The 72,089-nt window shown below is 45.4% G+C and overlaps 2 protein-coding genes and 3 pseudogenes across 3 annotated transcripts; 4 read left to right on the top strand and 1 right to left on the bottom strand.

The window, feature by feature from the left end:
* The first annotated feature begins 22,043 nt into the window (after positions 1-22,043).
* LOC125516463 (uncharacterized) lies at positions 22,044-31,690 on the top strand. 2 transcript variants are annotated; one of them, XM_087519954.1, is made up of 16 exons: positions 22,044-22,442; positions 23,044-23,184; positions 23,505-23,570; positions 23,694-23,775; positions 27,607-27,803; positions 27,878-27,980; positions 28,071-28,330; positions 28,410-28,613; positions 28,733-28,822; positions 28,905-29,015; positions 29,101-29,454; positions 29,532-29,669; positions 29,743-29,979; positions 30,060-30,105; positions 30,436-30,499; positions 31,448-31,690. In XM_087519954.1, the coding sequence occupies exons 5-14, from the start codon at positions 27,756-27,758 to the stop codon at positions 30,102-30,104; spliced, it is 1,590 nt and encodes a 529-aa protein (XP_087376080.1). In that variant the 5' UTR covers positions 22,044-22,442; positions 23,044-23,184; positions 23,505-23,570; positions 23,694-23,775; positions 27,607-27,755; the 3' UTR covers position 30,105; positions 30,436-30,499; positions 31,448-31,690. The 2 variants fall into 2 exon arrangements, with proteins under 2 accessions (XP_087376080.1, XP_087376081.1); XM_087519955.1 differs by having other exon boundaries at positions 23,044-23,104.
* LOC147977325 (uncharacterized) lies at positions 25,000-26,623 on the top strand (annotated as a pseudogene).
* A 1,134-nt stretch (positions 31,691-32,824) lies between the features above and the next one.
* LOC147977326 (putative F-box protein At1g32420) lies at positions 32,825-33,972 on the top strand (annotated as a pseudogene).
* A 2,714-nt stretch (positions 33,973-36,686) lies between these two features.
* On the top strand, positions 36,687-37,808 carry LOC147977327 (uncharacterized). The gene is made up of 3 exons (XM_087519956.1): positions 36,687-36,800; positions 36,885-37,328; positions 37,548-37,808. Exons 1-3 carry the CDS (start codon positions 36,687-36,689, stop codon positions 37,806-37,808), a joined length of 819 nt encoding a protein of 272 aa, XP_087376082.1.
* Positions 37,809-47,788: 9,980 nt separating this feature from the next.
* LOC147977328 (uncharacterized) lies at positions 47,789-49,321 on the bottom strand (annotated as a pseudogene).
* Positions 49,322-72,089: the final 22,768 nt, after the last annotated feature.

Below are 72,089 nucleotides of genomic sequence, written 5' to 3' on the forward strand. Positions count from 1 at the left end.
GTAAGCTTCCATCAATGGACTCTGATAACTCTTGTTTACTTGGCGGACGACAAGCTGTGAGTCACCCCTGACAACGAGCTTCCTGATCCCAAGGTCTGCCGCGACCCGGAGACCGGCAAGCAAGCCTTCATACTCTGCAGTATTGTTTATTGCCTGCTCCTTGGGAAAGTGCATCTGGACTACGTACTTGAGGTGCTCTCCGGTGGGTGCGACAAGCAGCACGACAGCGCCGGCGCCTTGCAGCGAAAAGGCACCATCAAAGTACATCAGCCACTCTTTGCTTGCTTCGTCAACGGGGATGCTCGTTTCGGGAATTTCTTCATCTGGTGTTGGCGTCCATTCTGCTATATATTCTGCCAATGCTCTGCTCTGGATAGTTGAAGTGCTCTCAAACTTAAGGCCAAAGCTTGACAGTTCCAGTGCCCACTCAACAATCCTGCCTGTCGCTTCTGGATTCTGTAGTATCCTCTTCAGCGGAAAGCGAGTGACAACTGTGATCTCATGCGCTTGGAAGTAATGGCGCAACTTTCTCGAGGCCATGAGAAGGCCGAAAAGCAATTTCTGCACGCCAGAGTACCTTGACCTAGCCCTTTGCAGAAGGGAACTGACAAAGTAAACCGGGCGCTGCACCATCTTCTTCTGTGTCTCCTCTTGTATCTGCGCAGATCCATCTTTGTCGGGACCAGAGCTTGCCGGGGAAGCTTCCTGCTTGTCGTTGGATGCGCTTGCCGTGGTTGCTGGCTCATCATATGCCTCCCTCTCTTCTACTAACGCAACACTAACCACTTGATTGGTTGCCGCCACATACAGCAGCAATTTCTCTTGTGGCTTAGGTGCGACAAGTATTGGAGGGGAGGACAGATATCTCTTCAAGTCTTGCAGCGCAGCCTCCGCTTCCGGAGTCCATTTCATTGGACCTGCCTTTTTCAATAATTTGAAAAACGGCAGGGCGCGCTCAGCAGACCTAGAGATAAACCTGTTGAGAGCAGCCACGCAACCGGCAAGTCTTTGTACATCCTTGACGCGCTTTGGTGCATCAATCTGCTCAATGGCCTTGATCTTGTGGGGATTGGCTTCAATTCCCCGCTGAGACACGAAGAACCCGAGAAGCTTGCCGGAGGGGACTCCAAACACACACTTCTCGGGGTTGAGCTTGAGGCTGATCTTGCGCAGATTTGCAAAGGTCTCGTCTAAATCTTGGAGCAGAGTTGCCTTGTCCTTGCTCTTGACCACTATGTCATCCATATAGGCCTCCACATTTCTGTGTATTTGCGGCTCAAGAGCGACATGGACTACTCTTGCAAATGTTGAGCCAGCATTTTTTAATCCGAAAGGCATCCGTATGAAACAGTACGTGCCACATGGAGTAATAAATGCGGTCTTCTCCTCATCCTCTTCTGCCATGAAGATCTGATGATATCCTGAGTATGCGTCAAGAAATGAAAGCAAATCACATCCGGCTGTGGAGTCAACAATCTGGTCAATGTGCGGCAAAGGAAATGGGTCTTTGGGACAAGCTTTGTTAACATCAGTAAAATCGATACAAAGTCTCCATTTCCCGTTTGCCTTGCGCACGACTACAGGATTGGCCAACCATGTGGGATGGAGCACTCCTCTGACAAGGCCTGCTGCTTCCAACTTCTTGATCTCTTCTGCAATGAATTCTTGGCGCTCCACTGCTTGCTTCCTGACTTTCTGCTTGACGGGCCGCGCATGAGGACAAACGGCAAGGTGGTGCTCAATCACTTTCCTGGGAACATCGGGGATGTCAGATGGTTGCCACGCAAACACGTCGACATTCGCCCGCAAGAAAGCAACGAGCGCGCTTTCCTATTTAGGGTCGAGAGTGGCGGTGATGGTGAAGGTACCACCAGTGCCGTCCTCCTTGGCAGACACCTTCTTCGTCTCTGGCGGAGCTGCCATCGTCTTCTTACACTTGCCGGTGGAGCTCGATGGTGCGTCCTCGACGGCAGCGCAGCACTCCGAAGAGGTGCGCTTGCCGGAGTGGGCATCAGAACTCTTGCCGGACTTGGTCTTCTTCTTTCCCCCAGGAGCTTCAGCGGCAAGTGACTTGTGATCTGCTGCGGCTGCCGCTTCCTGGTAGATCTTGTCGGCGCAGATAAGAGCATCCTTCTTGTCGCCGGGGACAGAGATGACGCTTATCGGGCCTATCATCTTCAGCATGTTGTACGCGTAGTGAGAGGCTGCCATGAACTTGGCGAGTGCTGGATGGCCAAGTATCCCATTGTAAGGCAATGGAATATCGGCAACGTCAAAAGTGACCCTCTCAGTCCTGAAGTTCAGCTCGCTGCCAAATGTAACTGGCAACGTGACCTTCCCCTTCGGCTTGCTCCTTCCCGGATTGATTCCTTGGAATGTGCCGGTCTCTTCAAGCTCGCTGTCAGGGATCTGGAGTTTCTGGAGTACAGCGGAGGAGATCAGGTTCAAGCCGGCCCCGCCGTCAACTAGCATCTTAGTGACCTTGAGGTTGCGGATAGTTGGTGAAACCAACCTCGGCAAACACCCGACCGCAGTTGTGCGATCAGGGTGGTCCTCAATGTCAAAGATGATAGGCGTGCTGGACCACTTCAGAAGCTTGCGTGATTCAATAGGTGGTTCTGCTGCATTGACTTCCCGCACCCACTTTTTGAGTTGGCGGTGCGAAGTATGCAGAGAAGCACCACCGTCAACGCACAAGACTTCTGTGGCTTTCTAGAACTCCTGCTCACTGGTCTCGACATCATCCATGTCTTCGTCGTCGTCTTCGTCTTCATCGTTGTCGCGGCCGCGGGGAGGTCTGTCTCCTTGCCGCTGTTTGGCCTTGCCGCGGCGTCCTCCCCGGCCGGCACGCTTCTTGCCGGATTCTCCAGCACCTCCTTGGGCCCTCTCCTTGTCTCGTCGCTCGTACTCAGCCTTTTGTTGCTGGACAAGCTGCTCGACTTTCTTGCAGCTCTGGAGGTCATGGCCCTTGGTGCGGTGAATCTTGCAGTACTGCTTGTCGGTGCCGTCCTGCTTGTCGGCGACCGCCACAGCCTGACAGTTGGTGCATGCGGCACCTCCTTGCCGGAGCTACCAACTTTGGCTTTCTTGGTGCCACCTTCGTTGTCGGACTGCTCAACGACTAGCACATCTTTGCCTTTCTTCTTCCTGTTCCGCCGCCGGTTCTTCTTTGCCGGGGCAGCATCCTCACTGTCAGATCCTCCTACTCCTACATTCTCTCCGGGGAGTTTCCTCCCTTCCTCAGCACGTGCACACTTGTCGGCCAGGGCATATAGCTCACTGACGTCTCTGATCTTGCACATCGCCATCTCCTCCCGCATCCTGCGGTTACGTACGTTCTGATGGAACGCGCTGATAACCGCGACAGGGTGGACATCTGGGATGTTGTGCTGTACACGGCTGAATCTCTGAATGTACTTGCGCAGGGGCTCTCCTTCCTTCTGGGCGAGCAGGTGAAGGTCACTCTCTTGGCCATGAGGTTTGTGGCCGCCTGTAAAGGCACCGACAAACTGATGGCATAGGTCTGCCCAGGAAGATATGGAGTTGTCCGGCAAGTGCATGAGCCAGGACCTGACGTTGGGCTTGAGCACCAGCGGGAAGTAGTTGGCAAGGATCTTGTCGTCCCGCCCCCCGGCAGCCTGCACCGCGATGGTGTAGATGCTGAGGAACTCCGACGGATGCGACTTGCCGTCGTAGTTCTACGGTACATCTGGTTTGCAATTCTTCATGCTGGGCCACTGGACTTGCCGCAGCTCACGGGTGAACGCAGGGCAACCTACCGCGTACGGCAAGTCGCCTGGTTCCCCTGGCGCATGCATTTCGACAGAGGGCCCAGCGCGCTGGTCTGATTAACATCGCGCTTCTCTTCGGCGCTCGATGCGAGTACGAGCGTCCTCTTGTTGCCGTTCTTGAAGAACTTGGCGCTGATCGCAACGAGCTCGAGGATCTGATGACGCGGTGGAGTCGTTGTTGAGGTGGATCCGGTGAGTCGGCGATCTTGGCCTTCGGGGTGGAGAGTGCATAGAGGTTGCACCCCCACCGGTCTTGTCGCCACCGGCTCGTGCCGGGCTGACTAGCTGCGGCTGCGACGTGCTCGGCTGCCGCTGAGTGTCGCCGTTGGCGAAGCCGATGAGACTCTGAATGGTAGCCCTCCAGCCGTCGATCTTGTCTGCTGTTGGAGGGTAGTCTAGGAGCAGTTCAGCTCGCGCCAAAGCTTCTGCTGCAGTGGCGGTGGCGAACGGTGCGAGGAGCGGGATATGCTCGGACTTCTAACTATGTTAGAAGGAGCAGTATCCCGTCCAGGCGACCGTGCCTCGCTCGCGCCAGCATGTTGGCATGCATGGTGGTCCTGAGCGCTCCGAGATCCACCAGCTCGATCTTGGTCCAGCAAATGCATGGTACCATGAGTACCATGGTGCTGCCGGTCCCGCGCCTCTTGGGATGTGCGCGGTGCATGTACGGACGCCGAGGTCTTGGAGTGCGCCCGGTCGTTGTGGGAGCCGGCTACGCCGCCGATGGGCAACGCAGCCTTGTCCTTGGACCTGGCAGCACCGTGAGCTCCCTCGTCGACGCGCGTTCTTCCGTCGGCGCCTGCCCCATCAGCCGTTTGCTCCGGTGATGGTGGGTTCGGCGCGGACGGAGCAGATGCCTCCGAAACCTTCTTCTTCGGCGGCTTGTTGATGAAGATGATGAAGATGATGAAGATCTAGCCCGCGAGAACGCCGGATCTGGTTCACACAACCTCGACGCCCCCTACCTGGCGCGCCAAAGATGCCGGGGTACTGATCCACGGGCACCTATGGGACCGGCGGACCGAGTCCCTTTCGGTTCGGCAGGGGCGGAGATCGTTCAAAGAGCGGATCGAGGCGATACACGCGAGCGATTTACCCAGGTTCGGGCCGCACGGATGCGTAAAACCCTACTCCTGCTTTGTGGTTGTATTAATTTCTTGCTCGGGAGCGCAGAGTGCTACAGTACACTTCAGCTACTAACGAGACCGAGTGCGAGTGTATCTGAGCTAGCTAACCCCCCTCTACGTTGCGCACGGGCCTCCTTTTATATGCTCAAGGGGTCACCGACAGGTGGCATCGGAGGCAAAGGGTAAAAATGGAAAGGTGCTGCGGTAGGCACAGCTACCTGCTACAGTGTATCATACCTAACCCTAACGGCAGGGGACAAGGGTAGTAAATGCCCGTCTGTGTCGCCTAAACAGTGCAAAAGGGACCGTCAGGGACGCCACCGCTCGCCACGATGGCAAACTTGTCAGGGCCATTGGCCACCGCACGCCGCTGGCTGCACAGCCTCCCGCCACGTACGCCTGGAAGGGCCCCAGAGCGACACGTTGGTGGATGTGCTGGAGCACGAGCACGGAGAGGTGGCTTGCCGCGGCAAGCGCCCTGCCGCGGTCGTTGTCTTGTCGCGTCCGGGAGCTTGTCGCTCACCGGGCCTTGCCGGGGCGCGTGGCGCGCCGCGGCAAGTTCCTTGAGATGCCTTGGGTGGCCCTCCCGGCAAGCTCCTCTTGCCGGGGTCTTGTCTCCTTGACTTGGATACTTTGTTCTTGAATGGCTCCATAGGAACCACAGAGGACCTTGGCGGTCACCCGGCAAGCCTTGCCGCGGGATGCTGCGACTGCCCGTGCACAAGTTCGGGATACTAGGGTACACCTACTCTAGTACACATACAGTTGCGGCGGTGGAAAAGTGGTTTCGTGGCTCCCCTGGATGTTTTCAGGGTATAAGAGTATATATAGGCGAAAGAAGTAGGTCGGTGGAGCTACGAGGGGCCCACGAGGGTGGGGGCGCGCCTACCCCCTGGGCGCGCCCTCCTGCCTCATGGCCACCTCGTTGCATCTCTGACTTCCACTCCAAGTCTCCTGGATTGCGTTTATTCCAAGAAGGATCCTCGTGAAGGTTTCGTTCTTTTTGGATTCCGTTTGATATTCCTTTTCTGCGAAACACTGAAATAGGCAAAAAACAGCAATTTGCACCGGGCCTTCGGTTAATAGGTTAGTCCAAAAATAATATAAAAGAGTATATTAAAGCCCATTATACATCCAAAACATATAATATAATAGCATGGAACAATCCAAAATTATAGATACGTTGGAGACGTATCAAAGTGTTGGGCCAACATGGGCCTAAGGGAGAGAGAGGGAAGCCCGCAGGGGGTGGCCGCCCCCCTCATAGTGAGTGCGAATAGGACAAGGAGGAGGGGGCGGTGCCCCCCTTACCTTTCCCTCTCCCTCCTTCCTATCCCCTCCGGTGGAAGAAAGGAAAAGGGGGGGCGAATCCTACTTGGACTAGGAGTCCAAGTAGGACCCCCCATGGTGCGCCCCTCCTGGCCTCCGGCCTCTCTCACGCCCTCCTTTATATACGTGGGCAGAAGGCACCCCAAAGGCACATCAGTTGTCCTCTTAGCTGTGTGCGGTGTCCCCTCCACAGTTTACTCCTCCGGTCATAACATCGTAGTGCTTAGCCGAAGCCCTATCGGATCACATCACCAACACCGTCACCACGCCGTCGTGCTGACGGAACTCTCCCTCGATCCTCTACTGGATCTAGAGTTTGAGGGACGTCATCGAGCTGAACGTGTGCTGAACATGGAGGTGCCGTACGTTCGGTACTTGGATCGGATGGATCGTGAAGACGTTCGACTACATCAACCGCATTAACCTAACGCTTCCGCTTTCGGTCTACGAGGGTACGTGGACACACTCTTCCCCTCTCGTTGCTATGCATCTCCGAGATAGATCTTGCATGAGCATAAGAATTTTTTTGAAATTGCATGCTACGTTCCCCTACACCGCCCTCTCCCATGCAGATGTGGCCCCGACAATGCTCGTGCCCCACCCATCATTGACCCCTGTGGCAAGCCATGTAGGTGCGTGTCGCTCGAGCGCATCAGACGGCCAAAGAGATCCCCAAGAGGCACCTGCACCATGAAGATGCCAAACAGACAATGACATTCTAAACGGGCAGGCCCCGTGCATGAGCAGCCGCAAGCAGGCGACACGCATGCCCAACTGGTATGACACACATATCCGGACAGCCCATCGCGCGTGCGATAGTGCACAGGGCCTCCCTCGTGGGCACACACGACATCGTCGGATGACGCTGACCCCGGGCACACCCAGATGCCCACCCGTCATGGACCCTCTAGCCAGGTCGCCCAACATGCATGCCCACCAGCATGACGGGATCAGCTCGACGTAGGGTTAGGACACCGACATGGGGGTCTAGCCATCCCATCGCATGTACGACAGTGTGCTTGGCCTCCCTTGCGGGCATGTCCGACGCTATCGAAAGACTATGGCTGGGGCCCACCCATCTATCAACCCGTGATGGACCCTCCAGCCGGGTTGCCTAGGCGCGAGCCATCCAGGCAGATTGGACGGCTATGAGTCATCCCAAGAGGCTCTCCCAGCATTGCCACTCAGCAACAGATGACCGAGAGATCTTTTCCGCCCATGAGGAGACTAGGAAAGTGGGTACTCCAACATCCTTTATAGGAGTAATTACAAGCAGAGATGTAAGGAGACTTGGGATGAATATGGGGATAGAAACACTAGATTCCTTCAGCAAGCTGTTCTCAAAACAAGAAGGAATTTTTTTTGTTTTTTCGGTAAAGGATAAACATGATGTGATTCATTTGAAACCAAATCAAATTGCCAACATTTTTTCAGATTTATTTTTGCCTCTTCTAACATCAACATGAGTAGGCCTACATTGCTTCTCACCCGTTGAGTCAATCGGATGACCCCTCCATTCCAGATAGAATGAAATCTTGAAGTTCCTCAAGGATATGAAGCTGAATGCTTTGCCTGACCCATATGGCTTCAATGTTTGAGTTTTGCCTTGCTACTTGCGACTGGATTGTTGATGATGTCACGACCTTGGTGTTGAACTTCTATAAAGAAAGGTATTCTCCCACACACATTAATATTGTTGACACCAACATTCCTCTCATCCCTAAAATCTAGTTCTTTTTCCCTCGAAAAAGAATCTAGTTCTTCAAGTTAGCACTCATTATAGACCTATTATACATTTTAGTACTGTTTACAAGATCATTTTTTCTAGTTCTTTTTCCTCGAAAAAGAATCTAGTTCTTCAAGTTAGCACTCATCATAGACCTAATAGACTTTTTAGTATTATTTACAAGATCATTTCTAAGACTTTAGCTAATGGGCTCAAACCCCATCTACCTGATTGTATTGATCCAACTCAACAAGCATTTATTGAAGGGTGTATACTTAGTAACATTATTATTGCTCAAGTGCTTTAATGCTTAAGATTGATCAACCCCAAAGCCCACCATATGGTAATAAGTGACCGTGATATTCGCATGGTCTAAGGAGCAAAATCACATGTTAACACTCCATGTTATTACAATTTAATACATACGACATTAATTAAATTCACAACAAACAAGTTTGGGTCGATTCAATATGACCGTTCTTCCAACGTCATATTCTCAAAGTTGTTTTAGGATTATCGTTTATCACTTTAAACGATATGTAAGATCCGGAAAACATGACCACCAACAACACTTGAGCTAGTCTTGGAGGCAAGACTAGGAACCTTTTATTTAATTATTTGTTATTCCATGCGTGCATATGAGTTTTCTACTAAATCACATATTCCAGGATCATAGCAATTGTAGCATAGAATATAAACTCTATAATTATGAATATGGAAATATAATAAGAAACAAATATTATTGCCTATAGGGCATATTTCCAACAGTCCCAATGATCCTAAGTCATGAATGAATATGGTGGATGAACTACAAATGAACACAAGGGACTACCCAGGTTCGGGCTACCTTCTTGGCGTAATACCCTACTCCTGCTTTGTTTTGTGTTTGAATGGTATGCAGCTACAATGTGTTTGTTACAAGATGGAAAGATCGGTCTGTGTGTCTTCCGAGGCCCAAAAAGATCGACCTCCAGTGAGGCTCGAGTTCCTCCTTGTGTGCTGGAGGTTCTGATTGGTTGAATATACATTGGAGTAGGCCTGCATAGCCTGTACCATGATGGCCTGGTCGCCCATAGAATTCTTGTATGAGCAATGATGACGTCCTTCCGGGGTAGCGTGTTACCCCCAAACACTTACCTGCCTTCTTCGGTATTCGTCGGGCGGTGATGAAGTAATGCCAATCTAGCGGCGTAGGTAGCAGGTGAATCTTACTATAGCCGTAGTGGATTGCTTGGGCCGCAAGGATCATTCCGGAGACCATACACGAGGATAAGTCACTTCGACCTTAGTCTCCTTCCCCATGCTGGTAGCAGTGCTCCTTGGTGCAAGCCCGCAGGTGGTCTCTATAGCCATGACACGTCCATCCCAACGTGTCAGAGGTATGTCAATGTGCCCTTCCGGAGAGGCCCATGAAGGGCTTCCCGGAGATGATCTGCACTTCTCTCTTGATCTGTCTCCCGATAACCCAGGCCATAGTCCAACGGGTCCATGAGGGTCTTCGAACGTATCCCCGGGGTGGAGAAATATCTTTGCCATTGTTGCCAAGGCTCCTCTTACCAGGTTAGTAATACCCCAAGTTTTACTAACGCCGACATAATGGAAGCTCAAGATGAGTCTAGCACCATTCGCCGAGGCAACACACTAGATCTCAGGCAAGATGAGGTTGGAGAGACTATGAATGTTGATCGTGGCATGGATCGAGCAGTGGCGCATGGTGCAAACGTGCCTCGGGCGCCATGAAAGCCATTGCTTGGAATTTCTGAGGTATGGTCCTGGGCCGCAGCAATGATGTTCGTGACTAATCACATCCGTTCCACTAAAGCCTAGGTAATTTTCATTTCTGGGTCGAGCAGTGGCGCATGGTGCAAACGTGCCTCAGGCGCCATGAAAGCCATTGCTTGGAATTTCTGAGGTATGGTCCTGGGCCGCTGCAATGATGTTCGTGACTAATCACATCCGTTCCACTAAAGCCTAGGTAATTTTCATTTCTGAAATTAAATCCTCCAAAACTCGTCCATGTGGCATTGCCAATCGTTTTGACATTGCTGATAGTATTGTAGTTCCTTTGAGAGGTGTGTTGGGAGGGCTTGGAATGATGAGGACAGATGAGCTCAAAGTTTCTCTATACAGTTCCTTGTTCCACTATATCCTAGCTAATGTAGCTCACATAGCGTCAGGTGTACAATTTTGTCTAGTTTGTACATATAGTGATCCCACCGGAGGACTAGTGCCATTTTAAATTAGGTAGCCTCTTTTGCGGCAACTTAGGCAAACCAATGATCTGTATGGGTGATTTATATGACATCATATATGACATGGAAAAATGCTATGCTAATGTTAGTTATCATCGTATGTCTGCTTTGCTTGCTCTAATAAAAATCTAAAAGAAATAAGCCCTAAAGGCAATAATAAAGTTGTTATTTATATTTCCTTATATCATGATAAATGTTTATTATTCATGCTAGAATTGTATTAACCGGAAACTTAGTACATGTGTGAATACATAGACAAACAGAGTGTCCCTAGTATGCCTCTACTTGACTAGCTCGTTAATCAAAGATGGTTAAGTTTCCTGACCATAGACATGTGTTGTCATTTGATGAACGGGATCACATCATTAGAGAATAATGTGATGGACAGGACCCATCCGTTAGCTTAGCATTATGATCATTTAGTTTTATTGCTATTGCTTTCCTCATGACTTATACATGTTCCTCTGACTATGAGATTTTGCAACTCCTGAATACCGGAAGAACACCTTGTGTGCTATCAAACGTCACAATGTAACTGGGTGATTATAAAGATGCTCTACAGGTGTCTCCGAAGGTGTTTGTTGAGTTGGCATAGATCGAGATTAGGATTTGTCACTCTGTGTATCAGGGAGGTATCTCTGGCCCTCTCGGTAATGCACATCACTATAAGCCTTGCAAGAAACATGACTAATGAGTTAGTTACCGGATGATGCATTACGGAACAAGCAAAGAGACTTGCCGGTAACAAGATTGAACTAGGTATGATGATACCGACGAACGAATCTCGGGCAAGTAACATACCGGTGACAAAGGGAACAACGTATGTTGTTATGCGGTTTGACCGATAAAGATCTTCGTAGAATATATAGGTGCCAATATGAGCATCCAGGTTCCGCTATTGGTTATTGACCGGAGATGTGTCTCGGCCATGTCTACATAGTTCTCGAACCCGTAGGGTACGCACGCTTAACGTTCGATGACGATTTGTATAATGAGTTATGTGATTTGATGACCAAAGTTTGTTCAGAGTCCCGGATGAGATCACAGACATGACGAGGAGTCTCTAACTGTTCGAGAGGAAAAGATTCATATATTGGAAGGTTATATTCGGACATCGGAATGGTTCCAAGTGATTCGGGTATTTTTTTCAGAGTACCGAGGGGTTACCGGAACCTCCGGGGAAGTTAATGGGCTTTATGGAGAGAGGGAAGAAGGGCCACGAGGTGGCGTGCGCCTCCCCCCTGCCCAAACCGAATTGGACAAGGGGTGGGGGTGCGGCCCCCTCCTTCCTTCTCCTTCTCCCCTCCTTCCTTTCCCTCCGGTGGATGAAAGGAAAAGGGGGGGCGTGTGAGGTGCCCCCCTCCACTGTTTAACACCTCGGTCATATCGTCGTAGTGCTTAGGCAAAGCCCTGCACCGGTAACTTCATCATCACCGTCTCCATGACATCATGCTGACGGAACTCTCCTCGACCCTCTACTGGATCAAGAGCTCGAGGGACGTCACTGTGCTGAACGTGTGCTGAACACGGAGGTGCCGTACGTTCGGTACTTGGATCAGTTGGATCATGAAGACGTTCGACTACATCAACCGCGGTACTAAATGCTTCCGCTTTCGGTCTACGAGGGTACGTGGACACACTCTCCCCGCTCTTTGCTATGCTTCTCCTAGATAGATCTTGCGTGATCGTAGGAATTTTTTTGAAATACTGCGTTCCGCAACAGTGACATTCGAGCCAGTTCTACGCGTAGATGATATATGCACGAGTAGAACACAAAGAGTTGTGGGTGATAATAGTCATGCTGCTTACCACCAAAGTATTACTTTGATTCGGCGGTATTGTTGCATGAAGCGGCCCGGACCGACATTACACATGACCGCATTCATGAGACTGGTTCTACCGACGTGCTTCGCACACAGGTGGCTGGCGGGTGTCTGTTTCTCCAACTTTAGTTGAATCGAGTTTGACTACGGCCGGTCCTTGTTTAATGTTAAAAAAACACACTTGATGAAAAATCGTTGTGGTTTTGATGCGTAGGTAAGAACGGTTCTTGCTAGAAGCCCGTAGCAGCCGCGTAAAACTTGCAACAACAAAGTAGAGGACGTCTAACTTGTTTTTGCAGGGCATGTTGTGATGTGATATGGTCAAGACATGATGAGATATAAATTGTTGTATGAGATGATCATGTTTTGTAAAAGTTATCGGCAACTAGTAGGAGCCTTATAGTTGTCACTTTATTGTATGAAATACAATCGCCATGTAATTGCTTTACTTTATCACAAAGCAGTAGGGATAGTCGTAGAAGCAATAGTTGGCGAGACGACAACGATGCTACGATGGAGATCAAGGTATCAAGCCGGTGACGATGGAGATCATGATGGTGCTTTGGAGATGGAGATCAAAGACACAAGATGATGATGGCCATATCACGTCACATATTTTGATTGCATGTGATGTTTATCCTTTATGCATCTTATTTTTCTTAGTACAACGGTAGCATTATAAGATGATCCCTCACTAAAATTTCAAGGTATATGTGTTCTCCCTGAGTATGCACCGTTGCTACAATTAGTTGTGCCGAGACCCCACGCGATGATCGGGTGTGATAAGCTCTACGTTCACATACAACGGGTGCAAGCCAGTTTTGCACGTGCAGAATACCCGGGTTAAACTTGACGAGCCTAGCATATGCAGATATGGCCTCGGAACACTAAGACCGAAAGGTCGAACATGAATCATATAGTAGATATGATCAACATAGAGATGTTCTCCATTGAAAACTACTCCATCTCACGTGATGATCGGACATGGTTTAGTTTATATGGATCACGTGATCATTTAGATGACTAGAGGGATGTCTATCTAAGTGGGAGTTCTTAAGTAATATGATTAATTGAACTTTAATTTATCATGAACTTAGTACCTGATAGTTTTTGCATATCTATGTTGTTGTAGATCAATGGCTCGTGCTACCATCCCTTTGAATTTTAATGCGTTCCTAGAGAAAGACAAGTTGAAAGATGATGGTAGCAACTACACAGACTGGCATAACTTGAGGATTATCCTCATTGCTGCAGAGAAGAATTACATCCTAGAAGCCCGCTACATGCAAGACCCGCTGTAGGAGCAACTCCGGATGTTATGAACGTCTGGCAGAGCAATGCTGATGACTACTCGATAGTTCAGTGTGCCATGGTTTACAGCTTAGAATCGAGACTTCAAAGACGTTTTGAACGTCATGGAGCATATGAGATTTTCCAGGAGTTGAAGCTAATATTTCAAGCAAATGCCCGAATTGAGAGATATGAAGTCTCCAATAAGTTCTATAGCTACAAGATGGAGGAGATTAGTTCTGTTAGTGAACATATGCTCGGAATGTCTGGGTACCACAACCACTTGACTCAACTGGGGGTTAATCTTCCTGATGATAGTGTCATTGACAGAGTTCTTCAATCACTGCCACCAAGCTAAAAAAGCTTCGTGATGAACTATAATATGCAAGGGATGGATAAGATAATTCCCGAGCTCTTCGCAATGCTAAAAGCCATGGAGGTAGAAATCAAGAAGGAGCATCAAGTGTTGATGGTTAACAAGACCATTAGTTTCAAGAAAAAGGGCAAAGGGAAGCAGGCGAACTTCAAGAAGAACAGAAAACAAGTAGTTGCTCAAGTGAAGAAGCCCAAGTCTGGACCTAAGCCTGAGACTGAGTGCTTCTACTGCAAAGGGACTGGTCACTGGAAGCGGAACTGCCCCAAGTATTTGGCGGATAAGAAGGATGGCAAAGTGAAAAGTATATTTGATATACATGTTATTGATGTGTACCTTACTAATGCTCGTAGTAGCGCCTGGGTATTTGATACTGGTTCTATTGCTCATATTTGCAACTTGAAACAGGGGCTACGGATTAAACGGAGATTGGCTAAGGACGAGGTGACGATGCGCGTGGGAAATGGTTCCAAAGTCGATGTCATCGCCGTCGGTATGCTACCTCTACATCTACCTTCGGGATTAGTTTTAGACCTGAATAATTGTTATTTGGTGCCAGTGTTAAGCATGAACATTATATCTGGATCTTGTTTGATGCGAGACGGTTATTCATTTAAATTGGAGTATAATGGTTGTCCTATTTAGATGTGTAATATCTTTTATGGCGATGCACCCTTGACGAGTGGTCTATTTTTGTTGAATATCGATTGTAGTGATACACATATTCATAATATTGAAGCCAAAAGATGCAAGGTTAATAATGATAGTGCAACTTATTTGTGGCACTGCCATTTAGGTCATATTGGTGTAAAACACATGAAGAAATTCCATGCTGATGGTCTTTTGGAATCACTTGATTATGAATCACTTGATGCTTGCGAACCATGCCTCATGGGCAAGATGACTAAGACTACGTTCTCCGGAACAATGGAGCGAGCAACTGACTTGTTGGAAATAATACATACTGATGTATGTGGTCCGATGAGTGTTGAGGCTCGCGGTGGGTATCGTTATTTTCTGACCTTCACAGATGATTTGAGAAGATATGGGTATATCTACTTGATGAAACATAAGTATGGAACATTTGAAAAGTTCAAAGAATTTCAGAGTGAAGTGGAAAATCATCGTAACAAGAAAATAAAGTTTCTACGATCTGATCGTGGGGGTGAATATTTGAGTTATGAGTTTGGTCTTCATTTGAAACAATGCGGAATAGTTTTGCAACTCATGCCACCTGGAACACCACAGTGTAATGGTGTGTCTGAACATAGTAACCGTACTTTATTAGATATGGTGCGATCTATGATGTCTCTTACCGATTTACCAGTATCGTTTTGGGGTTATGCTTTAGAGACGGCTGCTTTCACATTAAATGGGGCAGCATGTAAATCCGTTGAGATGACACCATATGAACTATGGTTTGGCAAGAAACCTAAGCTGTCGTTTCTTAAAGTTTGGAGCTGCGATGCTTACGTGAAAAAGCTTCAACCAAATAAGCTCGAACCCAAATCGGAGAAATCTGTCTTCATAGGATACCCAAAGGAGACTGTTGGGTACACCTTCTATCACATATCCGAAGGCAAGATATTCGTTGCTAAGAATGGATCCTTTCTAGAGTAAGAATTTCACTCGAAAGAAGTGAGTGGAAGGAAAGTAGAACTTGATGAGGTAATTGTACCTTCTCCAGAATTGGAAAGTAGTACATCACAGAAATTAGTTCCAGTGATTCCTAGACCAATCAGTAAGGAGGCTAATGATGATGATCATGAAACTTCAGATCAAGTTACTACTGAACCTCGTAGGTCAACCAGAGTACGGTCCGCACCAAAGTGGTACAGTAATCCTGTTCTGGAGGTCATGTTACTTGACCCTGAAGAACCTACGAACTATGAGGAAGCGACGATGAGCCCAGATTCCGCAAAATGGCTAGAGGCCATGAAATCTGAGATGTGATCCATGTATGAGAACAAAGTGTGGACTTTGGTTGACTTTCCCGAGCCATAGAGAATAAATGGATCTTGAAGAAGAAGACTGCCGTTGACGGTAATGTTACTGTCTACAAAGCTTGACTTGTTGCGAAATGTTTTCGACAAGTTCAAGAGTTGACTATGATGAGACATTCTCACCCGTAGCGATGCTTAAGTCTGTCCAAATCATGTTAGCAATTGCCGCATTTTATGATTATGAAATTTGGTAAATGGATGTCAAAACTGCATTCCTTAATGGATATATTAAAGAAGAGTTGTATATGATGCAACCAGAAGGTTTTGTCGATCCTAAAGGTGCTAACAAAGTGTGCAAGATCCAACGATCCATTTATGGACTGGTGCAAGCCTCTCGGAGTTGGAATATATGCTTTGATAGTGTGATCAAAGCATATGGTTTTATACAGACTTTTGGAGAAGCATGTATTTACAAGAAAGTGAGTGGGAGCTCGGTAGCATTTCTAATATTATATGTGGATGCCATATTATTGATTGGAAATAATACAGAATTTCTGGATAGCATAAAAGGATATTTGAATAAGAATTTTTCAATGAAAGATCTCGGTGAAGCTGCTTATATATTGGGCATCAAGATCTATAGAGATAGATCAAGACGCTTAATTGGACTTTCACAAAGCACATACCTTGATAAAATTTTGAAGAATTTCAAAATGGATCAGTCAAAGAAAGGGTTCTTACCTGTGTTACAAGGTGTGAAGTTGAGTCAGACTCAATGCCCGACCACTGCAGAAGATAGAGAGAAAATAAAAGTCATTCCCTATGCCTCAGCCATAGGTTATATCATGTATGCAATGTTGTGTACCAGACCTGATGTGTGCCTTGCTATAAGTTTAGCAGGGAGGTACCAAAGTAATCCAAGAGTGGATCACTGGACAATGTTCAAGAACGTCCTGAAATACCTGAAAAGGACTAAGGATATGTTTCTCGTTTATGGAGGTGATAAAGAGCTCATCATAGATGGTTACGTCGATGCAAGCTTTGACACTGATCTGGATGACTCTAAGTTACAAACCGGATATGTATTTATATTGAATGGTGGAGCTGTCAGTTGGTGCAGTTCCAAGCAGAGCGTCGTGGCGGGATCTACGTGTGAAGCGAATTACATAGCTACTTCGGAAGCAGCAAATGAAGGACTCTGGATGAAGGAGTTCATATCCGATCTAGGTGTAATACCTAGTGCATCGGGTCCAATGAAAATCTTTTATAACAATACTGAAGCAATAGCCTTGGCGAAGGAATCCAAATTTCACAAGAGAACCAAACACATCAAGAGACGCTTCAATTCCATCCGCGATCAAGTCAAGGAGGGAGAAATAGAGATTTGAAAAATACTTATGGATTTAAATGTTGCAAACCCGTTGACTAAGCCTCTTCCATGAGCAAAACATGATCCGCACCAAGACTCCATGGGTGTTAGAATCATTACTATGTAATATAGATTATTGACTCTAGTGCAAGTGGGAGACTAAAGGAAATATGCCCTAGAGGCAATAATAAAGTTGTTATTTATATTTCCTTATATCGTGATAAATTTTTATTATTCATGCTAGAATTATATTAACCAGAAACTTAGTACATGTGGGAATACATAGACAAACAGAGTGTCCCTAGTATGCCTCTACTTGACTAGCTCGTTAATCAAAGATGGTTAAGTTTCCTGTCCATAGACATGTGTTGTCATTTGATGAACGGGATCACATCATTAGAGAATGATGTGATGGACAAGACCCATCCGTTAGCTTAGCATTATGATCGTTTAGTTTTATTGCTATTGCTTTCTTCATGACTTATACATGTTCCTCTAACTATGAGATTATGCAACTCCTGAATACCGGAAGAACACCTTGTGTGCTATAAAACGTCACAACGTAACTGGGTGAATATAAACATGCTCTACAGGTGTATCTGAAGGTGTTTGTTGAGTTGGCAAAGCTCGAGATTAGGATTTGTCACTCAGTGTATTGGAGAGGTATCTCTGGGCCCTCTCGATAATGCACATCACTATAAGCCTTGCAAACAATGTGACTAATGAGTTAGTTACTGGATGCTGCATTACGGAATGAGTAAAGAGATTTGCCGGTAGCAAGATTGAACTAGGTACGATGATACGACGATCGAATCACGGGCAAGTAACATACCGATGACAAAGGGAACAACGTATGTTGTTATGCAGTTTGACCGATAAAGATCTTCGTAGAATATGTAGGAGCCAATATCAGCATCCAGGTTCCGCTATTGGTTATTGACCGGAGATGTGTCTCGGTCATGTCTACATAGTTGTCGAACCCGTAGGGTCCGCACGCTTAACGTTCGATGATGATTTGTATTATGAGTTATGTGATTTGATGACCGAAGTTTGCTCGGAGTCCCGGATGAGATCACGGACATGACGAGGAGTCTCGAAATGGTTGAGAGGTAAATATTCATATATTGGAAGGTTATATTCGGACATCGGAATGGCTCCGAGTGATTCGGGTATTTTTCCGGAGTACGGAGGGGTTACCGGAACCCCCGGGGAAGTTAATGGGCCTTAGTGGGCTTTAGTGGAGAGAGGCAAGATGGGCCATGAGGTGGCGCGTGACTCCCCCCTGCCCAAACCGAATTGGACAAGGGGTGGGGGCGCGGCCCCCTCCTTCCTTCTCCTTCTTCCCTCCTTCCTTTCCCTCCGGTGGAAGAAAGGAAAGGGGGGATCCTACTTGGACTAGGAGTCCAAGTAGGACTCCCCCCTTGGCGCACCCCTCCTGGCCGCTGGCCTCTCTCCCTCCATCCTTTATATACGTGTCCATGGGGCACCCAAAAGCACAACAGACAATCTCTCAGCCGTGTGCGTTCCCCCCTCCATAGTTTAATACCTCGTTCATATCATCATAATGCTTAGGCAAAGCCCTACGCCGGTAACTTCGTCATCACTGTCGCCACGCCGTCGTGCTGACGGAACTCTCCCTCGACCCTCTACTGGGTCAAGAGCTCGAGGGACATCATCGTGTTGAACATGTGCTGAACACGGAGGTGCCGTACGTTCGGTACTTGGATCAGTTGGATCGTGAAGACGTTCGACTACATCAACCACGTTACTAAACGCTTCCGCTTTCGGTCTACGAGGGTACATGGACACACTCTCCGCGCTCGTTGGTATGCTTCTCCTAGATAGATCTTGCGTGATCGTAGGAAATTTTTTGAAATACCGCGTTCCCCAACAAAGACAATGGTTTCTTTTTATAGCAGTTACAGCGGATCGACACATACTTGGTGTAATAGGCAGCATATGACTAATCCTATCTATCAACGACTTGGCTGCTGCCTTATTAACCCAGATTGGTGTGCTTCTTATCCAATTAATAAAGTGCTTAACTTACCTATTATTCTTAGTGATCATGCTCCTATTCTGGTCTACACTAATGGGAATTTTTCAAGTCTAAACAGACTTACAAATTTGAAAATTGGTGGTTGCTTGAGAAGGATTTTCATGCTCATGCTAAAGCAGTCTGGAACAACACCAATGTTGCCTCTTTTTCTACCAAAACTTCTTCTCTTGCAGGGTCCTTGGAGATATGGTGTAAATGAAAAAAAACCCATCCAACAAGGGTGGCAGGAGCTTGAAGGAAAATCAATCAGATTCAGTTGCAGCCTTTACGCCAACAAGATCATGAATTAGAAAACTCGCTAATTATCAGGTATGAGCAAAACCTCTCCAAGCTTAATCAATATTACAAGTAGAGAAGTAAGAAGAGTTGGGCTAATGACGGGGATAGAAACACTAGATTCTTTCCGTAGTCTATTCTTAAAACAAGAAGGAAAATTTTGATATTTTCAAATAAGGATGAACATGATGTGATTCATTTCAAACCAAATAAAATTGTCAACACTTTTGTGAATTGTTTCAGATTTAGTTTTGCCTCTTCTCAGCTGTTAACTTAATCAGATGACCCTACTTACTCTATTGTAGATAAGAATGAAGTGCTTGTAGATCCTTAAGGATATGAAGCTGAATGTGTCAACTGGCCCAGATGGCTTCAATGTGGAGTTTTATCTTGCTACTTGGGACATGATTGTTGATGATGTCATGACCTTGGTGGTCAACTTCTATGAAACAAGTATTCTCCCACCCCACATTGCTAACACCAACACTGCTCTCATCCCTAAAAGGTTGGTTCTTCAAGTTCCCATTGATTATAAACCTATTAGCCTTTGTAATGTTATTTACAAGATCATTTTTAAGTCTTTAGGTAATATGCTCAAACCCCATCTACTTGATTATATTGATCCAATTCAACAAGCATTTATTGAAGGGCATAGAATTAGTGACAAAATTATTATTGCTCAAGAGGTCTCTCGCACTTTTGCCCTTAGATCTTGAAAACATCATGCTCCATGCTTAAGAATGATCTTGCTAAAGCTTTCGACCATCTTGAAGGGAACTCCATTGTTTCGGCTCTCGCACATAAAGGGTTTCATGGTCATTAATTTATTCATGCATTTCCACACCTACTTTCTCTGTCATCATTAATGGCCAGCCGACACAAAGATTCAAGGGCCATAGGGGTATTCATTAGAGTTGTCCATCATTATCGTCCAATATTTCTGTGCTCGCAACTAATGAACCTTCCCTTACCCTTGATGATGCCATGAGTGCTAACCATCTCCATGGTATATTGCTTGGTTCAAATTGCCCTCCTGTCCACTCTCTTCTTTTTGCAGACGACCTCTTGGTTTGTGGTCAAGCAAGTATTCAAGAAGCCCACACTATGGCACAAATTATTCACCATTTCTGTGCTATTTTAGGTCAAACTACTAACTGGTCCAAATTAGCTACTCTTTTTGGTGCTCGTGTAAATCAAGTTATGATTGCGGACATTAAAGAAAATTTTCCTAGTTCCTTCCATCGATGATTTTTTTCTCACTTGGGCCATCCTCTAACCCTTCCTGCCAAAAATAGTGTTGTGGCTTACAACTTTGTTCTTGATAAATTCATGGCCAAACTCCTTGCTTAAAAAGCTAACATGCTTTCTCATGTAGCGAGGCTAGATCTCATTACATCTGTTTTCTCTTGCATTCCTATCTATTATATGTCTAATATTTTGTTCACCAATAAATTTATTGCTAAGCTCATAGCTATCATCGAAACTTTTTGGTGGACAGGGATAAGAGAGATCAACTCCATCAAAAGTCTTTGCCTCGGAGCTTGGAAGGATATTATTACATCCAAACAAGAGGGTGGGCTAGGTATAAGAAATCTCCAAGCAATGAACGAATGTCTAATTCTTGTCTCTGCGTGGAGGCTTGCCAACTCTCCCACTGTGCATTTGTATTGTGTGCTCAAATCCAAATACTCCCTGGATACTTCCATTTGGGCTACTATTGCAAATACTCCTAAATCTACCTTCTGTTCATCAATTGTTATAATGCTCCCCAAACTTATAGCTCACTCTTTTAACCAATTTACTCAAGGCAATATATCCATTTGTAGTACTCCTTGGTGCACGGCTTGAGCTGGCATTTACAACCATCTCATTATGGCATTTACAACCATCTCATTATCCAACTAGCTGGCTTCATTTCTCCTGCCCAAGTAAACAATGGAACAAATTTTCATTCACTCTTTTTCCGGAATCATGGTTTCCATTAGCACTCAAACCACTATCATTCTGGATGTTTGCCTAGACATTCTTTGCTCGTATCCCACTCGTAATGAAGTCTACTTACAAGTTGTGCTTACGGGATATTCACAGCCAACCAAGGAATCTTCCTACCAATATCTCTATTCAGATTAAAGAAATCCTTAAGTAGGTTTGGAAGAACAAGCAGATGGTCTTGAGAGTCAAAACTCCCTCTTTGGAGACTTCTTCGTAAAGCTCTTCCCACAGGTTTGAGGGCTAGTCATTTCAGTGTTCACATTTCCAAAACATGTTGCACCAATTTTTCCTTTGTGACTTTACTAGAGCAGCTTGGTTTGGTCATCCCACTACACCATGCACCAGAATTCCTTACCGTTGTGTGTTGGGAAAAAGTCACTATTGCCGACCCACGGTTGGCCATGAAAGTTTCTAATAGACTGTGGGTCGGGAAAATTATTTACGGTGACACACCGTCGGTCGGGAATGATAAAACATATACCATCGAACTGTCGGTCGGGAATTCCCTTATGGCCCACGGACCATCGGTCGGCAAATAACCCCGACCAACAGTCAGATGCTAAATGGGCCTCGCGCGCGAACGGCCAAATTTTAGCGTGAAGTCTGGCCCAGCCCGCGAAATGTTTTTTTTTCAAATCACTTCAATCCCCACGAGCAGCCAAATCCCTAACATTTCCCCCCAGCCACGCCGCCAGATCCCTAGATCCCAGCCATTCCACCGCCGCCCCACGCCTCCCGCCGGTCGTTCCCCAGGCCGTCCCACGACCTCCGCTACGCCGTCCTGCCCGCCCTGCGCCGTCCTGCCAGCCCCGTGCCGTCCTGCCTCTGCTGCGCCGCCCCGCGCCGTCCTAACTGCCCTGCGTCGCCCCGCGCCGTCCCGTGCCCATCCATCTCCGCCCTGCGCCGCTCTGCACCGTCATGCCCATCCATCTCCGCCCCGCGCCATCCTGCCCGTCCATCGGCGCCCCACGCAGTTCCGTCCTGCCCGTCCATCGGCGCCCCACGCAGTTCCGTCCTGCCCGTCCATCGGCGCCCCGCGCTCGTCCGTCCGAGTGGCTGCTTCAACTTGTAACCGGGCAGCGTGCGTCTGAGGTACAGCTCCTCTCTCTCTCCATCTCTCTCTCTCTCTCCCCTAGAGGCATGTTGGAGCTCTGGCAGTGGGGATCTTTCGTAGAACGAATGTGGCGGGGACAACTCCGATGTTCTTCTGAGGAAATGATGATACTAACTCTGCAGCTTCATGTGGAGGCCGAACTGGATCTGTACATATGATTTGAGAACAATGTTTCATTACCGTTAGTTGTGTAAGTACACACGTTTGTCCTGACATTAAAAAAGAAGGAACAGATGCATTTTACATGGTTTATGCCTGAATTGTTACAGGTTTAATGAGCAGGGATCACTCATTAAGTCTAGCAAGTTTCTACATTGTCCTTAGTGTTGTTCAGCATGATCTCGTAAGAGATTTTATATTCAACATCATGGGCTAAAACAAAATTCTATATACTGAACAACTTTTTACCTTTCATAGGAAGTGGTTTCTCTGACTTGGTGAGATAAGCATCGAGGCTAGATTCTTGTATTTCCTCTTAAGGAAGTTTAGCATCTGAACTCGGGGAGACCTCACGCAGTGTGGATTTTCATCTCTCTGTACATGCGACCTGACTTCATCTCTCTTTTGTTTCTGTTGCAGGTTGCATAGAGAACCATTGTTGGTACCATTGAGCAGAGGAAGAAGAGTAGCAGAATCATTGGTACTTAGTGACCAGCTTGTGGTATTTGATTGTACCTAGCATCATATTTGCCTGAACCAAACACCACCTTAGTGCACAAGGTGTGTGTGGAGTGTCCACTATTTATTTTTCTTTTAGTATATGATTAGTTGATGGAGTGCTTTTAGTCTGGCTGTTTGATTCAGAAATTATGTGAATAACTGAAATGGTAGATAGATTAGGAGTTAGTGGCTAACAAACAGATATTATTTATGAAATTGGTGAGCTTAATATCTTGTTGGTATTTTGTCACAAATGTTGCTCCAAGATTTATTGAAGTTGTTATCTTAGTATGTTCCTAGCATAACCCAGCCAATGTTGCGTGTGAACATGAATTGAAGGTTTTGCTTAGGCTTCGGCTCTTATGCATTTTTTCCTTCAGGAGGCTACACCGTGGGAGCTCATCTTCAAGAGATCATCCACCGACGTGCTTACTGCATCCACTCAAGTGAGTTCCTCTGCCCCACTCAAGTCTAGAGGCCCTCCATGTGTGTGGATGCCATGAATATGTAGAGATACCTCCTTATGTTTGGCACTGATTTTTTTAGTGTGTAATCTGGTTGGTTATTAGGATTCTTGCTACCAACGACTCAACTTCCAGCAGCGGCGCAGTAATCCCCTTCCGTGCTTTTCACGACATCCTCCACTAGTTGGTGAGTCAACCATATCTTTGGTCTGTTTATTTATGGTGGTATATACCTTTGCTATGTGTACTACCATTGAATTGGTTCTATGATTCTTACTTTCTTTTCCGAGCCATTGTATTTATAGTACTTCAAGTAATTCCTTGCATTCTTTGGTTGTGATATCATCTGTTCAGGATTTAGTGTGTATTTGTAGTGACCAAGTGTGAGCTAGCTACCATGGATAGAAGTTGGATGGATGCACCTAGGTATAACGCAGCATATATGTTTTAAATTTCTTAGATGCTGAAACTATATATAACACACTACACATGTACACTTGCATGTAGGCATACAGAGAAGTACTTACAAGGGCTCGCCCAATTCCTAGGCTTTGCATTTAATAAATCATCGGTCGAGAATAAAATCTTATGTCCTTGCAAAAACTGTGTGAACTCATACTGGAGAGAAGAGTCTGAAGTCTGTGAGCACCTGGTATGCGAGGGATTTGTAGATGGCTACAAACAGTGGATGTTTCATGGAGAACATGTCTCTTCTTCTTCCATTCCTCCAAATCTAGATGAGGGTGATGATAGGGATGAGGGCGATGATATATCTGATTTGCTACGAGACCTTGCTGCTGGTTTGGATAAAGGGGGGGATCTTGAAGATGATTGTGGTTTAGATCAGGATGACTCTTTTCTAGAATCTCTCCACAAACTTGAAGCTGATTCTAGACAAGAGCTATATCCAGGCTGTAAGAATTTCTCAAAGCTTCGTTTCCTAGTGAGACTTCTTCACACCAAACTGCTTGGAGGGTGGTCTGATAGAAGTTTTGATCTGCTGTTAGATCTACTAAAAGATGCTTACCCTCAGTCTGCAATACCCCAAAACTCCAATGAAGCTAAAAAACTAGTCAAATGCCTAGGACTTGGGTATGTTAATATCCATGCATGTGAAAATGATTGCATTCTATTTTGGAAGAACAATGCCAATGCCAATTCATGCCCAGAATGTAAGGCTTCAAGATGGAAATCTGAAAGGAAGAGTGCAGATGGGAAACGTGTCCACAAGGTTCCTAAGAAGGTTCTTCGTTACTTCCCAATAAAGAAGAGGCTTCAAAGGTTGTTTGTGTGTTCCAGAACTGCGGCTCTCACAAGATGGCATGCAGAAGAGCGCACACAAGATGGCTTGATTAGGCATCCTAAAGATTCCCTCTGGAAAGATTTTGATGAAAAAAATAAAGATTTTGCAAAAGACAGCAAAAATCTTAAGCTTGTAGTATGTGCCCATGGTTTTAATCCATTTAGATCCATGAATCTCAGCTATAGCATTTGGCCAGTATTATTGATTCCTTATAACTTTCCACCCTGGATGATTATGAAGCAATCAAATTTCATCCTATCACTGTTGATTCCTGGCAGAAATTCACCTGGTAGTGATATTGATGTCTATCTTGAGCCACTAGTTGATGATATGGTAGATATGTTTCTTGATGGTGTTAGGACCTATGATGCTTCAACCGGAGAGTATTTTCAGTTGCATGCTGCCATAATATGCACAATTACGGATAAACCGGGTCTTGGGTCTTTGGTTGCCTGTGCTTCCTCTGGAGAAGGAGCTTGCCCTGAATGCCACTCTCAATTATGTTCTCTTAGGCTAAAAAATGGTAGCAAGACTTGCTATATGGGGCATCATAGGTTCTTACGTGCAGATCACCCCTTGAGGTATGATACACGCACATTTGGTGACATAGAACGTGGGACAGCACCCATTCCACTTTCCGGTAGGCAAATCTTAGAGCTGACAGAAAATATGCAAACCAAGTTTGGGAAGGATCCTATAACGAAGAAGCCTAGAACTAAGAAACGCAAGAAAGGGGATCCGCTAATCATTTGGAAAAGAAAGTCTATTTGGTTCAAACTACCATATTGGAAGGATTTGAAGATGCATCATAACTTTGATATCATGCACATAGAAAAAAATGTGTGTGAGAACATAGTTAACACTTTGTTGGCAGTCAATGGAAAAACCAAGGATAATATTAATTCTCTATATGACCTTCAAGCACTCAATATTACAAAGGATCTTCAACCTATTGATCTTGATGATGATGAAGTTTTTTTTTCCTCCGGCACCTTACACAATGGAATCTGATCAGCAGAGGACATTTTGCAAAGTATTTAAAAATGCCATGTTTCCTAATGGTTATGCATCTAATATACGCCGTAATGTGCATGTTAAGGAGAAAAAGATAACTGGGCTAAAGAGCCATGACAACCATGTCCTTTTGCAAGACTTGCTGCCACTTGCAGTGAGAAGAACATTACCAGAAAGAGTGAGTGCGGTACTGATTCGTGTGAGCAGATTTTTCAAGCGAATGTACTCACAGGTTATTCGCATAAGTGACATGCAAAGGTTGCAGGATGAAATAGCTGAGACCTTGAGCCTTCTTGAGGCCATATTCCTCCCATCATTTTTTGATATTATGGTGCATTTGATGGTTCATCTTCCAGCACAAGCAATGATAGCTGGTCTAGTACATTTTCGCAGCATGTGGGCTGTAGAGAGGTATATAGGAAAGCTCAAGGGACATGTCCACACCAGAAGTCATGTGGAAGGATCAATTGCAGAGGGCTATTTGTTTGATGAGAGCTTGACATTTTGCTCACACTATTTGGATGATGAGAGTCGGTTGAATCGAGCTAGGAATGATGGAGGTTTGGATATGGAAGTTGATGATACAACTCCTTTCTTCCACAAGATTGGTCGAGGGCTGGCTGGCAAGTGCATGGTGATGTTAGATAACAAAACTTGGCTGCAAGCCCACAGATACGTCTTGTTCAATTATGACAACATAGAACCATACCTAGAGTAAGATATCCCTACTATGTATTTCTGTTAGGTTATTTCTCTCCTCCTTGTCAATTAATAAATATAACCTATATGCAGCAAACATATGGATTACCTTTCTTCTATTGGTGTTCGAAGTCATCGAGAAGTCAAGCGTGTGCATTACGAGACCTTTCATGAGTGGTTTAAATTGCACGTAAGTGGGCATGTGACTGTCAACCTATAAGACATATAATCCCATCCCATTGTAGAGTAACAATAGCATTTCATAATCACAGGTGGCAGAAATGGGCGATGAAGCACCTCATGAGATAAAAATATTAGCTAAAGAGCCAAACTTGGTTGCTATGAAGTATAGTAGCTACACTATAAATGGGACAGACTTTCATACACAATCATATGATGAGGGCCGGTCATTCCAGAGTAGTGGAGTAGCTCTTGTTGCACAAACCACATCCTTTGCAAAAGGAAAAGGTGACAATATTAGTGTAAGAAACAAGACCTATTATGGCATTATAAAGGAAATTCTTGAGTTGAATTATCAACATGAAGGGAAAGTAGTGTTGTTCAAATGTGACTGGGTTGATAATCGTGTAGAAGATGAATGGGTGCAAACTGATCAGTTTGGAATCACTTCTGTGAATTTCAAGCATTTGTTCAATACCGGTGAGAAAATATCAGACGAGCCCTTCATATTAGCCACACAAGCAACTCAAGTTTACTATGTTGAAGATCCCATTGATGCTGAGTGGTCTACTGTTGTTGTTCCATCATTATATGACATAGAAGAATCTAAAGATGACAATGGTAATGTTTTATGTGTGACGTTGCCTGATCCATGTACTGCTATACGTGTGGCTGTTGCGGATGGATGCATTGGTTCTGCTAGGACAGATATAGATGGACTAGTTCTTAAAACAAGTGATATTGAAAAAAAGTAAGTGTTGTGTATGATCCTCTAATGTTTTGTATTTTCAGCGATGTACTCACATAGTGTGTCTTTTGCAGGAGGAAAAATGGCAAGCGCAAACGGAAGAGCTAAAGATGGTGGGGTCACGGAGGAACAACTGAAAGCGGTAGAGTATGAACTACTGAGAAGCAAGACCATTGAAGAGAATGATAAATGGCTAGCAGCGGTATGAGCAACAAGAGCTTCTATGCAGGAAGATATGGAAGCGAACCAAGCCCCCAAAAAGAAAAGAAAGGTATGTAGCCCTGAAGATGTTCTACCTGAAGGAAGCAAATGTAGCTTGCAACACTAAACTATATATCTATGCAGGCACCCTCCAGCGCACCTATAAGCGCGAATGAAGGACGTGTTTTGAGGTCTAGGGTATCAAAAGATCAAGATCATGTAGATCCTGAGCATCAGCCTTCCAAAGGTATTTGTAGTGGGTTATACTTGCTCATATTGTGGCCTAATGTCACTTGCTAGAATTGTTGTATGACTATGTTAATTTTCTTGCATGAAGAGATTACTTGTGAGCTTGATGATGAAGGTAGTCAAAAGAAAGGTGGAAGAAAAATTACTCGAAAGGCTAACATATATGCAAGGCTGAATCAACCCAAAATCCATATTCCACTTAATGGGAATGGCCAGCCTGTTGGGCCAGATGCAACTGAATTTGCCAATTTCATTGGTACTTTGGTGAGGAAGCATATATCACCTGCAGAGTTAGATTGGCGAGATGTTGATGTAGACAAAAAATTGTTAGTGTGGGAGACCTTGAAGGTATAAATGAGCATAATTTATAACTTACTCTTTTTTAATGCTATCTAACCGAGTATTCTGCTTTCTTTCATTTTAATAGGCATTTTATGAGCTCGACTCAACCGCCTTGAGCTTTGTTCTCAACACTTCACACATAAAATGGAAGGATTGGAAGTCAGATTTAAAGAGGTACAAGTTTGATGCTGCGCTGACTGATGCACAACTTATGAAAAGACGTGATAGCAGAATTAGTGAAGCTGATTGGAAGACCCTTATTACTTATTGGAGATCTTCGGCATTTGAAGTAAGTCATCCTGCTGAATCAAAACTGTAGTCGTCCTATTGGACATAGATAAACAAATATGCACCATACATCTGGCAGCAAACAATACATGTGATAAATCTCATTTACTTGTCTTGTAGTCTCGTAGTGCTATCGCCAAAAAGAATCGTGCCAATGCAGTGCCTCATACATCTGGCAGCAACAGTCATGCCCGTGTTGCCAATGAAATGGTAAACGCAATTACCCCAATTAAAAAGATATGCCACTGTGTTTTAATGACTAATGCATAGTGAAATAAATAAATGATTGTAGGCTGTCAAACTTGAGCATGATCCTCGAAGAGATGAAGTTTATATCGAAACACATACATGCAAGAAAGGGGAAAGGAAAGGGAATTATGTGCCGCAGGCAGCAGCAACAATTGTGAGTCCCTTTTGCCACGTTTTTTCAGTGTTAGACAGAACTTGTACAAGTAGAATTTACATAGCAAGTACATATCATTTTGCAGAAGGAACTCATAGAGAAAGGTGAACAGCACCCCGAATGGAAGGAAAAAAACATTAAAGAAGGTGATCTGTTTGCACGTGTATGTGGAATGAAGGAGCCCAGGGGTCGTGTCCGTGTGTTAGGTCTAGAGCCAACACCTCAAGATTTGGGCACACCGGGTACACGGGGTAAATTGAGCACAAGAGTTCTAGTTGAAATGGAAGGGCGTCGAGAAGCTGAAAATCGCTTTAACATGCTGGAGGGGCATGTGCTACAAATGCAGGAACAGATGAACCGAATGGAATTGATGTTAGCTTCACAAGGAGGGCATAATCTGGAAACTCCTAGCTCGCAGCACGGTTCCAATTCTCGACAAGTAATGAACTATTTCCACATCTTTTCATTGCATCAATAATCCATCTTCCATGCGCTAACTCTATTTCTGTTTGATAGAACTCAAGAGCTGAAGCTGAGGATAATAACGATGGTGAAGAAGATGATGAACAGGATGATCAAGAACCCTTTGTTCATAGAAGAGTTGTTGCAAAGCCCCCTTCAAGAAGCTCATCAGCCTATGAAGATGAAAGCCTTGTAATCTTCTCATCCTTACCTATATGTTGAAATTTTATTTTGTTTCATGTTTCTAAAATAATCATTGATTCAGATTGGTATGGATGTGCTTCTATATGCATGGACTGGTCCTGAAACTCCTGTTGCTAAGGCAACAATTATCTCAGTTGACCCAGACACTATTGTGGGCGGAGAGCCCCTTGGACTAGGAACTTATGAGGTTCTTGTCAATGTTGCGATCAGAAGGGATGCTACTTTGCCTTTTGAAGATGAAGGTTTACAAATTATCGCTGATGCTGTCACAAGGTCCATTGCATGGCCATCTAGCAAGGTAATCACCAACATTGTGTGTTTTGTCCACTTATCTCGAATTGTTTGATGCGTGATACTGACTCATGATCACTTTGCTAGATGAAACCCTACAAACCTGGGGCATGTTCCTCGTCCCGCCGCTAAGGTATATTTGAATCATGAGCTAGTATTTATTTTTTGAGCTACAAAACCAGGGATCGAAATGAACTTAACCAGACCCTTGTATCTTCTTCTTCCTCATGATAGTTGTTATCTAGCTCTGTACATTGAGCAGTAACGATCAATGCTGGTCTATCTTCTCTTATTTTCAATACCTGCCTAGTTCATTGCCACTTCTTAATGTACAGTTCATAGCTTACATGGTTTAGTAGAAATACAAGGAAATAATAATGTGATGCAAAAGTTGCTCTCATGTCCATGCTATTGTTTACAAGAGTAATTGTCCGAACATGCTAATTTTTTGCCTTATGTCCAGATGATGGAAATACAACTTAATTATGTTGCCCGTGATATTGCCCGGCTGCGATGAACCTCCGCAGGTATAATTTCTTCCCAATCCCCCATCGCTTTCTGTTCTAGTCCTGTGCTTGCTGCCGTCGCTGATCTAGATACTCATTTCTCTGCTCCAAGTTCAGTTATCTATCTGTGCTGGGCTGGTTCAGGTTGATTCAGTTTGATGCTTTTGCTTGTTGCGTCGGCGTCAGGCTATGAGTTGTTATGCGCGATCTAATTATCCGATGCTTGCATACATTTCATGTCATGGTGTCACAGAGTAGATATGATGAGGAACGGAGTAGAAGCTAGAGTTCTGTTTCTTGTGCTAGGCTGGTTCAGTCGGCTTGAGTTTCATTTTTTCGCTCATCGTATCGTGTAGGCATCGAGCTACGGATTGCACCATGGGACCTAACTATTCAGTACTTGCATACATGTCATCGTGTTACATCCTAGCTAGAAATGACGAGGAACAGAGTATAAGCTAGAGTTTTCCTTCCGTGGGATGGGAGCAATAGCGTGGGCTTGGCAGTAAGAGCCGTCTATGCCTGCCTTGTGTAGAGCGTCCCTGGTAGCTAGGTTAGCAAAGTAGATCACATACTTGCTGTGCATAATTGGTTACTGGCTTGGCGCCAAGCGCTAGATGGCCGGATGGCCGTTGGCGCGCGAAAAGTTCACCCTTTCGCGCTCCAGCTCGTCCCTGCTGCTGCTTTATATTGCAAAATAGTACCAGGTGTTGCTCCGAGTACACCTCTATATTGCTCATATTTCCTGAAATATACTTCATGGTCACGTTGCATCGAGGCTTTATGATGTCCAACACAGCAAAGATCTAATTAACACATGTTGTGGCATTGTTCTGAACTTGAGCTATTTTTTGTAACACTAAAATCCCATAGTTTTTTACTGCCAATTGCCCTAGATGCTTTATACAATTATTGTTTTTGCCATTGTCTCTGAATGCATGCTCACCATTACATTTTTATCCTTTGTAGAAAAGACATACAAAAGGAGCAGGAAGGAACCAGGAAGATGTCAGTTTGCATCAGCTAGAGATTTTCTGTAATGGAGCAAAAACAATGTGTCTTTTAGGTCTCATTTTGTAAACCTATATGTCATCTTGTCACCTGGGTATTTTGTGTAATGGAGCAAACAATGAATATTGGAGATGCATCTATCATTTTGTAAACCTGTTGGGTGATTCGGTCGTTGAACCGTAAATGTTTCCTTTATTTGTGAGAAGTAATTAATATGTTATCCTTCTTTGGTCATGATTTAATATTTTCGGAGTACATGCAAGTTCTGTAACTTGACTAATATCATATTATAATGAGATATGCAACTTGATTTTGGTTGACATTGTATTGAAAGGCAGATGGGAAATCAAGGGTACGTGCTGTCAAATTGTTGGTTGGCAAAACAAAACAGCATCCTATTGTTGGTTGGCAAAGGCTCATGCTAGGACCAACGGAAAGTCGGTCGGCAAAAAAGACACCATCGCACAGTTGGTCGGGAAAGGTTCAGGATAGGGGCAGCAGAAAGTCGGTCGGCAAAGACTGTACTGTCAAACGGTCGGTCGGGAAAGCTTCAAGAGCAACACCAGCTGAAAATCGGTCGGGAAAGATTCCAGGGTAGGCCATCAGAAAGTCGGTCGGCAATTCGGTTTATAGGCGTCCAACTGTCGGTCGGGAAAGACATGTCGGTCGGGAAAAGGTTTTCCCGTCTGGACTTACCCCAACAGACGCTGTCGGTCGGCAATACTTTTTCCCGACCGACTGTGTCGGCAGACGCTGTTTTTCCGACCAACCTGTTTGTTGGGGATGTGGTGCTGTGGTGTAGTGTCCTTGTTACATTAGATATGATATCTTAAGGCAAAATCATCTCTCTCTATGCAGAGTGTTATTCATGCTTTACTTAATATGAATCACCCCTAGGCATCAATACCCACCATTTTCAATTTCACGTGGTGCATATGGAAATCTAGAAATGATTGCCTTTTTGCTAGAAAGTGCTCTTTTCCTCCTCATGTGCATATTGTTGCTACTACTTTGCTTGATCGAAACATTTCTTTGGTGAACTCTTCTGATCCTAGTTAGGTCAATGAGTAACATCACATCCAAGGGTCCATGAGTGCGATGTCGTTTCATCAGGGACGCACCCTTCGCATTGATTTACTTATTACATGACCAAAAATTACTCTGATGCTTGGCATCCTAGGGACTGGTATTGGATTTCATTCAGCTCAGTACCAACATAGTACTCCTACAACTTTGACGCCTTCCCCACGAGCGCCGTCACTACCACTTTTCCCCACTCCTCCAGGCTGCTCCTGCGGCCGATCTAGATGCAGGGCTAGCTCCTGGCCGGCGGCCATGGCGGAGGCAGCAAGGGCAGGGCCGACGCCTCCTCATGGTGGCCTCCCGGATGAGATCCTCATCTGGGACATCCTCGTTCGCCTCCCCCCCAAATCCCTCCTCCGCTGCCTCGCCGTCTGCCGCGCCTGGCGCACAGCCACCTCCGCCCGCGACTTCCTCCTCGCCCACCACGACCGCCAGCCCACCCGGCCCCTCGTCTACGTCCTCAACCTCCCCCTACTACAAGATCGGCGGCTCCCTGGAAATCACCCCCTTCGACCACCGGGCCGCCGCCGACCATCGCGCGACTTGATCGAGCCTCCGAAATCAAAGGTCTGGAGGCCTCCTTTGACGGCCTCGTTGTCGTCGACTGGTGCCGCGGCAAGTACTTGGGCATCTGCAACCCAGCGACCCGTCAGTATGCCCCCCTCATGCTGCCTTTGGATTTCAGGTTCTTGGGGATGTACCGTCACCCCCCAACCGGCGAATACAGGTACAGGGTACTGATGTACCCGTGTCCGGCAGCTGGGAGGGAAGCTGGCTGCTATGTTTTATCGTTGAGCTCCGGCCAACCGCCTAGATGCGTCGTCGGGCCGGGGGAAGTGCATAAAGAAGTCATATTCGGCACCAAGTCTGTGCTAGTCCGTGGCGGGCTGCATTGGTACCGGGTGCAGCAGCACGAGGGCGAAAGCAACATGATAATTGTGTTTGACACCACAGCCGAGACGTTCCGACAGATGCGCGTCCCCGTTGTTCGTGGTACCACCTGTGATGGGCTGTTTGAGATGGATAGCATGCTCGGCATGTCTAGCTTTAACGACAAAGCGACAAGCATTGATATCTGGGTGTTGTAGGACTATGCAAGCGAGGTTTGGACCTTCAAGTGCCACATTGAATTGCCGCTTGCAGAGATTAGGGCGTCATGTGGAAAACGCGACGACGATGACTCTTGGGAAACGGTGGTCGTGCCTGGGGATGGTGAGTTGCTTGTCCTGGTCGAATTTTCCGACTGGCTAGTTCAGGTTGACATGGATGGCAAGTTGGTCGCCACTTTCAATCACACAGGTGTCCAACCTACTCAACTGCAGCTCAAGCAAAGTCTTGTTCCGCATGACTTCTTTCCATCGCAACATGGTTATGTTGTGAACGGTTGACCTTTCACCTGAAGTTTGATGAGTCCGCTGCTGCATTTTAATGTCCTGGATGTTTGTATCCTCATGAGCTGCAGTATGTATGAATTGGATCCACTATGAGCTGCAGTATGTATGAATTGAAGGGTTTTGTTGGCTTGTTTTGCTGTTGCCCCCAGCAAGTACTTTATTTCGTTGTACTTTCGAACCTTTATGTTACTTGTGGACCTCCGTTTGCGGTGTGGTTGTATCGTGGTTGTGGCTTCATTTGTAAAACAGGGCAAGATGTCTTTTTCGGTAAGCTTCTTTGTTGATGCATGTAAAATTCAAATCGAGAATCTTTGGTTGTTACATAGTTACATGAAATCTATGTTTGTGCCGATACCATTTTGGAAAGAAGGGATTATTGTGTGCGTCAATGCCAAAATTACCAAGTCATTTTGGTGTGTGTTTGTACTTTGTACTATGTGCTAACTAATCTGCCCCATTTATCTATTTTCTCGAAACAGAGAATTGACTTCGGTTTTTAATCCTGGGCCTCTAGGTATCGTCTTGCTACTTATTATTGGTAATCTACCTTCCTGGTGTCTCTAGTTCTTGAAATCAATAATTGACATTCCCTAGTTCTCGTATGTGTTTGTAATATGTGCTAGCTAACCTGCCCCATGTATCTATTTTCTTGAACTGGAGAATTGACCTCGCTATTTTCTCCTGGGCCTCTAGGTGTCTTCTTGCTACTTATTACTGGTAATGTACCTTCCTGGTTTTTCTATTTCATGAACTCAAGAATTGGCTTTCCCTCTTTTTATCTAGATCTTCTTTTAGTCTGAGAGATTATATGGTGGCCTTATTAATAATAAATATTTGACAATCTACATATGTTTCCTGTTTCTTTTTTGTTCTGCCTAGCAATGATGTAGCAAATTGTCCTCTCTGTTGGCTTGCAAGTTGCACCTAATTTTTAGAAGAGCTTGGATCCATACTGTTTAATTAAATGATTCAGCCATCGGTAATTTGTCTTCATTAATCCATATTGAAAGAACAGCACCAGGAATTATGTGGGCAATGCTGTTCTAGAAGCAAGTTGAAAGCTCACTCTTGTCACTTGTTACTGCATGTATTATGTGCCATCGCAGGACTACTGATCATTCCTTACCGCAGATGTATTATGTACCATTGCATAGAATTGCTCAGCTAATCAAAATTTGGTATGTGGATAATCTACTGCATAACCCTTTTGGAGTGCCCGGTTACTTTTTAAACCATGGAATGCAGCATACAACTTCAACATTCCGATCCTCTCCAGGCCCTCGTGGGAAATGTTGTGTGCTGCTGGCATGCATTGTGTGGAGAGCAAAGGAGGGAAAATGTGATGGAGATGGCTGGGTGTGGCTCGGGCTCGATGTTCAGATCCTCTCTGCAATAAAGTATCACTACTAGGGAAAAGCCTATACACAGAATCTTATCAGCAGCGCGCTTTAAAATAAGGCGTTGCTGCTAATTAGCCGTAGCGAGCTCAAGAATAACTCGCTGCTGAAATAAATATAGCAGTAGCGCGCCAGCTGAAAGACGCGCTACTGCTATAATTCCCACGAGGCCGCCGCGAGGCTAGCTATAGCAGCAACGCGTTATATCGAAGGGCGCTACTACTACGTAGCATAGTAGCAGCGCATTTCGCCAATAAGCGCTACTGCTAAGTTTACTACAAAAATTTAGTCCCACCTCGCTCCGTGAAGAGAGTTTCTACCACCATAAATATGTTACTTCTCAAACTTTGACAAGCACTTGGTCTTCATTGAACTCTATGTGTAGAATTTGTGGCTGCAATATGAGTCTTCACTTGTTCCTATACCAGTGAGGATTCATATTGACAAATCAGATTGTACACAAAAAGATCGTTGATGATCAATGTATTTTTGATATAATGAACTATAAGTCTATTTTTACATGCTGACACATAGCAGTAGCGCTTCTTTGTGAAAGGCGCTGCTGCTAGGTAGTTTAGCAGTAGCGTCTTTCTCTATAGCGCGCTACTGCTAAGCCATCCCATTTCCCACCCCATCTCCTCTATCCGATCCACTCACAGTCACACACTCACTGGATCCCTCTCTATCCCCCGCACCGGTCCTCCCCCGTCGCCCTCCTCCCTCTGCGTCGCCATCACCTCCTCCTCCTCCTTGCTAGACTCGGTACCGGCCTCCTCCTCCGTTCTCCCTCTCCACTCGCCGCTGGCCGGCCCCTCCTCGCTCCACCTTCCTCCTCCGTCCTCCCTCCACTGGCCGCCGGCCGGCCCCTCCTCCTCCTTGCTGGACTCGACACCGGCCTCCTCCTCCGTCCTTCCTACATTTTGATTTAGTTGATTTAGTAGGCTAGTTGATTTTGAACATTTTGATTTAGTTGATTTAGTAGGCTAGTTGATTTTGAACATTTTGATTTAGTTGATTTAGTAGGCTAGTTCATTTAGTTGATTTAGAACATTTTGATTTAGTTGATTTAGTAGGCTAGTTCATTTAGTTGATTTAGTATGCACCATTTTCATTTAGTTGATTTAGAACATTTTCATTTAGTTGATTTAGTTACTTTTTGGCAAAATGTAGGTCGTACCTTGTCATCTAATATGTTACTAGATCTTAGGATTATAATTGTCCATCAAATTGCTTCTCGCGGAAGAACCAAAAATATCTCATGCTACTTTTTTTCTTTTCTGTGAAGTGGATCGTTAATCCGTTGCTCATATTGCTTTAGGAAAAATGGCGCCACCACCACCACCACTATGTCGACTGTGCAAGTCAAGGTGCGCCAGCAGCCTTGCAACTGGCAAGCTGTTCGGCATCTACTTCCAGCCGGGTTTTCGTCATGCAGCGGTAAGAAATTAGATGAAATGTAATAACTATTTTATTTTTAGTGTTGGCATTACTGCATTGTGTCATTTTGCTTATTTTACACAGATCGTCCCATGCAATGTGAGGTTGAAATTCAACAAGCTGACAGGAGACACTGTGACATTTGAGGCTCCTGGGGGGCCGTACACTATGGAGGTCGAGAAAGGACGCAATATGTCGCAGATTGGAGGAGATGGATGGGCCCGTTTCGTCGCTCGCATGCGTCTTACTGGTGGTGAGTTGATCAGCTTCTCCTTCAGAGCAGAAAGACCCAAGCTGGCTGTCATTTATCTCAACCTGGTGGAAGATGATGAAGATGAGGAAGATAATGAGGACCTAGTCGATGAAGATGACGAGGACCCACTTCATGAAGCCATCGTAGCCCAAAGAACAAGGCTGAGTGAGGAGGAGGTGTCCAACCTGTGGGACATAATTCCACCACATGCTGACTTTGTTGGGGTGCCATTCGTGACCCGCCTGACAAATACCATGATTGATCGACATGATATGGTATGTTATATTTACAAATGCAAATTATCCGATGAAATACTTAGTGTACAGTCCAATGATATGGTATGTTGTGTGGACTCTAGTCGATGATATGTTTTAGTGTAGAGTTCGATCACATGCTTATTAGTGTAGAATCTAAGGAAACTATTAATAGTGTAGATAATCCATATGTACTTATTTGCGAGGCTATTTATTAATTGAAATGTTTTTCTTATTCAGAAATTGGCAAAGAGCATATCTGCGAGTTATGGTATCGAGCCTGATGAAGAAGGCTCAGCTGGACTACGCCTTACTGCAAGGGGCTCCGTCACAACTTGTACATACCGCATGGACACGGACGCTCGCACACACTTAAACTCGGTTGGGTGGAAGAAATTCCTCGATGGCAAGAATCTTCGTGTTGGACAGGCCATCCTAATTACTATCAGGAACACCAACCGCCCAGGCTTGAGGATGATGATTGTCTTTGATATCATCTAGAACTACATATGTGTGTGTGGCTATATCATCTAAAACTACATATGATGATCGTCGTCGATATCATCTAGAACTACATATAATGATCACCGTTGATATGACCTTGTACTGCTTGAGGATGCATGTTGACTATGCATTAAATTGTTATCTAGTACTCCCTTCGTTCCAAATTACTTGTCATGGTTTGAACTAAAACCACGACCAGTAATTTGGAATGAAGGGAGTACTATCTAGTAATGGTTTATGAATTTGATATCTACTAGCAGTACCTACTATCTAGTATCTGAAAGGGAAACTGAAAGGGAAAAGGGTACGGGGAAAATGATGAAAGATATAACAGTAGCGAGGGACTACGAAATCGCTACAGCTAAGTAATAGTAGCGCATTCATAAAAAGCGCTACTGATATCGTCAACAGTAGTAGCGCGGGTAAGGACCGCGCTACTACTATAAGTTAGTTGTAGCGCCTTATTAGTAGCGCGGCCACCCGCGCTGCTGCTAGCCTCAAAACCCACGCTATTACTAGGGTTTTCCCTAGTAGTGTATCGGCGACGCTACCACCACCTTCCTGTATGTTGTCACTTCTCTGAATGTTACTAGTTTGTTAGTGTCAAGCACCTTGGCACTTAAACAAAATGTTGTAATCATGTAATTGCAAGCATTTATTTTTATTCTCCTAGTTGAAATTTCCTACTCCCTCCGTTTGAGTTTACAAGTCCTGCACGTATACCTAGGTTGCCAATTTTATCACCCTAACATAAACTATAGAACACAAAAATTATACCGTTTGAAAATAGAACATCTCAAGTTTATATTGGTATATTTTTTTGTAATATATGACTTGTATTAGGTTGGTCAAATTGACGACCTAGGGGCACGCGCACGCCCTATAAACTGAGAGAGAGGGAGTAATTGTTATCTTCCGTGTTTGGAGCTAGAACTTCAGTTTCCACTCTACTACCATGACGTGCTTTAGTCCCTGACCTGAATGTATGTCCTCAAAAAGTAGAGGAGCTAATGAAAAGTTTTCGTAAGTAGCACCAGCTCATATTCTACATGAGTATGCAATTCTGTTTGAGTAAAAGCTTAAATTTAGGAAAGGTGATAGCAATATGTTAACCTTAGGAGGTGTTTGGTTCACAGTTTTCCACCCGGTATCCGATTATGTCGCAACCCATACTGTTAATCTTGTTTGCTTCGCTTTGCATGTAAACAAATCCAAGTGCAGTTTTAACCTGATTCCGCCCACCCCCATCTGTAAACAGGTTACGTTACAGCGAAGCCGACTCGAACGAACTCTTTCAGGCTTCCAGCCCCGATCCCCAAACCCCGCCCACTCCCCAGCTTAAACAAAGCAGGGGATGGAGTTAGCTAGTTGCCTGGACGTGGGGTTCCTGTTTTCTCGCCGGTATTCATTAGCGTTACAACAGTGAGCCAAACAAGAATTGATTTTTTCCCATACCGTTTACATTAACGGTGTAAACCGATCGTGTATACATTTACGTAACAATTCTGGAACCAAACACCTCCTTAGTGTCATGTCGGTGGCTTTGCACTTTTACAAGGTCACTTGTATACAATTGTTTGTGGAAAAAATTGGTTTAGAAACGGCAAGTAATAATGGGGTCTCTAAAGCTCTGTACTGTTTTCAGAGCACCAGACATTCAGAATTCAGATGAACATCTCGCAGCCGTAGAATTTTAGAGTTGGTCAGCTATCATTTAGACTATTTATTCCAATCGTCTGTAATCTCTACATTATAGTATTTCTATTAGTCCTATGTTTGGGTCATTAAGCTGAGCCGCTTTGCTGTTTTATCAGGGTTTGGAAAATTTTCTGGATCACCACCTGGTCAAAGTCTGGATTTACTTGTATAGTTTGATAGGTAAATACACTCGCGGTTGGCTTTCCTTTTTTTTATCAGGTATCACGATTCACATTAGTCTTCCCTTCTACATTTGGGGAAATATTTTTTTTCTGCCATTTACTTTTGGTAAAATATTTTAACTAAACAAGATGCTTCTAGTATTATCCTTATGGTTAGTGCAAAGAATGTTGTGACCATTCAGTTTACAACCAATAGTCTGCTACAACATTAATGTCAAAATATTATGCTTCTTATTCTTTTACTTCCGGTTTGGTGTATGTATCTCCTGGACAATGATGTGGTCTCCTGGACCAATGTTTCATAAGGATTGATTTTGAACACTTGGTTTCTATTGCATAATGCAAGCATTGAAGCTATTATGGAAATTTACAGATGATATCTTCGCTATATGTGTAGTACAGAATTAGGTGTGTGCTGCTTTAATGGAGTCTACAAAACTGTCACTATGCACGCACGGAACCTTTGAAAACTGAGAAAATGAATTCACGTAGCTGTGTGGTCATTCATAAAACCTGTAAAATGAAATATGGACACTCTGAACAAATATTGTCCTTAACACCCACAATTTTTTTTGTCCTAACACCCACAAAGTAAAGGAGAAGTTCCACCCGTTTAACCAATTCAACTACACCCATGAGCACGTCACCATCAGCCATCGCGCTGTCTGCCTTTTCAGGCAACGGGATTTCTGTTCTTTGCCGTGTGGCTACTTTGGGCATCTTGGGCCTCTAGGTGTCTTGCTACTTATTACTGGTGATCTACTTATTAGTTGATTGTGCATGTACGAGAATACTCATTTAAAGTAATTTTAAGATTCGTGCAAACTTTTCTAGAGGGGTGTACCGAAGCAAAACTCATATGTTAATCTTAGTGTCATCTCAGCGGCTTTTGGCTCTTTTACACAACGTTTTTTGATTTAGAAAAAACATGGTTTAGGAACCGGAAGTAATTATGGGGTCTCTAAAGGTCCGTACTGTTTTCAGAGCACCAGACATTTAGAATTCAGATGAACATTTCCCAGCCATAATTATTTAAAGTTGGTCAGCTATGATTGTATTGCTATTATTTAGACTATTTAGTATTTATTCCTACTGTCGGTAATCTCTAAATTATAATATTTCCATTAGTCGTATGTTTGGGTCATTAAGCTGAGCTGCTTTGCTGTTTGTTCAGGGTTTGGAAAATTATCTGGATCGCCACATGGTCAAAGTCTGGATTAATTTGTATAGTTTGACACATAAATATACTGACTGTTGGCTCTCTTTTTTTCTCAGGTATTATTCAAGTCTTTCTTTTTTACATTTGGGGAAAAATAATCTTTTTCTGCCAGTTATTTTTGGTAGAATATTAATAAGGGAACAAGATGCTTCTAGTATTATGCTTGTGGTTAGTGGAAACAATGCTGCGGCCATTCTGTATACAACCAATAGTCTGCTAAAACTTCAATGTCAAAACTTGGTGGCAGTAAGCCTCCAATGTTTTATTCTTCTACTTCCAGTTTTGTTATCTGGTGGCAGTAAGCCTCCAATGTTTCATAGGGGTTGCTTCTGAACACTTGGTTTCTATTGCATAATGTAAGCATTGGAGCTATTATGGAAAGTTGCATATTATACTTTTGCTATATGTATAGTACACCTAATTCTATAACTATTTTTTTTTCAATTTGATATACATGACAATCAATTTATCTGCTACTTGGAATATTTACTTGTCACTATCACTGTGTAGTGGAGACGACCAAATGTGGTTACTGAATCATGTGATTGCATCTGCAGTTTACAACTCATGGGAATTGGGAATGATGCTGGTGCTTCTTTTGGAATCAGTTCGAAGGTGGCACTATGCATGTACGTAAGCGCTAATGCTAACTAAGATGTGTGCTACTTTAATGGATTAATAATAACATATCAATGAAGGCAAAGTTTTTTTACGGTCTACCAAACTGTCAATGTGCATGCACAGAACCCTGAAATTTGAGAAAATGAATTCATGTAGCTGTGTAGTCATCCATAAAGTCCGTAAAATGGAATATGGTTACTCTGAACAAATATTGTCCTAACACCGACAAAATATTTTGTCCTGACACCCACAAAATATTTTGAACTAACATATGCAAAATATTTTCAACTCACACCCACAAAATTTTCGTCATTCTTAAACAAAATTACCCTCCAAGCTTCATAAACTGAAGATATAGTCAACTGGTTAATGATCAAGGTTAGCAGTTTCCACCACAGATTCTATATGGTGAGCAACATACCATACACTATTTTTCTAGTAAGTACACTCACCTTGGGATAAATAGTTCTACTCTAATTTTTTTTGGGGAGTAAATAGTTCTACTCTAAAGCTGAAACACTCAGCTGCTCCGTAGTGACGTCTGGACTGATGACCCAAGGGAGCTAGGCTTACCGGCCATCGTGCTGCACATGGGCAGCGTGGTGGCCATCCACTACTTCAGGCCCTACGCCATGCTGCACCACAAAGGATACTTGCCAGCTCAAGGTTAGTTATGCCAGTACTCAGTAGTACAATTTTTGCATGTGTGTTTCTGACCATAATCAAAATTAATTGATGAGATCTCTCAATGGACTACTCTTCCATACATATTCAGAGCATGCATCAAGGAGAAGCCAATGGAAGAGCTGGCGTCAATATGAGTGTCGGAGTTGTTCAACCCAAGCAAATCGCCCAACCAAGAAATGGTGAACAAGATCCTGGACATGGCCACCACAACTACAAACAACTCCTAGGAATTGTAATCAATGCGTTCGAAACGTTTGACACCCTGGAGGCGATCCGGGACGGGGTCTTTGCCAGCTGACTGCTGCACAACCTCTCTACCATCGGCGGCTCGAGCAGGACCGGAGCTGCATTGAGTGGCTGGACACAGGCTGTGGGCTGTTGTTGGTCACCATAGATCCGGTGCTCAATGACTACCTCGACAAGATAAGTGAGAGCACTGGCGGAGCCACGGCAAGGCCAAAATGGCCGTGGCCCGCCCAGCTCTGGTGCAAAAAAAGAAACATTATACTAGCCCACCGCAAACGAGGGAGCGATAGTAATTTATTGTTACAAGTTAATATTGTATTTCGTTGCATGCAGTAAAATGTCTGTCACTCAATATCTGATGTCTCCAAGCTCCTATAATGGCCAGCAAAAATAGTAATGAAACTGTATTTTGGTATAGCCTTTTTGTACATATATCTGATCATTTAATATTGCAAAAAATGGAACACAAGGTACTGATTAATGCCGATGATTCTTTTTTGTGTCTTTCTTTAGCTCGGCCTTCCCAACAACTTTTTTGTAGCCCCGCCACCGAGTGAGAGCCTTGCCAGGTCACACGAAGAGATGCACTGTGACCTCAAGGCAATTGAGATACTAATCCAAGGCCAAACAATGAACTCGGCGAGCCCTCCGACCCCAGCTCCGGCATGAAGGATCTAGAGGCCACCCACGCCATGACAACATCACCGATGACCTCACACCAGCGAAGGGAACCGCAGACATCGTCCCGGAGCTCACTGCCTCGACTGCTAGTGCCAAAACATTCGACATTGATGCCACGAGTGTCGCTGCACCGCCACCCACAAGTTGTTCGACGGATAGCCTCAATCACAACGCTGACGGAGGCGATCCCATGGCGGTGTGTTAGGCTTTTGGAGTATGCCTCCATCCTTCACTGTGCCTCTATAGGACTCGGTAATCCCGTTGCGTGAGCCAGCTATCAGCCTCACACTCAGTGTGCTAGCACACACCAATTATTCAACGGAAGGCTCAGAAGTCTGTGCCATGTGCCAACTCAGTGGTGCTTCCCTCCATGAGTGCTGCGGCTAGGAGCGCTGCTGCGAGCACGCTCTACATGGTTGCATCACAAGAGGTTGTCCGAAGAGTAGCTCTTACTACTCTCCATGCTTGGACAAGATCTACGACCACCGACATGGCCATCATTTGATTGCTCTTATCGTGGTGTGCATCTGAAACACGTGGGGCTAGTATGACAAATTGCTTATGTGATGGCACATTTTCCTGATTATCTGAATTCTCTAAGAGACTCATGGAGGTATCTGCTGCCAACTGTGCAACTGAAACCATGCCCATCTAAGAAAGAAGGTTGTGCTGGATCCTTGTGGTGCCCAAAGCTACTTCCGTCCCGAGTCAGCACACCTTGTGATTAATGGATGTCTAGCTGAAGCTTCCATGGCTATCAGTTTGATGCAAATGCCAAGCACTACATGTGTGGTCAGAACTACTTAATGGTGAGCTCACTGATGACTACTATTCATGTGTTACAAATTCTCGTTCGCCTATGACTATCTCTGCTGACAACCTTGATTCATTGGAATTAATTGAGACTCAGTTTCTAGCTCATCAGCAAGTCAGGGAGTTGGCTGGGTTTTTTTTTCCTTGACAAATTACTGGGCGCTAGAGAGATCCTGTGTACAAAAGCCAGGAGCAGTGGAACTTTGTATGAGCATCATGTGCTAGAGCATGATATTGTATGTAGTAATCTAGGCATGCCAAATTGCCGTACATAGTGTTTCTGACCATATTAGTGTAGTGGCATTTTTTAGTTAACGGGAATTTAAGTTTAAGGGAGTGGTCATTTTGCTAAAGGATGAGCGCTGGGTTCTGGCATGTTTACAAAGTCAATTTGTTTGTCGCTTTGAACAAATTATTGTAGAGGAGTCCTTCAGTTCTTTGCAAAGTACAGGGCAGTCTTGGCGTCCACCGGATCAGGCAACATCTGATGTGAAGTGGTTATTAGGGGGCAGCCAGGTAAGGGCATCTCTAGCACATCCCGCAAACCGGGCCGCCCTAGAATTCTTTTTGCGGGATTCGGCATCCGCGAGCCCAATTCCTTCATATGTGCGGGAATCCATCCGATTTTGGAGTCTCCCCTTTCCGTTGCGCGAACCAGTTCCGACGACTTCCGTTTCCCGCTTCCACTCCCCGCCGCCACCCCCGCACATCCCCGCCCCTTGGTACTGCTTCCAGCTGCCTCGTGCCTCCCAAAAGCTCTGCTCCTCCGCGCCGCATCCAGTCCACCAACTTTGGGCCATATGGGGTGACCATTTGCGTCCGCGGCTCATGTCCACCGCCAGCACCAGGGATCCGCGTGGGAGCTCGTGCGCGGGCTCATTCCTTGTGGATCCGGTTGGTTTCGGTTACTGTGAGCGGCGCTTGTCGAGGGATGAGGGCAGCGCGGTGCTGCTTCAGGCGGCGGAGAATTGAAAGGGTCGGCGTGGCTTCGGGGGTCGGGAGGAAGAAAGCGGCGGCGCGGGATCGCGTCATCCAGCGGGGAGAAGAAAGGGTGGAGCGACTCGTCTTTGCTTCGGGCGAGGTATGTTCGGGTGAAACTCCTGTCGGTTCATTCTCGATTTTGGCCAGGAGTAGGTTCGGTTGAAACTCATGCTAGCATGTGTGTATTTTATAGATTGATTGGAGTTCTTCTAGTTGTCTTCGTCCGACGATTCAGACATAGAAGAGTTGATCCTCGACAACGATGGTGACAACCTAGTGTTGTTGCATCTAGTCCACGAATTTGAGGCGGGGCTAAAGAAAAAGTGGCGTGGATCAACGGTCGGTCGGCTATGAATTCTCCGCAACCGAGCTCTCGGTGAAAAAATGTTCATTAAGGACTACTTCGTCGAGGTACCGACATGTCCGGCTCACCTCTTTCGTAGGCGATATCGAACACGTAGGTCACTTTTCGTCTGCATCGACGGGGATTGCGAGCAAAATTGCCATTTCTTCACCCGACGTAGAAATGCCGCCAGTTTGATTGGTTTCAGTGCATATGAGAAAATTTTGGCGGCGATGAGTGATTGCATATGGTGTTCTGGACGACCAGGTGGATAAATATCTTCGCATTGGCAATATACCACCATCAAAAGTGTCTGTGTGTGCAAATACAATAATCCGGGTTTTTGTCCCAGAGTATCTTCGAGCTCCAAACGAAGACGACATAAAGAAGCTCATGGCAATGAAGGAGGCAAGGGGATGGCCGGGCATGCTAGGTAGTATTGCTTGCATGCATTGGAGGTGAAAGAATTGCCTGGTGGATTGGGCAGGGCAATACACCGGCAACAAACGTAAGCCCACCATCGTTATTGAAGCCGTGGTTCATATGATCTATGGATTGTCATTGATTCTTTGGTTTGCCGGGGTCTCCCAATGATCTTAACGTTTTGCAGCGATCTCATTTATTTGCCCAGGTAGCTAGTGGAAAATCTCTGGCTTGCAACTATACCGACCATGACTATACCATGGGGTACCATATTGCCGACGGTATCTATCCTTCATTGTCAACATTTGTGAAGATCATTAGTGACCCCAAAATCAAGAAGCACAATTTTTTTTTGCAGAAGCACAAGAAGCTGGCCGAAAGGATATTGAGTGGGCATTTGGTGTGTTGCAAGCTCGGTTTGCCCTTGTATGAGGTCCTGCTTTGCTTCTGGGGTAAAAAATGCCTGTGAAACATGATGACTGCTTGTGTAATTTTACACAACATGATCATCGAGGATGAGAGGGATTTGGACTTGGAGTACAACTATGACAATGTTGGTAGCCGTGTGAAGCCTGCCAGGGATGCAGATGAGATCAATGCATTTCTTGAGACATAGCAGAATATCGAGAACCGTGATTTTGCACAACCAACTCCAGCATGTTCTTATTGAGCATCTGTGGCAGCTCTATGGGGGGAGGTAGATCGTCATTTGTATGCATTTCTATTCGTGTGAGATTTAAACAATTTGGTGTTGTAATAAATATTTGAATTCAGACATTTGTTGTAATGATGACTATTGTTGTATTATGAGTTGCTTAAGCATTTATATATTCGTATGTTGAATTTATATCAAGATTCCATTCGGTAGACATTACAGAAATGTGTAATTTGTTTGATGTTATACAAAATTTGGGTGTGGCGAGCACTCCGGCGGAACATATCGTGCAAACGCATCCAGCAAAAAAATTGCGATATCTGTTCCGCCAAAGCGCTCACCGAACCGCAATTTTTTTATGGGAGCCCTTATATATGTTTTGCGGGGCGCGCGGTTGCGAGATCTGTTAGAGATGATCCAAGGAACAATAGGGTGGCGCCACTAGCCTTGGCCAGCAAGTCCTAGCTTTGTGTGGGTAGGGTTGAGGGGTGGGGCCCACCCCTTGGTGCACCGTCACAAGGGAGGGAGGACCCTCCAAGACGGCATCTCCACCTAGAGACAAAAGTTCTCATGCAGTCTTGTGCGCCCCCTCTTTCCCTCTAATTCTCCAGAAATTTGTGAGACACCGTAAGGCTGCTCCTCCTTCCTCTAGATCTTCGGCGACGCCTAGCTCTGAACGGTGAAAGAGCTGTCGGATCGTCGATCTCATGCGCGTGCAATCCATGGAGAGATTGTTCTTTCGATCTTCGTTCGACGGACCATTTGAGGGACTTGAAGAATGATCTACACCGGCTCTTCTTCTACTGCATATCAAAGTTCGTAACGACCGGATCTAATCTTGTATGCATCTTTATAGTGATCCTGGTTCTTTTCTTCAAGGGTTGATTTCTTTTGTTTGTTTAGTGGCATCATGAGCGATCTATGAGTAGACTATAGGTTACAATCTAGACCACAATTTATTGTGTGGGTATTGCAGAAGAACTTTTCAGTAGTAGATGAGATCTATTGTGGTAGTGGGATCTTTTACTTAACGAAAGCTTTGTGCAAGTAGAAGGTGAGATCTATTGTTAGTAGATGCATTTTTTTACTCGATGTTCTTGCTTGCTTCCCTGAATTTTTCTTATTTTTTGTTCTTGGAACCATGACGGGATTTTGCTATAAAGTTTTGGCTATCGATGATTCTGGCTATCAATGATTTACTATTGGTTCTTCAATTCCACCTTAGTCGGCCTTTCCTCCTTGACGCGGACGCCGCCCCTGTTGGACCGCTGGCCGGCGTCGCCCTGGCGGACCGGTGCCGGTGGTGCGCCATTGTTGCTGTCGTTGTCGAGGACGATGACGCCTTCCTCGTCGCAGCCTCGCCGATGCTGTGCGGTGAGCTCTTCATAGGCACGGCACTGGCGCTCCATCTGCGTCCGCGCCCAGTCGTCACGCGCCCACTTCAACGCCGCCACGTCGTCGAGCGCCTCTTCGCGCCGCCAGCGATCTCGGGCTCCGTCTTTGTCTTGAAGAAGCGGGGAGGAGCCGAGGAGGAGGCGCGCCCGCCGCCTTCGTTGATGACGATGTTGGCCGAGCGGGTGCGCCGGCCGAGCGGGGTCTCCGCTATGGGCTCGGCCTTGACGCTGAACACCGCCGGAGAGCCGGAGGAGTGGGAAGAGGAGTGGACGAGGACGGCGAGCCAGAGACAAACCTCATGGGCATCCATTGCCCGGTGCTGCGGCGGGGGACCGGGGCGGCGGCCGGGTATGTGAGCGGCGGGTTGTTGCCGCTCTCGAGGTACGCGAGAACCTCGTGGAGCGTCCGACCGGGGGCGGCCCACCACAGGCGTCGCCCCTCGCTATTCCCCCGGCCCCCCACCATCGGTGCCCCATTGGTGGAGGCGAAGCGCTGCTCCTGACGGCGCTGGAAGTACACCGCCCATGCCTCGTGGTTGTTGACGGCGTACTGCGGGGAGGCGCGCCGCTCCTCAGTCAGCGACGACCGAACACGGTCGACCATGCCGGCGAAGTAGTCGGGGCACGCGTCGATGTCCGGCAGTGGGGAAACGGGGACGCCTCCAGCATTGAGCTTCCATCCTGTCGGCCCAGTTCGCATGTCTGGAGGCGCCGGGATGTTGGCCTCGAAAAGCAGGTGCGCCTCTCCCGCGTGCAGCGAGCGGCGGCCGAAGCTGTTGGTCGCCGCTCCGTCGCTGGGGAACTGCTCGCACATCGTCGCGGCTGGGCTGGGGATAGAGGAGAGGTTCGTCGGCGGCGGAGAGAGAGAGGCAGAGAGCACGACGTCTGTGGATAGCGGCGGGGGGGGGGGGGACGTTTTTGATAGCCGCCGGAGAGACATTTGTATGCGTGGCGGGGAATGAGGCGTCGCCGCACCGCCTGTGAAGAGCCGCCCCATGGTGAGGAATCAATGGAAGGCTGACCAGTAGCAGCCTTGGCATTGATTCCCCGCGGGAAACCGAGGCGTTCTGAGGACGCTGAGGCGAGTGTCGCTGAATCGACGGGCCCGCGGCTCTTCCGCACGAAAACTGTTTCGCCCGGCGCCCCCAGCGTGCCTGGTTCGGCTTGGGTGCACCGGCGCCAAATTCGGCCCGAGCCGGCGAAAATTCAGCTTCTTGGGGCGCGGCTGGGCCGATTTTTGTGCGCCGGCGTGAAAAAATCGCCTGGGGAGGACGTGTTTGGGGCACAGCTAGAGATGCTCTTAGGGGGCAGCCAGGTAAGATCATCTCTAGCACATCCAGCAAACCGGGCTGTCCTGATTTTTTTGTGGGATTCCGCATCCACGTGCTCAATTCCTTCATATGTGCGGGAATCCATCCGATTTTGGAGGATCCACTTTCCGTTGGCGCGAACCACTTTCGCCGGCTTCTATTTTCCGCTTGCACTCCCTGCCGCCACCACCGCACATCCATGCCCCTTGGTACTGCTTCCAGCTGCCCCGCACCGCCTGAAAGCTCTGCCACCCCATGCCGCATCCACTCCACCAACTTTTGGCTGCGGGGGTTACCATTTGGGTCGTCGGATTGTGCCCAGCGCCAGCGCCATGGATTCGCCTGAGAGCTTAGCGCGCAGGCTCATTCCTTGCGGATCCGGTTGGTTCCGGCGACTATGAGCGGCGCTCGTCAGGGGAAGAGGGCGGCACAGTGCTGCTTCGGCCGGCGGGGAAATGAAAGGGCTGGCGCACTTCAGGGGGGAAGGAATAAAGGGGCGGCGCGACATCTCGTCGGTCAGCGGGGAGAATAAAGGGCGGTGCGACGCGGCTTTGCTTCGGGCATGGTATGTTCGGGTGAAACTCATGCAGTTCGTTCTCGATTTTGGCCCGAAGTAGGTTCGGGTGAAACTCATGCTAGCATGTGTGCATTTTGTAGATGGATTGGAGTTCATCTCGTTGTCTTCGTCTAACGATTCAGACATAGAAGAGTTGATCCTCGACAACAATGATGACAACCTAGTGTTGTTGCATCTGGTTGAGGAATTTGAGGCAGGGCTGAATAAAAAGCGGCGTAGATCGATGGTCGGTCAGCTATGAATTCCCCACAACCGAGCTCTCAGTGACAAAATGCTTATGAAGGACTACTTCGCCGAGGTACCAACGTATCCATCTCACCTCTTCTGTAGGCGATATCGAATGCGTAGGTTACTTTTCGTCCATCAACGAGGATTCTGAGCACAATTGCCATTTCTTCACCCGACATAGGAATGCCGCCGGTTTGATTGGTTTTAGTGCATCTCAAAAAAATTCGGCGGCGATGAGAGTGATAGCATATGGTGTTTTGGCCTACTACGCGGATGAATATCTTCGCATTGGCGAAGATACCACCATCAAAAGTGTCTTTGTCTGTGCGAAGAAAATAATCCGGATTTTTGTCCCAGAGTATCTTCGAGCTTGAAACGAAGACCAAATAAAGGAGGTCATGGCAATAACGAAGCAATGGGATGGTTGGTGTAGAGAGATGTTTTGCAATACAATAATAGTTGTATTGATGGGGTGCTGGTGCATGTATATATGAGTACAGGGTAGGCCTCAACCTCAACTATACACAACTAGGAGATGGGTCACAACACGTAATACATGCAACACAAAATACAACTCAACACCTCCCGCAGTCGAAGCGGCGCCAGAGACACGGAGACTGGACCGAAACTCCTCGAAGACGGAAGTAGGTAATCCCTTAGTCATCTAATCAGCAAACTGTTGCGACGTCGGCACGTGAAGAACCCGAACACGGCCAAAGGCAAGCTGCTCGCGCACGAAGTGAATATCGTTCTCAATATACTTCGTACGTCCATGTGCACCGGGTTGGCGGAAAGGTAGACCACGCTACGTTATTGCAGTAGACAAGAGTGGCCTTATAAATATCACAAAGAAACTCCTGGAGCAGCTGACGGAGCCAAGAGCACTCGGCCATGTTATTAGCCACGGCGCGATACTCTGCCTCGGCGCTGGAGCGGGAGACCGTGGGCTGCCGCTTCGATGACCAAGAGATCAACGAGGTCCCAAGGTAGACGCTCTAGCCTGACATGGAGCTAAAGAAATATGCGCTACAGGCAATAATAAAGTTATTATTTATTTCCTTATTTCATGATAAATGTTTATTATTCATGCTAGAATTGTATTAACAGGAAACATAATACTTGTGTGTATATATAGACAAACTAAACGTCACTAGTATGCCTCTACTTGACTAGCTCGTTGATCGAAGATGGTTATGTTTCCTAACCTTAGACATGTGTTGTCATTTGATTAACGGGATCACATCATTAGGAGAATGATGTGATTGACATGACCCATTCCATTAGCTTAGCACCCGATCGTTTAGTATGTTGCTATTGCTTTCTTCATGACTTATACATGTTCCTATGACTATGAGATTATGCAACTCCCGTTTGCCGGAGGAACACTTTGTGTGCTACCAAACGTCACAACGTAACTGGGTGATTATAAAGGAGCTCTACAGGTGTCTCCAAAGGTACATGTTGGGTTGGCGTATTTCGAGATTAGGATTTGTCACTCCGATTGTCGGAGAGGTATCTCTGGGCCCTCTCGGTAATGCACATCACTTAAGCCTTGCAAGAATTGCAACTAATGAGTTAGTTGCGAGATGATGTATTACGGAACGAGTAAAGAGACTTGCCGATAACGAGATTGAACTAGGTATTGAGATACCGACGATCGAATCTCGGGCAAGTAACATACCGATGACAAAGGGTACACCGTATGTTGTTATGCGGTCTGACCGATAAAGATCTTTGTAGAATATGTGGGAGCCAATATGAGCATCCAGGTTCCTCTATTGGTTATTGATCGGAGACATGTCTCGGTCATGTCTACATTGTTCTCGAACCCGTAGGGTCCGCACGTTTAAGGTTTCGATGATAGTTATATTATGAGTTTATAAGTTTTGATGTACCAAAGAAGTTCAGAGTCCCGGATGAGATCGGGGACATGATGAGGAGTCTCGAAATGGTCGCGACATAAAGATCGATATATTGGACGACTATATTCGGACATCGGAAAGGTTCCGAGTGATTCGGGTATTTTTGGAGGTACCAGGGAGTTACGGGAATACGAGGAAGAAGCAATGGGCCTTAATGGGCCTTAGTGGAAAGGACCAGAAGGTGGCGCGCGCCCCTCCCAAGCCCAGTCCGAAATTGGACAAGGGGTTTGGGGCGCGGCCCCTCTCTCCCTGTTGGAAATATGCCCTAGAGGCAATAATAAATTGGTTATTATTATATTTCCTTGTTCATGATAATCGTTTATTATCCATGCTATAATTGTATTGATAGGAAACTCAGATACATGTGTGGATACATAGACAACACCATGTCCCTAGTAAGCCTCTAGTTGACTAGCTCGTTGATCAATAGATGGTTACAGTTTCCTAACCATGGACATTGGATGTCATTGATAACGGGATCACATCATTAGGAGAATGATGTGATGGACAAGACCCAATCCTAATCATAGCACTAGATCGTGTAGTTCATATGCTATAGCTTTTCTAATGTCAAGTATCATTTCCTTAGACCATGAGATTGTGCAACTCCCGGATACCGTAGGAATGCTTTGGGTGTATCAAACGTCACAACGTAACTGGGTGACTATAAAGGTGCATTACAGGTATCTCCGAAAGTGTCTGTTGGGTTGGCACGAATCGAGACTGGGATTTGTCACTCCGTGTAAGCAGAGAGGTATCTCTGGGCCCACTCGGTAGGACATCATCATATGCGCAATGTGACCAAAGAGTTGATCACGGGATGATGTGTTACGGAACGAGTAAAGAGACTTGCCGGTAACGAGATTGAACTAGGTATTGGATTTCGACGATCGAATCTCGGGCAAGTAACATACCGATAGACAAAGGGAATTGAATACGGGATTGATTAAGTCCTTGACATCGTGGTTCATCCGATGATATCATCGTGGAACATGTGGGAGCCATCATGGGTATCCAGATCCCGCTGTTGGTTATTGACCAGAGAACGTCTCGGTCATGTCTGCATGTCTCCCGAACCTGTAGGGTCTACACACTTAAGGTTCGGTGACGCTAGGGTTATGAAGATATGTGTATGCAGTAAGCCGAATATTGTTCGGAGTCCCGGATGAGATCCCGGACGTCACGAGGAGTTCCGGAATGGTCCGGAGGTAAAGAATTATATATAGGAAGTGCTATTTCGGCCATCGGGACAAATTTCGGGGTCATCGGTATTGTACCGGGACCACCGGAAGGGTCCCGGGGGCCCACCGGGTGGGGCCACCTGTCCCGGGGGGCCACATGGGCTGTAAGGGGTGCGCCTTGGCCTATATGGGCCAAGGGCACCAGCCCCTATAGGCCCATGCGCCTAGGGTTTCCATATGGGAGGAGTCCCACTAGTGGAAGGCACCTCTAGGTGCCTTGGGGGGGAGGGAAACCTCCCTTTGGCAGCCGCACCTAGGAGATTGGATCTCCTAGGCTGGCGCACCAACCCCCTTGGCCCTCCTATATATAGTGGGGGAGAGGAGGAACTTCAGACACCAGCCCCTGGCGCCTCCCTCTCTCCCCGTTACGTCTTTCTCTCGTAGTATAGGCGAAGCCCTGCTACTGTGACGCCCTGCATCCACCACCACGCCGTCGTGCTGCTGGATCTCCATCAACCTCTCCCTCCTCCTTGCTGGATCAAGGCATGGGAGACGTCTCCCTTCCGTACGTGTGTTGAACGCGGAGGTGCCGTGCGTTCGGCACTAGGATCATTGGTGATCTGAATCACGACGAGTATGACTCCATCAACCCCGTTCACTTGAACGCTTCCGCTTAGCGATCTACAAGGGTATGTAGATGCACTCTCCTTCCCCTCGTTGCTGGTTTCTCCATAGATAGATCTTGGTGATACGTAGGAAAATTTTGAATTTATGTTACGTTCCCCAACAGTGGCATCATGAGCTAGGTCTATTGCGTAGATTCTATGCACGAGTAGAACACAAAGAAGTTGTGGGCGTTGATTTTGTTCAATATGCTTGCTGTTACTAGTCTTATCTTGATTCGGCGGCATCGTGGGATGAAGCGGCCCGGACCAACCTTACACGTACTCTTACGTGAGACAGGTTCCACCGACTGACATGCACTAGTTGCATAAGGTGGCTAGCGGGTGTCTGTCTCTCCTACTTTAGTCGGATCGGATTCGATGAAAAGGGTCCTTATGAAGGGTAAATAGAAATTGGCATATCACGTTGTGGTTTTGCGTAGGTAAGAAACGTTCTTGCTAGAAACCCATAGCAGCCACGTAAAACATGCAAACAACAATTAGAGGATGTCTAACTTGTTTTTGCAGGGTATGCTATGTGATGTGATATGGCCAAAAGGATGTGATGAATGATATATGTGATGTATGAGATTGATCATGTTCTTGTCAAAGGAATCACAACTTGCATGTCGATGAGTATGACAACCGGCAGGAGTCATAGGAGTTGTCTTAATTTATTCATGACCTGCGTGTCAACATAAACGTCATGTACTTACTTTACTTTATTGCTAACTGTTAGCTGTAGTAGTAGAAGTAATAGATGACGTGACAACTTCATGGAGACACGATGATGGAGATCATGATGATGGAGATCATGGTGTCATGCCGGTGACGAGATGATCATGGAGCCCCAAGATGGAGATCAAAGGAGCTATATGATATTGGCCATATCATATCACTACTATTTGATTGCATGTGATGTTTATCATGTTTATACATCTTATTTGCTTAGAACGACGGTAGTAAATAAGATGATCCCTTACAACAATTTCAAGAAGTGTTCTCCCCTAACTGTGCACCGTTGCGACAGTTCGTGTTTCGAAGCACCACGTGATGATCGGGTGTTAGATTCTAACGTTCACATACAACGGGTGTAAGACAGATTTACACACGCGAAACACTTAGGGTTAACTTGACGAGCCTAGCATGTACAGACATGGCCTCGGAACACAGAAGACCGAAAGGTCGAGCATGAGTCGTATAGAAGATACGATCAACATGAAGATGTTCACCGATGTTGACTAGTCCGTCTCACGTGATGATCGGACACGGCCTAGTTGACTCGGATCATGTAATCACTTAGATGACTGGAGGGATGTCTATCTGAGTGGGAGTTCATAAGATGAACTTAATTATCCTGAACATAGTCAAAAGATCTTTGCAAATTATGTCGTAGCTCGCGCTTCAGTTCTACTGTTTAGATATGTTCCTAGAGAAAAATTAGTTGAAAGTTGATAGTAGCAATTATGCAGACTAGGTCCATAAACTGAGGATTGTCCTCATTGCTTCATAGAAGGCTTATGTCCTTAATGCACCGCTCAGTGTGTTGAACCTCGAACGTCGTCTGTGGATGTTGCGAACATCTGACATACATGTTTTGATAACTACGTGATAGTTCAGTTAAATGGTTTAGAATTGAGGCACCAAAGATGTTTTTGAAAATGTCGCGAAACATATGAGATGTTTTCGAGGGCTGAAATTGGGATTTCAGGCTCGTGCCCACGTCAAGAGGTATAAGACCTTCGACGGTTCTTCTAGCCTACATACTAAGGGAGAAAAGCTCAATTGTTGAGCTTGTGCTCAGATTGTCTGAGTACAACAATCGCTTGAATCAAGTGGGAGTTGATCTTCCAGATGAGATAGTGATGTTTCTCCGAAGTCATTACCACCAAGCTGCTAGAGCTTCGTGATGAACTATAATATATCGGGGACATGTATGATGATCCTTGAGATGATCGTGATGTTTGACACCACAAAAGTAGAAATCAAGAAGGAGCATCAATTGTTGATGGTTTGTGAAACCACTAGTTTCAAGAAGGGCAAGGGAACAAAGGGATACTTCATGAAACGGCAATTCAGCTGCTGCTCTAGTGAAGAAACCCAAGGTTGAACCCAAACCCGAGACTGAGTGCTTCTGTAATAAGGGGAACAGCCACTGGAGCAGAATTACCCTAGATACTTGGTAGATGAGAAGACTGGCAAGGTCGATAGAAGTATATTGGATATACATTGTGTTGATGTGTACTTTACTAGTACTCCTAGTAGCACCAGGGTATTAGATACCGGTTTGGTTGCTAAGTGTTAGTAACTCAAAATAAAAGCTACGGAATAAACGGAGACTAGCTAAAGGTGAGCTGATGATATGTGTTGGAAGTGTTTCCAATGTTGATATAATCAAATATCGTACGCTCCTTCTACCATCGAGTTTGGTGTTTGCGTTGAGCATAGACATGATTGGATTATGTCTATCGCAATACGGTTATTCATTTAAGGAGAATAACGGTTACTCTGTTTATTTGAATAATACCTTCAATGGTCTCATGCCTAAAATGAATCTCGATCGTAGTGATACACATGTTCATGCCAAAAGATAGTAATGATAGTACCACCTACTTGTGGCACTGCCACTTAAGTCATATCGGTATAAAACACATGAAGAAGCTCCATGTAGATGGATCTTTGGACTCACTCATTTTTGAAAAGTTTGAGACATGCGAACCATGTCTATTGGTGTATATGCATGAAGAAACTCCATGCAAGTGGACCGTTTGGACTCACTTGATTTTGAATCACTTGAGACATGCAAATCATACCACATGGGCAAGATGACTGAAAGCCTCGGTTTCAGTAAAATGGAACTAGAAAGCAACTTGTAGGAAGTAATACATTTTGATGTGTGCAGTCCAATGAGTGCTGAGGCATGTAGTGGATATCGTTATGTTCTTACTTCACAGATGATTTGAGTAGATGTTGAGTATATTTACTTGATGAATCACGAGTCTGAATTATTGAAAGGTTCAAGTAATTTCAGGGTGAAGTTGAAAGATCGTCGTGACAAGAGGATAAAATATCTATGATATGATCATAGAGATGAATATCTGAATTACGAGTTTGGCACAGAATTAAGACATTGTGGAAGTTGTTTCACAACTAATACAGCCTGGAACACCATAGTGTGATGGTGTGTTCGAACATCATAACTGCACCCTATTGGATATGATGCATACCATGATGTCTCTTATCGGATTACCATGATAGTTTATGGGTTAGGCATTAAAGACAACCACATTCACTTTAAATAGGGCACCACGTAATTCCGATGAGATGACACTGTATGAACTATGGTTTAGAGAAACCTAAGCTGTCATTTCTTAAAAGTTTGGGGCTGCGACGCTTATGTGGAAAAGTTTCAGACCGATAAGCTCGAACCCAAAGCGGATAAATGCATTTTCATAGGACAACCCAAAAACAGTTGGGTATACCTCCTGTCTCAGATCCGAAAGCAATAAAGGATTGTTTCTAGAATTGGGTCCTTTCTCGAGGAAAAGTTTCTCTTGAAAGAATTGAGTGGGAGGATGGTGGAGACTTGATGAGGTTATTGAACCATCACTTCAACTAGTGTATAGCAGGGCACAAAGAGTTGTTCCTGTGGCACCTACACCAATTGAAGTGGAAGCTTATGATATTGATCATGAGACTTCGGATCAAGTCACTCCCAAACCTCGTAGGATGACAAGGATGCGTACTACTTCTGAGTGGTACGTAATCCTGTCTTATAAGTCATGTTGCTAGACAACAATGAACCTACGAGCTGTGGAGAAGCGATGGTGGGCCCGGATTCCGATAAATGGCTCGAGGCCATAAAATCCGAGAGAGGATCCATATATGAAAACAAAGTGTAGACTTTGGAAGAACTACTTGATGGTCGTAAGGCTGTTGAGTACAGATGGATTTTAAAAGGAAGACAGACAATGATGGTAAGTGTCACCATTGAGAAAGCTCGACTTGTCGTTAAGGTGTTTCCCGACAAGTTCAAGGAGTTGACTACGGTGAGACTTTCTCACTCGTAGCGATGCTAAGAGTCTGTTGGAATTATATTAGCGATTACTTCATTATTTATGAAATCTTGCAGATAGGATGTCAAAACATTGTTTCCTCGACGGTTTTTGAGGAAAGGTTGTATGTGATACAAACCGGAAGGTTTTGTCAATCCTGAAAAGATGCTAATAAGGATGCAAAGCTCCAGCAATCCTTCTGAGGACTGGAGTGAGCATCTCGGAGTTGGAATGTACACTTTGATGAGATGATCAAAGATTTTGGGTGTATACAAAGTTTATGAGAAACTTGTATTTCCAAAGAAGTGAGTGGGAGCACTATAGAATTTCTGATGAGTATATGTTGTTGACACATTGTTGATCAGAAATGACGTAGAATTTCTGGAAAGCATATAGGGTTATTTGGAAAGTGTTTTTCAATGGAAAACCTGGATTAAGCTACTTGAACATTGAGCATCAAGATCTATAAGGATAGATCAAAACGCTTAATGGAACTTTCAAATGAGCACATTCCTTGACATGATCTTGAAGGTGTTCAAGATGAATCAGTCAAAGAAGGAGTTCTTGCCTGAGTTGTAAGGTATGAAGTTAAGACTTAAAGCTCGACCGCGGCAGAATAGAGAGAAAGGACGAAAGTCGTCCCCTATGCTTAAGACGTAGGCTCTACAGTATGCTATGCTGTGTACCGCACCTGAAGTGTGCCTTGCCATGAGTCAGTAAAGGGGTACAAGAGTGATCCAAGAATGGATCACAGGACAGCGGTCAAAGTTATCCTTAGTAACTAGTGGACTAAGGAAGTTTCTCGGTTATGGAGGTGGTAAAAAGAGTTCGTCGTAAAGAGTTACGTCGATGCAAGCTTAACACCTATCCGGATAGCTCTAAGTAGAGATACCGGATGCATATAATGGAGCAACAATTTAGAATAGCTCCAAGTAGAACAGTTATTTGGAATAGCTCCAAATAGAGCGTGGTAGCTACATCTAGGAGATGACATAGAGATTTGTAAAGCACACACGGATCTGAAAGGTTCGGACCCGTTGACTAAAACCTCTCTCACAAGCAACATGATCAAACCTAAAACTCATTGAGTGTTAATCACATAGTGATGTGAACTAGACTACTGACTCTGGTAAACTCTTGGGTGTTAGTCACATGGCGATGTGACCTGTGAATGTTAATCACATGGCGATGTGAACTAGATTATTGACTCTAGTGCAAGTGGGAGACTGTTGGAAATATGCCCTAGAGGCAATAATAAATTGGTTATTATTATATTTCCTTGTTCATGATAATCGTTTATTATCCATGCTATAATTGTATTGATAGGAAACTCAGATACATGTGTGGATACATAGACAACACCATGTCCCTAGTAAGCCTCTAGTTGACTAGCTCATTGATCAATAGATGGTTACAGTTTCCTAACCATGGACATTGGATGTCATTGATAACGGGATCACATCATTAGGAGAATGATGTGATGGACAAGACCCAATCCTAAGCATAGCACTAGATCGTGTAGTTCATATGCTATAGCTTTTCTAATGTCAAGTATCATTTCCTTAGACCATGAGATTGTGCAACTCCCGGATACCGTAGGAATGCTTTGGGTGTATCAAACGTCACAACGTAACTGGGTGACTATAAAGGTGCATTACAGGTATCTCCGAAAGTGTCTGTTGGGTTGGCACGAATCGAGACTGGGATTTGTCACTCCGTGTAAGCGGAGAGGTATCTCTGGGCCCACTCGGTAGGACATCATCATATGCGCAATGTGACCAAAGAGTTGATCACGGGATGACGTGTTACGGAACGAGTAAAGAGACTTGCCGGTAATGAGATTGAACTAGGTATTGGATTCCGACGATCGAATCTTGGGCAAGTAACATACCGATAGACAAAGGGAATTGAATACGGGATTGATTAAGTCCTTGACATCGTGGTTCATCCGATGAGATCATCGTGGAACATGTGGGAGCCATCATGGGTATCCAGATCCCGCTGTTGGTTATTGACCAGAGAACGTCTTGGTCATGTCTGCATGTCTCCCGAACCCGTAGGGTCTACACACTTAAGGTTCGGTGACGCTAGGGTTATGAAGATATGTGTATGCAGTAAGCCGAATATTGTTCGGAGTCCCGGATGAGATCCCGGACGTCACGAGGAGTTCCGGAATGGTCCGGAGGTAAAGAATTATATATAGGAAGTGCTATTTCGGCCATCGGGACAAATTTCGGGGTCATCGGTATTGTACCGGGACCACCGGAAGGGTCCCGGGGGCCCACCGGGTGGGGCCACCTGTCCCGGGGGGCCACATGGGCTGTAAGGGGTGCGCCTTGGCCTATATGGGCCAAGGGCACCAGCCCCTATAGGCCCATGCGCCTAGGGTTTCCATATGGGAGGAGTCCCACTAGTGGAAGGCACCTCTAGGTGCCTTGGGGGGGAGGGAAACCTCCCTTTGGCAGCCGCACCTAGGAGATTGGATCTCCTAGGCTGGCGCACCAACCCCCTTGGCCCTCCTATATATAGTGGGGGAGAGGAGGAACTTCAGACACCAGCCCCTGGCGCTTCCCTCTCTCCCCGTTACGTCTTTCTCTCGTAGTATAGGCGAAGCCCTGCTACTGTGACGCCCTGCATCCACCACCACGCCATCGTGCTGCTGGATCTCCATCAACCTCTCCCTCCTACTTGCTGGATCAAGGCATGGGAGACGTCTCCCTTCCGTACGTGTGTTGAACGCGGAGGTGCCGTGCGTTCGGCACTAGGATCATCGGTGATCTGAATCACGATGAGTACGACTCCATCAACCCCGTTCACTTGAACGCTTCCGCTTAGCGATCTACAAGGGTATGTAGATGCACTCTCCTTACCCTCGTTGCTGGTTTCTCCATAGATAGATCTTGGTGATACGTAGGAAAATTTTGAATTTATGCTACGTTCCCCAACACTCCCTTCCTTCCCCTCTTCCCCCCTTTCCCCCCTTCTCCTAGTTGGACTATGAAAGGAGGAAACCTACTCCAACTAGGAGTAGGAATCCTACTCCCTGGCGCGCCCCTCCTAGGGCCGGCCTCCTCCCCCTTGCTCCTTTATATACGGGGGCAGGGGGCACCCCTAGACACACAAGTTGATCCACGTGATCGTTTTCTTAGCCATGTGCGGTGCCCCCTTCCACCATAATCCTCGATAATATTGTAGCGGTGCTTAGGCGAAGCCCTGCGACAGTAGAACATCAAGATCGTCACCACGCCGTCATGCTGACGGAACTCTTCCCTGACACTTTGCTGGATCAGAGTCCGGGGATCGTCATCGAGCTGAACGTGTGCTAAAACTCGGAGGTGCCGTAGTTTCGGTGCTTGATCGGTCGGGCCGTGAAGACGTACGACTACATCAACCGCGTTGTCATAACACTTCCGCTATCGGTCTACAAGGGTACGTAGACAACACTCTCCCCTCTCGTTGCTACGCATCACCATGATCTTGCCTGTACGTAGGAATTTTTTTGAAATTACTACGTTCCCCAAACAGTGGCATCCGAGCCTAGGTTTTATGTGTTGATGTTATATGCACGAGTAGAACACAAGTGAGTTGTGGGCGATATAAGTCATACTGCTTACCAGCATGTCACACTTTGGTTCGGCGGTATTGTTGGATGAAGCGGCCCGGACCGACATTACGCATACGCTTACGCGAGACTGGTTCTACTGACGTGCTTTCCACACAGGTGGCTGGCGGGTGTCAGTTTCTCCAACTTTAGTTGAACCGAGTATGGCTACGCCCGGTCCTTGCGAAGGTTAAAACAGCACCAACTTGACAAACTATCGTTGTGGTTTTGATGCATAGGTAAGATTGGTTCTTGCTTAAGCCCGTAGCAGCCACGTAAAACTTGCAACAACAAAGTAGAGGACGTCTAACTTGTTTTTGCAGGGCATGTTGTGATGTGATATGGTCAAGACATGATGAGATATAAGTTGTTGTATGAGATGATCATGTTTTGTTGAAGTTACCGACAACTGGCAAAATCCTTATGGTTGTCTCTCTATTGCATAAGATGCAAGTGCCCAATAATTGCTTTACTTTATCGCTATGCGATAGCAATAGTTGCAAGAGCAATTGTTGGCGAGACGACCATGTGACGACACATTGATATAGATCAAGATGATGAAGATCATGGTGTCATGCCGGTGACGATATAGATCATGATAATACTTTGGAGATAGAGATCAAAGGCGCAAGATGATGATGGCCATATCATGTCACATGTTTTGATTACATATGATGTTTATCTTTTATACATCTTTTTTTTGCTTTGTTTGACGGTAGCATTTTAAGATGATCTCTCACTAATTATCAAGAAGTGTTCTCCCTGAGTATGCACCGTTGCAAAAGTTCTTCGTGCTGAGACACCACGTGATGATCGGGTGTGATAGGCTCTACGTTCAAATACAACGGGTGCAAAACAGTTGCACACGCGGAATACTCAGGTTATACTTGACGAGCCAAGCATATACAGATATGGCCTCGGAACATGGAGACCGAAAGGTCGAGCGTGAATCATATAGTAGATATGATCAACATAGTGATGTTCACCATTGAAACTACTCCATCTCACGTGATGATCGGACATGGTTTAGTTGATTTGGATCACGTGATCACTTAGAGGATTAGAGGGATGTCTGTCTAAGTGGGAGTTCTTAAGTAATATGATTAAATTGAACTTAAATTTATCATGAACTTAGTCCTGATAATATTTTGCAAATTATGTTGTAGATCAATAGCTCGCATTGTTGCTTCCCTGTGTTTATTTTTGTTCCTAGAGAAAACTAAGTTGAAAGATGATGGTAGCAATTACACGGACTGGGTCCGTAACTTGAGGATTATCCTCATTGCTGCACAGAAGAATTACGTCCTTGATGCACCGCTAGGTGACAGACCTATTGCAGGAGCAGATGTAGACGTTATGTACGTTTGGCTAGCTCAATATGATGACTACTTGATAGTTTAGTGCACCATGCTTAACGGCTTAGAATCGGGACTTCAAAGACGTTTTGAACATCATGGACCATATGAGATGTTCCAGGAGTTGAAGTTAATATTTCAAGCAAATACCTGAGTTGAGAGATATGAAGTCTCCAACAAGTTCTTTAGCTAAAAGATGGAGGAGGATCGCTCAACTAGTGAGCATGTGCTCAGATTGTCTGGGTACTACAATCGCTTGAATCAAGTGGGAGTTAATCTTCCAGATAAGATAGTGATTGACAGAATTCTCTAGTCACCATCACCAAGTTAGTAGAACTTCGTGATGAACTATAGTATGCAAGGGATGACGAAAACGACTCCCGAGCTTTTCATGATGATGAAATCGATGAAGGTAGAAATCAAGAAAGAGCATCAAGTGTTGATAGTTGACAAGATCACTAGTTTCAAGAAAAGGGCAAAGGAAAAAAAGGGAACTTCAAGAAGAACAGCAAGTAAGTTGCTGCTCAAGTGAAGAAGCCCAAGTCTGGTCCTAAGCCTGAGACTAAGTGCTTCTACTGCAAAGGGACTGGTCACTGGAAGCGGAACTACCCCAAGTGATTGGCAGATAAGAAGGATGGCAAAGTGAACATAAGTATATTTGATATTCATGTTATTGATGTGTACTTTACTAGTGTTTATAGCAACCCCTCAGTATTTGATACTAGTTCAGTTGCTGATTAGTAACTCGAAACGGGAGTTGCAGAATAAACAGAGACTAGTTAAGGGTGAAGTGATGATGTGTGTTGGAATTGGTTCCAAGATTGATATGATCATCATCGCACACTCCCTTTACTTTCGGGATTAGTGTTGAAAGTGTTATTTGGTGTTTGCGTTGAGCATGTATATGATTTGATCATGTTTATTGCAATACGGTTATTCATTTAAGTTAGAGAACAATTGTTGTTCTGTTTACATGAATAAAACCTTCTATGGTCATACACACCAACGAAAATGGTTTGTTGGATCTCGATCGTACTGATACACATATTCATAATATTGAAGCCAAAAGGATGCAAAGTTAATAATGATAGTGCAACTTATTTGTGGCACTGCCGTTTTAAGTCATATTGGTGTAAAGCGCATGAAGAAACCCCATGCTGATGGAATTTTGGAATCACTTGATTATGAATCACTTCATGCTTGAGAACCATGCCTTATGGGCAAGATGACTAAAGACTCCGTTCTCCGGAACAATGGAGCAAGCAACTGACTTATTGGAAATAATACATACTGATGTATGCGATCCGATGAGTGTTGAGGCTCGCGGCAGATATCGTTATTTTCTGACCTTCACAGGTGATTTGAGCAGATATGGGTATATCTACTTGATGAAACATAAGTCTGAAACATTTGAAAAGTTCAAAGAATTTTAGAGTGAAATGGAAAATCATCGTGACAAGAAAATATGGTTTCTACGATCTTATCGCGGAGACAAATATTTGAGTTATGAGTTTGGTCTTCAATTAAAACAATGTGAAATAGTTTCACAAATTCGTGCCACCTGGAACACCACAACATAATGGTGTGTCCGAACGTCATAACCGTACTTTATAAGATATAGTACAATATATGATGTTTCTTACCGATTTACCACTATCATTTTGGGGTTATGCATTAGAGACAGCTACACTCACATTAAATAGGGCACCATCTAAATCCGTTGAGACCACACCATATGAACTATGGTCTGGCAAGAAACCTAAGCTGTCGTTTCTTAAAGTTTGAGGTTGCAATGCTTATGTGAAAAAGTTTCAACCTGATAAGCTCAAACCCAAATCGGAGAAGTGCATCTTCATAGGATACCCAAAAGAAAATGTTGGTTACACCTTCTATCACAGATCCGAAGGCAAGACATTCGTTGCTAAGAATGGATCCTTTCTAGAGAAGGAGTTTCTCTCGAAAGAAGTGAGTGGGAGGAAAGTAGAACTTGATGAGGTAACTGTACCAGCTTCCTTATTGGAAAGTAGTACATCACAGAAACCGGTTTCTGTGACACCTACACCAATTAGTGAGGAAGCTAATGATGATGATCATGAAACTTCAGAACAAGATACTACTGAACCTCGTAGATCAACCAGAGTAAGATCCGCACCAGAGTGGTATGGTAATCCTATTCTGGAAGTCATGCTACTAGATCATGATGAACCTACGAACTATGAGGAAGCGATGATGAGCCCAGATTCCGCGAAATGGTTTGATGCCATGAAATCTGAGATAGGATCCATGTATGAGAACAAAGTATGGACTTTGGTTGACTTGCCCGATGATCGGCAAGCCATTGAGATTAAATGGATCTTCAAGAGGGAGACGGACGCTGATAGTAGTGTTACTATCTACAAAGCTAGACTTGTCGAAAAAGGTTTTTGACAAAGTTCAAGGTGTTGACTACGATGAGATTTTCTCACTCGTATCGATGCTTAAAGTCTGTCCGAATCATGTTAGCAATTGCCATATTTTATGAAATCTGTCAAATGGATAACAAAACTGCGATCCTTAATGGATTTCTTAAAGAAGAGTTGTATATGATGCAACCAGAAGGTTTTGTCAATCCGAAAAGTGTTAACAAAATGTGCAAGCTCCAGCGATCCATCTATGGACTGGTGCAAGCATCTCGGAGTTGGAATATATGCTTTGATGAGTTGATCAAAGCATATCGTTTTATACAAACTTGCGGTGAAGCCTGTATTTACAAGAACGTGAGTGGGAGCACTACAACATTTCTGATAAGTATATGTGAATGACATATTGTTGATCGGAAATAATGTAAAATTATTCTGCAAAGCATAAAGGAGTGTTTGAAAGGAATTTTTCAAAGAAAGACCTCGGTGAAGCTGCTTACATATTGAGCATCAAGATCTATAGAGATAGATCAAGATGCTTGATAAGTTTTTTCAATGAGTACATACCTTGACAAGATTTTGAAGTAGTTCAAAATGGAACAGTCAAAGAAAGAGTTCTTGCCTGTGTAACAAGATGTGAAATTGAGTAAGACTCAAAGCCCGACCACGGCAGAAGATAGAAAGAGAGTGAAAGTCATTCCCTATGCCTCAATCATAGGTTCTATAAAGTATGCCATGCTGTGTAGCTATTGTATACCCTACACTGTTTTTGGCAAGGGAGTACAATAGTGATCTAGGAGTAGATCACTGGACAGCGGTCAAAATTATCATTAGTGGAATAAGGAAATATTTCTCAATTATGGTGGTGACAAAAGGTTCGTCGTAAAGAGTTACGTCGATGCAAGCTTTGACACAGATCTGGATGACTCTAAGTCTCGATCTAGATACATATTGAAAGTGGGAGCAATTAGCTAGAGTAGCTCCGTGCAGAGCATTGTTGACATAGATATTTGCAAAATACTTACGGATCTGAATATGACAGACCCGTTGACTAAAATTATCTCACAAGCAAAACATGATCACACCTTAGTACTCTTTAGGTGTTAATCACATAGCGATGTGAACTAGATTACTGACTCTAGTAAACCCTTTGGGTGTTGGTCACATATCGATGTGAACTATGGGTGTTAACCACATAAAGATGTGAACTGTTGATGTTAGATCACATGGCGATGTGAACTAGATTATCGACTCTAGTGCAAGGGGGAGACTGAAGGAAATATGCCCTAGAGGCAATAATAAAGTTATTATTTATTTCCTTATTTCATGATAAATGTTTATTATTCATGCTAGAATTGTATTAACAGGAAACATAATACTTGTGTGAATATATAGACAAACTAAACGTCACTAGTATGCCTCTACTTGACTAGCTCGTTGATCGAAGATGGTTATGTTTCCTAACCATAGACATGTGTTGTCATTTGAATAACGGGATCACATCATTAGGAGAATGATGTGATTGACATGACCCATTTCATTAGCTTAGCACCCGATCGTTTAGTATGTTGCTATTGCTTTCTTCATGACTTATACATGTTCCTATGACTTTGAGATTATGCAACTCCCGTTTGCCGGAGGAACACTTTGTGTGCTACCAAACGTCACAACGTAACTGGGTGATTATAAAGGAGCTCTACAGGTGTCTCCAAAGGTACATGTTGGGTTGGCGTATTTCAAGATTAGGATTTGTCACTCCGATTGTCGGAGAGGTATCTCTGGGCCCTCTCGGTAATGCACATCACTTAAGCCTTGCAAGCATTGCAACTAATGAGTTAGTTGCGAGATGATGTATTACGAAACGAGTAAAGAGACTTGCCGGTAACGAGATTGAACTAGGTATTGAGATACCGATGATCGAATCTCGGGCAAGTAACATACCGATGACAAAGGGAACACCGTATGTTGTTATGCGGTCTGACCGATAAAGATCTTCGTAGAATATGTGGGAGCCAATATGAGCATTCAGGTTCCGCTATTGGTTATTGACCGGAGACATGTCTCGGTCATGTCTACATTGTTCTCGAACCCGTAGGGTCCGCACGCTTAAGGTTTCGATGATAGTTATATTATGAGTATATAAGTTTTGATGTACCGAAGAAGTTCGGAGTCCCGGATGAGATCGGGGACATGATGAGGAGTCTCTAAATGGTCAAGACGTAAAGATCGATATATTGTACGACTATATTCGGACATCGGAAAGGTTCCTAGTGATTCGGGTATTTTCGGAGGTACCGGGGAGTTACGGGAATACGAGGGAGAAGCAATGGGCCTTAATGGGCCTTAGTGGAAAGGACCAGGAGGTGGCGCGCGCCCCTCCCAAGCCCAGTCCGAAATTGGACAAGGGGTTTGGGGCGCGGCCCCTCTCTCCCTTCCTTCCCCTCTTCCCCCCTTTCCCCCCTTCTCCTAGTTGGACTAGGAAAGGAGGAAACCTACTCCAACTAGGAGTAGGAATCCTACTCCCTGGCGCGCCCCTCCTAGGGCCGGCCTCCTCCCCCTTGCTCCTTTATATACGGGGGCAGGGGGCACCCCTAGACACACAAGTTGATCCACGTGATCGTTTTCTTAGCCGTGTGCGGTGCCCCCTTCCACCATAATCCTCGATAATATTGTAGCGGTGCTTAGGCGAAGCCCTGCGACAGTAGAACATCAAGATCGTCACCACGCCGTCGTGCTGACGGAACTCTTCCCCGACACTTTGCTGGATCGGAGTCCGGGGATCGTCGTTGAGCTGAACGTGTGCTAAAACTCGGAGGTGCCGTAGTTTCGGTGCTTGATCGGTCGGGCCGTGAAGACGTACGACTACATCAACCGCGTTGTCATAACGCTTCCGCTATCGGTCTACGAGGGTACGTAGACAACACTCTCCCCTCTGTTGCTATGCATCACCATGATCTTGCGTGTGCGTAGGAAAATTTTTGAAATTACTGCGTTCCCCAACTGGAGCGTCAAGTGTCGGGGCAGCTACTCCAGTCAGCATCTGAGTAGGCCACGAGGTCGGTGGAGGCGGAGGCCATCAGGGTGAGTCCCAAACACATGTTGCCGAGTATATACCGAAGAATACGCTTCACCAAGGTCTAGTGGGAGTCACGCGGAGCGTGCATGTGGAGGCACACCTGCTGAATGGCGTGTTGGGGAACGTAGCAGAAATTCAAAATTTTCCTACGTGTCACCAAGATCTATCTATGGAGAAACCAGCAACGAGGGAAGGACAGTGCATCTACATACCCTTGTAGATCGCTAAGCGGAAGTGTTCAAGAGAACGGGGTTGAAGGAGTCATACTCGTCGTGATCCAAATCACCGGAGATCCTAGTGCCGAACGGACGGCACCTCCGCATTCAACACACGTACAGCCCGACGACGTCTCCCATGCCTTGATCCAGCAAGGAGAGGGGGAGAGGTTGAGGAAGACTCCATCCAGCAGGAGCACAACGGCGTGGTGGTGGGGGAGGAGCGTGGTGATCCAGCAGGGCTTCGCCAAGCACCGCGAGATATGAGGAGAAAGAGAGGGGTAGGGCTGCGCCAAGAAGGAGAGGAACTCGTGTGTCTTGGGCAGCCCAAACCTCAAGTATATATAGGGGAAGGGGAGGGGCTGCGCCCCCACCTAGGGTTCCCTCCCTAGGGGTGGCGGCAGCCCCCAGATCCCATCTAGGTGGCGGCCAGGTGGAGGGGGAGAGGGAGGCGCACCAGGCATGGGCCCTAAGGCCCATCTACCCTTAGGGTTTGCCCCCCCCTCCTCCCTTTAGGCGCCTTGGGCCCTTGTGGGGGCACACCAGCCCACCTGGGGCTGGTCCCCTCCCACACTTGGCCCATGCAGCCCTCCGGGGCTTCTGGCCCCACTTGGTGGACCCCCGGGACCCTCCCGGTGGTCCCGATACGTTGCCGATAAACCCCGAAACTTTTCCGGTGACCAAAACAGGACTTCCCATATATAAATCTTTACCTCCGGACCATTCCGGAACTCCTCATGACGTCCGGGATCTCATCCGGGACTCCGAACAACATTCGGTAACCACGTATACCTATTCCTTATAACCCTAGCGTCATCGAACCTTAAGTGTGTAGACCCTACGGGTTCGGGAACCATGCAGACATGACCGAGATAACTCTCTGGTCAATAACCAATAGCGGGATCTGGATACCCATGTTGGCTCCCACATGTTCCACGATGATCTCATCGGATGAACCACGATGTCAAGGACTTAATCAATCCCGTATACAATCCCCTTTGTCTATTGGTACGATACTTGCCCGAGATTCGATCGTCGGCATCCCGATACCTTGTTCAATCTCGTTACCAGCAAGCCTCTTTGCTTGTTCCATAACACATCATCCCGTGATCAACTCCTTGATCACATTGTGCACATTATGATGATGTCCTACCGAGTGGGCCCAGAGATACCTCTCCGTTTACACGGAGTGACAAATCCCAGTCTCGATTCGTGCCAACCCAACAGACACTTTCGGAGATACTTGTAGTGTACCTTTATAGCCACCCAGTTACGTTGTGACGTTTGGCACACCCAAAGCACTCCTACGGTATCCGGGAGTTGCACAATCTCATGGTCTAAGGAAATGATACTTGACATTAGAAAAGCTTTAGCATACGAACTACACGATCTTTGTGCTAGGCTTAGGATTGGGTCTTGTCCATCACATCATTCTCCTAACGATGTGATCCCGTTATCAACGACATCCAATGTCCATGGTCAGGAAACCGTAACCATCTATTGATCAACGAGCTAGTCAACTAGAGGCTTACTAGGGACATGGTGTTGTCTATGTATCCACACATGTATCTGAGTTTCCTATCAATACAATTCTAGCATGGATAATAAACGATTATCATGAACAAGGAAATATAATAATAACCAATTTATTATTGCCTCTAGGGCATATTTCCAACAATCTCCCACTTGCACTAGAGTCAATAATCTAGTTCACATGGATATGTGATTAACACTCAAGGTCACATCCCCATGTGACTAACACCCAAAGAGTTCTGGGTTTGATCATGTTATGCTTGTGAGAGAGGTTTCAGTCAACGGGTCTGCAACATTCAGATCCGTATGTACTTCGCAAATTTCTATGTCATCTTGTAGATGCAACTACTACGCTACATTTGGAGCCATTTCAAATAACTGTTCTACATGGAGCTATTCTAAATTGTTGCTCCATTATACGTATCCGGTATCTCTACTCAAAGCTATCCGGATAGGTGTTAAGCTTGCATCGACGCAAATCTTTACGTCGAACTCTTTATCACCTCCATAACCGAGAAACATATCCTTATTCCTCTAAGGATAATTTAGACCGCTATCTGGTGATCTACTCCTAGATTACCTTTGTACCCCCTTGCCAGATATGTGGCAAGGCACACATCAGGTGCGGCACTCAGCAAGGCATACCGTATAGAGCCTATGACAAAAGCATAGGGGACGACCCTCTTCCTTCCTCTTTCTTCTGCCATGGTCGAGCTTTAAGTCTTAACTTCATACCTTACAACTCGGGCAAGAACTCCTTCACTGGCTGATCCATCTTGAACACCTTCAAGATCATGTCAAGGTATGTGCTCATTTGAAAGTACCATTAAGCGTTTTGATCTATCCTTATATATCTTGATGCTCAATGTTCAAGTAGCTTAATCCAGGCTTTCCATTGAAAAACACTTTCCAAATAACCCTATATGCTTCCTAGAAATTCTACGTCATTTCTGATCAACAATATGTCAACAACATATACTCATCAGAAATTCTATAGTGCTCCCACTCACTTCTTTGGAAATACAAGTTTCTCATAAACTTTGCATACACCCAAAATCTTTGATCATCTCATCAAAGCATACATTCCAACTCCGAGATGCTTACTCCAGTCCTTAGAAGGATTGCTGGAGCTTTGCATACTTGTTAGCATCTTTTAGGATTGACAAAACCTTCCGGTTGTATCACATACAACCTTTCCTCAAGAAAATCGTTGAGGAAACAATGGTTTTTGACATCCTATCTGCAAGATTTCATAAATAATGCAGTAATCGCTAATATAATTCCAACAGACTCTTAGCATCGCTACGAGTGAGAAAGCCTCATCGTAGTCAACTTCTTGAACTTGTCGGAAAACATCTTAACGACAAGTCGAGCTTTCTTAATGGTGATACTTACCATCATTGTCTGTCTTCCTTTTAAAATCCATATGTACCTAACAGCCTTACGACCATCAAGTAGTTCTTCCAAAGTCTACACTTTGTTTTCATATATGGATCCTCTCTCGGATTATATGGCCTCGAGCCATTTTGGAATCCAGGCCCACCATCGCTTCTCCATAGCTCGTAGGTTCATTGTTGTCTAGCAACATGACTTCCAAGACAGGATAACGTACCACTCAGAAGTAGTACGCATCCTTGTCATCCCACGAGGTTTGGTGGTGACTTGATCTGAAGTTTCATGATCACTATCATAAGCTTCCACTTCAATTGGTGTAGGTGCCACAGGAACAACTCCCTGTGCCCTGCCACACACTAGTTGAAGAGACGGTTCAATAACCTCATCAAGTCTCCACCATCCTCCCACTCAATTCTTTCAAGAGAAACCTTTCCTCGAGAAAGGACCCGATTCCAGAAACAATCCCTGTTGCTTTCGGATCTGAGACAGGAGGTATACCCAACTGTTTTGGGTGTCCTATGATGATGCATTTATCCGCTTTGGGTTCGAGCTTATCAGCCTGAAACTTTTTTCACATAAGCATCGCAGCCCCAAACTTTTAAGAAATGACAGCTTAGGTTTCTCTAAACCATAGTTCATACGGTGTCATCTCATCGGAATTACGTGGTGCCCTATTTAAAGTGAATGTGGTTGTCTCTAATGCCTAACCCATAAACTATCGTGGTAATTCGATAAGAGACATCATGGTATGCATCATATCCAATAGGGTGCAGTTATGATGTTCGGACACACCATCACACTATGGTGTTTCAGGCTGTATTAGTTG

This window comes from Triticum urartu, chromosome 4A (genome assembly GCF_056163025.1).
Source record: "Triticum urartu cultivar PI428250 chromosome 4A, HENAU_Tu73, whole genome shotgun sequence".
NCBI lineage: Eukaryota > Viridiplantae > Streptophyta > Magnoliopsida > Poales > Poaceae > Triticum > Triticum urartu.

Bases quoted from the DNA above. Each gene is read 5' to 3' on its own strand.
- LOC147977327 (XM_087519956.1), top strand. From the start codon at position 36,687: ATGGCGCCACCACCACCACCACTATGTCGACTGTGCAAGTCAAGGTGC. The intron at 36,801-36,884 runs GTAAGAAATTAG...TATTTTACACAG, and splicing joins CGGGTTTTCGTCATGCAGCG to ATCGTCCCATGCAATGTGAG. The intron at 37,329-37,547 runs GTATGTTATATT...TTTCTTATTCAG, and splicing joins TGATTGATCGACATGATATG to AAATTGGCAAAGAGCATATC.
- LOC125516463 (XM_087519954.1), top strand. From the start codon at position 27,756: ATGCAGGAAGATATGGAAGCGAACCAAGCCCCCAAAAAGAAAAGAAAG. The intron at 28,614-28,732 runs GTAAGTCATCCT...CTTGTCTTGTAG, and splicing joins GGAGATCTTCGGCATTTGAA to TCTCGTAGTGCTATCGCCAA. The intron at 29,980-30,059 runs GTAATCACCAAC...TCACTTTGCTAG, and splicing joins TTGCATGGCCATCTAGCAAG to ATGAAACCCTACAAACCTGG.